General features: G+C 49.9%; 1 protein-coding gene across 8 annotated transcripts; it reads right to left on the minus strand.

Moving 5' to 3' along the window:
* Positions 1 to 28,039: 28,039 nt before the first annotated feature.
* LOC105497023 (NLR family pyrin domain containing 12) lies at positions 28,040 to 60,479 on the minus strand. Of its 8 annotated transcripts, none has more exons than XM_071087760.1 (10): positions 59,982 to 60,479; positions 50,707 to 50,787; positions 48,292 to 49,993; positions 46,183 to 46,353; positions 43,151 to 43,321; positions 41,873 to 42,043; positions 37,531 to 37,701; positions 33,678 to 33,848; positions 31,069 to 31,239; positions 28,040 to 28,909 (listed from the first exon to the last, which is right to left on the minus strand). In XM_071087760.1, the coding sequence occupies exons 1-10, from the start codon at positions 60,268 to 60,270 to the stop codon at positions 28,822 to 28,824; spliced, it is 3,186 nt and encodes a 1,061-aa protein (XP_070943861.1). In that variant the 5' UTR covers positions 60,271 to 60,479; the 3' UTR covers positions 28,040 to 28,821. The 8 variants fall into 8 exon arrangements, with proteins under 8 accessions (XP_070943861.1, XP_070943860.1, XP_070943867.1 ...); XM_071087759.1 differs by having other exon boundaries at positions 46,183 to 46,356; XM_071087766.1 differs by having other exon boundaries at positions 46,183 to 46,356; positions 59,989 to 60,079.
* Positions 60,480 to 60,948: the final 469 nt, after the last annotated feature.

Genomic DNA, 60,948 nt, shown 5'->3' on the forward strand with positions numbered 1-60,948 from the left:
CACTTTTGCAAGAGCAGGTTTAGCTGACAACCGTGCGACCTCCTTGTGGGCTCTTCCTTGGTGGCCCCTTCGGCGGAGCCAACCTTCCTCTTGGGCATCCTGGCGTCAGAGAGGGCACGTGCCGGGTGCCTTCGGGCTGCGGCTGCCTGGCCACTGCAGCTCCTCCTGCTGCCCGAGCTGCTGAAACCACAGCGGGGGCAGTGGGAGAACCAAATGGAACCCGGAACTTTCTTATTTTGAGACAGAATCTGGCTCTGTCACCCAGGCTGGAGTGCAGTGGCGTGATCTCGGCTCACTGCAACGCCCGCCTCAGGTGATCCTTCCACCTCAACCTCTGGAGTGGCTGAGATTACAGGCGCACATGTCACTATGCCTGGCCAATGTTTGTACTTTTTGTAGAGATGGGGGTCTCGCTGTGTTGCCTAGGCTGGCCTTGAACTCCTGGGCTCAAATGATCCTCCTGGCCTGGCTTCCCAAAGTACTGGTTGTAATGCTAGCAGTTTGGGAGGCCACAGTTGGCCGGATGGATCAGCTAGCAACCAACATTCCAGGCAGAGAATGGTGCTCTCTCAACTCTCAGTGAGCAAGGGGCTAGTACATATCGAAGGGGCTCAGGGCATGTCACCCCAAAGGACATCACGTCAGCATATGGATTATTTTGACCTGGAAGCCCGTGGGGAAAAGCAGATGCATCTGACCTCCCCCTTCCTACCTAAAAGTAGATCGTGGCCGGGCGCGGTGGCTCAAACCTGTAATCCCAGCACTTTGGGAGGCCGAGACAGGCGGATCACAGGTCAGGAGATCGAGACCATCCTGGCTAACATGGTGAAACCCCGTCTCTACTAAAAATACAAAAAATTAGCCCGGCGTGGTGGTGGGCGCCTGTAGTCCCAGCTACTCGGGAGGCTGAGGCAGGAGAATGGTGTGAACCCGGGGGGGGCGCGGAGCTTGCAGTGAGCCGAGATGGCGCCGCTCACTCCAGCCTGGGGCACAGAGCAAGACTCCGTCTCAAAAAAAAAAAAAAAGTAGATCGTAAAATTTCTCATGAGAAAAACGCCCTTCCTGCGCCTGGAAGAGAAGAACGTTCCTATCAGTGGAGGCTAGGAGTCCATACGCTAAACAACTCAGCTATTGACCCTTATCTTCCTTCAGTTCCCCACTGTTTCCTGGTCATTTCCCCTAGCCCAAGCCCCTGTGTCTTGTCACATCCCCACTAAACCTGCTCCTGCAAAAGTGGAAGCCAGGCCGGGCGCAGTGGCTCACCCCTGTAATCCCAGCACTTTGGGAGGCCAAGGCAGGCAGATCACGAGGTCAAGAGATCGAGGCCATCCTGGCCAACATCGTGAAACCCCGTCTCTAATAAAAACACAAAAATTAGCCAGGCGTGGAGGTGTGCACCTGTAGTCCCAGCTACTAGGGAGGCTGAGGCAGGAGAATTGCTTGAATCCGGGAGGCGGAGGTTGCAGTGAGCTGAGATAGCACCACTGCACTCCAGCCTGCCAATAGAGTGAGACTCCATCTCAAAAAATAATAAATAAATGAATACGCTGGGCACAGTGGCTCACGCCTGGAATCCCAGCACTTTGGGAGGCCAAGGGGTACGAATCACCTGAGGTCAGCAGTTCAAGACCAGCATGGCTACAACGGTGAAACTCATCTCTACTAAAAATACAAAAATTAGCCAGGCGTGGTGGCGTGCACGCTACTTGGGAGGCTGAGGTACGAAAATAGCTTGTATCTGGGAGGTGCAGGTTGCAGTGAGCCAAGACCGCGCCATTGCACTCCAGCCTGGGTGACAGAGCGAGACCCTGTCTCAAAAAATAAATAAATGAATTATTATTATTATTATTATTATTATTGAGATGGAGTTTCGCTCTTGCTGCCCAGGCTGGAGTGCAATGACCCCACCTTGGCTCACTGCAACCTCTGCCTCCCAGGTTCAAACAATTCTCCTGCCTCAGCCTCCCGAGTAGCTGGGATTGCAGGCGTGCACCACCACGCCCGGCTAATTTTGTGTTTTTAGCAGAGACCAGGTTTTTCCATGTTGGTCAGGCTGGTCTCGAACTCCTGACCTCAAGTGATTCACCTGCCTCGGCTTCCCAAAGTGCTGCGATTACAGGCGTGATCCAAATAATTGGCGCACCCAGCCAAATAATTATTTTATAGGGAGATTTTCTTTATATAAACAGCTACAAATCAATAAAATAACAATCCAACAGAAAAAAAACACCAAAAGCAAGAAAATATAAAATAGCTTTTTCAAGCATATGAAATCCTAAATATATTTAAACCTTAGTTCATAAGAGAAATGCAAATTGAAACTCCCAAGAGATACCATTTCTAACTGTAAGGTCATATATATAATTTAAATATATAAATTAAACACTCAGTATATGAGAGAAGGACTCAAATAGACTTTGGGTGGTAGAGAAGACGGACGACTCCTGCAGCAAGTGTGTATGCAATGGGTATTGTAGGATATAATAAATTCCTCTTCAAAGGTTTCAGCCTGTAAATTGTTAAGTACAATGAGTTCTGAGATCCTCTCCAAAGGACCAGTGGATCAGTATGTTCAGCTCCCCTGTTCTTTGTGCAAGGCTCTTGGATTGGTTCCAACCCTGAGAGCACGTCAACAGACAACAGGAGGCTGTGTGGAGTAACAGGCTGTTTTAACGACAGCCTGGGCGCAGGAAACCTCAGGCCTAAAATGGCGTCAGGCCCAAGTGAGGATGGGGCAGCGGTTTTATAGTCTCCTGTAAACAGGAAGTGTCCTAGTCTGAGGTAACTGCTACGTGATACCCGGATGGCCTCTTTCTCCATCTTCGGGGTACCTGTCTTCCGGCCAAGGTAGGTGTCTTCCGGTCAGGGTAGGCGTCTTCCTGCGGGTCTCCTCCTGCTTCTGCTATCTTGCTGAGGCCCGCTGCTGGTGCAAGTGGCCTTGCCTGGGCCTTGGGACGGGGCCTGAGAAGGGAGGAGTTACTCATCCCTTCAAGCTTTCAGGCCGCAGGGAGAATCTATCACTTTGTTCTTCATTTTAAAGTTTAACTTCCTCGTTCTCTTCGTCTCCTTGCTCCTAGTTTTGGTAAACAACCCTCTCCTAGCCTCTATCACCTGCTCCATTCTGAGTCACCCCTGGTCACCTGCTCCATCCTGAGTCATCCCTGGTCACCTGCTCTGCCCCGAGTCATTCTGAGTCACCTGTTCTGTAACATCCTTCCTGCCAAACTCACTCCGCCACTCCGGCTCAAGCCCCTGCTCTCTTTAAAATAGCCCATAGGGTTGGCCAGGCGCAGTGACTCACGCCTGTAATCCCAGCACTTTGGGAGGCCCAGGCGGGCGGATCACGAGGCCAGGAGTTCAAGACCAGCCTGGCCAACATGGTGAAACCCCATCTCTACTAAAAACACAAAATACAAAAAGTAGCAGGGTGTGGTGGCGCATGCCTGTAATCCCAGCTACTTGGGAGGCTGAGGCAGGAGAATCGCTTGAACCCAGGAGGCGGAAGTTGCAGTCAGCCAAGACCGCACCACTGCACTCCAGCCTGACAACAGAGCTAGATTCTGTCTCCAAAAAAAACAGCCAGTTAGGCTGGTCCCAGTGGCTCACGCCTGTAATCCCAGCACTTTGGGAGGCTGAGGCAGGTGGATCACGAGGTCAGGAGTTCAAGACCAACCTGGCCAGGATGGTGAAACCCCATGTCTACTAAAAATACAAAAAAATTAGCCAGGTGTGGTGGCAGGTGCCTGTAATCCCAGCTACTTGGGAGGCTGAGGCGGAGAACTGCTTAAACAGGCGGGAGGCAGAGGTTGCCGTGAGCCAAGATTATGCCACTGCACTCCAGCCTGGCAACAGAGCAAGACTCTGCCTCAAAAAAAAAAAAAAAAAAAAAAAAAAAAAAAAAAATTGCCATTTGGAATTAGCTTAGACTGTGCGGTCCAACCCCAAACAATAGGGGAACGACACAGCGGTAGCGGGTACCTGCGTCAGGTATAAGAAGCCCTTCCCCTCCCATGTTCAGGTATCCTCTCGCCATTGCTCCATCTGTGAGATGCACCCTCCTATAGAAGTAAACTGCCTTGCTGAGAAAATTTATGCTTGAGTGGTATTTCCTTTGTTGCACCGAAAGTTTATTTCTAACAGATATAATAGATGCAGGTCAGTACACCAAATTTGACCTAAATCCAAATTGAATTTCAAAATGGAATCTAGGGTCTTGCATGGTGGCTTAGGCCTGTAATCCCAGCACTTTGGGAGGCAGAGGTGGGTGGATCACCTGAGGTCAGAAGTTCGAGACCAGCCTGGCCAACATGATGAAAACCCGTGTCTACTAAAAATACAAAAATTAGCCTGGCATGGTGGCATCCCTCTAATGCCAGCTACTTGGGAGGCCCAGCCACAAGAATAGCTTGAACCCAGGAGGCAGAGTTTGCAGTAAACCGAGATCGCACCATTGCACTCTAGCCTGTGCAACAGAGAACGATTGTGTTTCAACAACAACAACAACAAAACAAACAAAAAAATGGAATCTAAACTGCAAGCTTCCAAAATTCAGAAAATAGCAGCTCGAGATGCGCTTTTCCATTGCGGCCACCAGAGGGCGCGCCATAGAGGCCCTCTCAGGCACAACTGGGGCTCCTCTCCGGCAAGCATTTCCTCTTCTGGCCAGTAGGGGGCAGGGATGAACAACCCCAGAGTTGCCAGCGCTCTACCATTTGGTAGGTGAGAAAGTGTTTAGCGCCAGGGTCCTGAGTTCAAACCTGGACTCCACCAGTTGCCAGCGAGAGGACGCCCTTAACAGCAATCTCTAAGCTTCGTTTTCTCCTTTTCTACAATAGGGCCAATAAAACACTTGTCCCAGCAGCGTCAATGTTAACATTTTGATATTATAACGTCAGTGACCCTAAAACAGCCTCATATCCTGGTCCCAAAGGGACTGGATGACCCTAGGTTCCAGGAACCTACTTTTCCCAAGCTGATGTCTGTCGGATGTGGAATGGCCTTCCAGGAAGATGGAAACAAAAATGCTCCTGGGCCGGGCGTGGTGGCTCACGCCTGTAATCCCAGCACTTTGGGAGGCCAAGGCAGGCAGATCACCTGAGGTCAGGAGCTCGAGACCAGCCTGGCCAACATGATGAAACTCTACTAAAAGTACAAAAAAAAAAAAAAAAAAAAATTAGCCGGGCAGGGTGGCGAGTGCCTGTAATCCCAGCTACTCAGGAGGCTGAGGGAGGAGAAGCTTGAACCCAGGAGGCGGAGGTTGCAGTGAGCCAAGATCACGCCACTGCACTCCGACAAGAGTGAGACTCCATCTCAGAAAAAAAAAGAAACAGAAAAGAAAAAAATGATGGTGCTGGAAGGAGTGAGGCCGTTAGGTGGCCTGCACGTGTGGTCCCACCTACTCGGGAGGAATCTGTAAAATGCAGAATCAAATGGCTTTCTTTTTTTAAATTTTCCCTCCTCAGACCCTATAGGACACTGTAGGGGAGTGAGAGGTCACCTCCAAACCCCCCTTATCGTTTATGTGGACTCTTTGGCTGGATCTAAAAACCAAATTGACTCAAGGCAGCTTAATAACAGAAAAGCATACACGTTTGATCAGTTTTTCGTGTATTCATACATTACACGGGGATCTTCACGAGAGAGTGATCTGAAGAAGTGACCAAAACAAAATGCTTTTTTGTTTGTTTGGTTTTTGAGACGGAGTTTCCGGTGGCTCTGATGGAGTCGCCCAGGCTAGAGTGCAGTGGCACGATCTCAGCTCACTGCAACCTCCGCCTCCCAGGTTCAAGCAATTCTCCTGCCTCAGCCTCCCGAGTAGCTGGGATTACAGGTGTGTGCCACCACGCCCAGCTAATTTTTGTATTTTGTATTTTTAGTAGAGATGGGGTTTCACTATGTTGGCCAGGCTGGTCTCGAACTCCTGACCTTGTGATCTGTCCACCTCAGACTCCCAAAGTGCTGGGATTACCAGCATGAGGCACCCGCCCAGCCTAGTTGCTTAGTTTAAGGTTATTTGTTGATGATATGCTTAAAAAAAAAAAAAAAAAAAAAAAAGGCAGGGGGTGGATTATTCATGCCTCTCCTTCTTAGACCTTATAGCGTAACTTCCCGACATTACCATGGCATGTGTAAACTGTCATAGGGCTGCTGGGGGTGTAGCAGTGAGGATGACCAGAGGTCACTCTTGTGGCCATATTGGTTTTGGTGGGATTTGGCGGCTTCTTTACTGCAGCTTGTTTTATCAGCAAGGTCTTTATGACCTGTAACTTGTGCCGACCTCCTATCTCATCCTGTGACTTAGAATGCCTTCACTGTTTGGAAAAGCAGCGCAGTAGGCCTCAGCCTCATTTTACCCAGTCCCTATTCCAGATGGAGTTCTCTGGTTCACATGCTTCTTGACAAAAGTACTGGGATTACAGGCAGGAGCCACATGCCCAGCCGGATGCTTTTATACAAAGGGGATAGATTTCTAGGGGAGTCGCCAGGAGGTGCATGGGGGTGGGGAAAACGAGTGGGAGCTAAGGGCTATCTCGTTACCGTATTTACTCCGGTCCATTGCAGCCTCTAATCCCCAGTCTCTGGTGATGAGGGCTGCCTTCTCTTCCTGGTATGGGGGCGCCCCTCCCGGAGGAATGTCTGGTTTGCTGCCTGCAGGAAGAGTTAAGTCAGCTAAGCCCTTCGGAAACTACAATTTCTCCAGTGTTTCCAACTCGAAACAGGCTACCAATTCAGGATCTTTTGGGATGGCACGTCCTTCATTCCTTCCACACTAAGACGCAGCACAGTGAATTTCCAAGAAGGAGAATGCAGGAGCCAGCATTCCCCTCATTTTTCTTATAGCTTCCTTTTTAAGAAATTAGTGGATATATGTGATTAAATTCGCTTGGTTTCAACATTTCACAGGAGTTTAAAAAAAAAAAAAAAAAAAAAACATAAAAATTGGCCAGCCGGGTGCGGTGGCTCATGCCTGTGATCCCAGCACTTTGGGAGGCCGAGGCAGGAGGATCACGAGGTCAGGAGTTCGAGACCAGCCTGACCAACATGGTGAAAACCGCTGTATCTACTAAAAATACCAAATTAGTCAGGTGTGGTGGCAGGAGCCTGTAGTCCCAGCTACTCAGGAGGCTGAAGCAGGAGAATCGCTTGAACCCGGGAGGCAGAGACTGTAGTGAGCCGAGACTGTGCCACTGCACTCCAGTCTGGGCAACAGAGCGAGACTCTGTCTCAAAAAAAGAAAAGAAAAAGAAATGCAGGATGCTTGCGAAGTACGTGGGATGCTGCTTAGCAAATAGTCAATGCCCAATCAATGTGAGCCATCATTCACCAAGCTACCTGATAGATCTGCTGACTCACAGATTCTCCCCCAAACCTGCCTCATCAGGGGTCATTAGCTCACTCATCCATCCATATGACAGGCTTCCTGCGTGCCAGCAACTAAGCTCTGTCACACCAGAGAAGTGGCTGATCATGCCTTGCCCTGGAGGAGCTCCCAGTCTGATGGGGAAGGTGGCCACGGCCACCGTGCCCCCAGCAATGGAATCTGGCTGGTGAGCTCACTGCAAAAGGAGCTCCTAATTGCAGACATTTGCTTCCCGGGGATTTGCACCTCTTTCTCATAGTCAGTTTATTTCTAGCCTATTTGTTCCCTTTTCTTGCTTCTCCATATTCTTGCGAAATGTGCTTCCCAGTCCAGTTAGCCAGGGTGAGAGCTGGGGCTGCAGACTCTAGAGATTACGTCCCCTCAGGGTTTCAGTGTTCCCATCAGTGAAATGGGTCAGTGATAAGAGACTTTGGGGTTGCTCTCCAACCTAAATACTCCCCATTAGCCAAGATTATTAAAAAATCAAGTCTTGGGCAGGCGCGGTGGTTCACACTTCTAATCCCAGTACTCTGGGAGGCCAAGGCCAGCAGGTCACCTGAGATCAGGAATTCAAGACCAGCCTGGCCAATATGGTGAAACCCCATCTTTACTAAAAATACAAAAATTAGCTGGGTGTGGTGGCTCACGCCTGCCCTCTCAGCTACTTGGGATGCTGAGGCAGGAGAATCACTTGAAACTAGGAGGCAGAGGTTGCAGTGAGCTGAGATCATGCCATAGCACTCACTCCAGCATGTGCAACAGAGCAAGACTCCCTCTCAAAAACACATCTAGGCTCAGGCTGGGCGCAGTGGCTCACGCCTGTAATCCCAGCACTTTGGGAGGCTGAGGCAGGTGGATCACCTGAGGTCGGGAGTTCGAGACCAGCCTGATCAACATAGAGTAAACCTCATCTCTACTAAAGATACAAAATTAGCCCGGCGTGGTGGCACATGCCTGTAATCCCAGCTGTCTCACGTGTCCGTGTGAAGAGACCCCCAAACAGGCTTTGTGTGAGCAACGAGGCTGTTTATTTCGCCTGGGTGCAGGCGGGCTGAGTCCAAAAAGAGAGTCAGCAAAGGGTGATGGGATTATCCTTAGTTTTTACAGGGTTTTGAGATAGGCGGTGGAGTTAGGAGCAATGTTTTGGGGGCAGGGGGTGGGTCTCACAAAGTACCTTCTCAACAGTGGGGAGGATTACAAAGAACCTTCTTAAGGGTGGGGGAGATGATAAAGAGCCTTCTTAAGGGTGGGGGAGATTACAAAGTACATCCATCTGTTAGGGTGGGGCAGAAACAAATCACCATGGTGGAATGTCATGAGTTGAGCTATTTTCACTTTTGTGGATCTTCAGTTGCTTCAGGCCATCTGAATGTCTACGTGCAGCTCACAGGGGATATGATGGCTCAGCTTGGGCTCAGAGGCCTGACACCAGCTACTTGGGAGGCTGAGGCAGGAGGATTGCTTGAATCCAGAATTACAGGCATGACCCCCGTGCCTGGCTACTTCTGGGCAACCTTTTTAAGAGAATTTATCCCAGCACTTTGGGAGGCTGAGGCGGAAGGATCATGAGGTCAGGAGATGGAGACCATCCCGGCTAACACGGTGAAACCCTGTCTCTACTGAAGGTACAAAAAATTAGGCCGGGCGCGGTGGCTCACGCCTGTAATCCCAGCACTTTGGGAGGCCGAGACAGGTGGATCATGAGGTCAGGAGATCGAGACCATCCTGGCTACCACGGTGAAACCCCGTCTCTACTAAAAATACATTTAAAAAAATTAGCCAGGCGCGGTGGCGGACGCCTTTAGTCCAGCTACTCGGGAGGCTGAGGCAGGACAATGGTGTGAACCCAGCAGGAGGAGCTTGCAGTGAGCTGAGATGGTGCCACTGCACTCCAGCCTGGGCGACAGAGCAAGACTCCCGTCTCAAACAACAACAACAACAAAAAAGAGACCTTGTCTCCTCAAAAAACAAGAGCAAAAATTAGCCGGGCGTAGACTAGGGTAGGATAGATTGCGCCCCGGAAATCACAGCTAGGGTGAGCTGAGACAGCACCACAGCACTCCTACTTGGGCAACGGAGCAAGAGACCCTGTCTGGGGGGCGGGGCGTGGTGAGGGAGAATTCACCAGTAAAGAAGACACAGCAGCCCGCCATTAGCATTAGAACCCCAATAGAACCTCCTTCATTTTCCCATAGAAGGCCAAAAAACGCCCTTGTTTGTTACGTTGATATATGTAAACCTTTTCTCCAGGCTGTTCCCTGAGGTTTCCATGACTAGGAACTTCTTCAAGCATGTGTAAATAAACCTTTTCACCTGTAGATCTGTCTACTTTCAGTTAATTTGCAGACCACCAACGATAGCACCCAAGTTGAAAGCAGTTTCTCTTCCCAGCACTTTCTGCTGGATGCTTTTCATGCTTCCCACCTGGAGGCCTCACCCCTCCACCCACCTGCCCTAGTCCTCAGCTGCCTCCAGTTCTGTCCACTTCCATACAGACTCCCGGTAATAGAGAACTCTGTTTTTATTATTATTTTTATGTATGTATTTATTTTTTTGACACAGGGTCTCACTCTGTCACCCAGGCTGGAGAGCAGTGGCGCAATCTTGGCTCACTGCAGCCTCTGCCTCCAGGGTTCCAGCGATTCTCCTGCCTCAGCCTCCTGAGTAGCTGGGATTACAGACACCCGCCACCACACCTGGCTAATTGTTGTATTTTTAGTAGAGACGGCGGGGGGCGGGGGGAGTTCACCATGTTGGCCAGGCTGGTCTTGAACTCCTAACCTCAGGTGATGCTCCTACCTCAGCCTCCCAAAGTGCTGGGATTACAGGCGAGAGCCAATGTGTACACAGCCCAGGTATTAAGGAATTCAATCTCTATTTCTCACCAATGAATTAGGCTCTGGAAGTTAGTAGATTTTAACGAATACTTGTTAAACTAAGTTCTTCTAAAAGGTTTTAGGAATATTCAGTAAAAGAGGACTCTGTAAACTAAAAACCAGTTCTGTGCCAGTAAATCCTCAACAGATGGAGAAAATGAGACTATGCCTCACCCCTTCCCCTTAGGGCCTCCACATGGATTAGAGGAGGAATTATCCTTTTAATGACTGACTGAGCTATCACTGCTCTCTGTCAGTAAAAACAGCAGCAAAAAAAATTTCTCGGCCAGGCGCCGTGGCTCATGCCTATGATCCTAGCACTTTGGGAGGCCCAGGCCAGCAGATCGCTTGAGGTCAGGAGTTCGAAACCACTCTGGCCAACATGGTGAAACCCTGTCTCTACTAAAAATATGAAAAAGTTAGCTAGGCATGGTGGCGGACACCTGTAATCCCAGGTCCTCTTGCCCAGAGGTTGAGGCAAGAGAATCGCTGGCACCCGGCGGGTGGAGGATGCAGTGACCAGAGATGGCGCCACTGCCCTCCAGCCTGGGCAACAGAGTGAGACTCTAACAAAAAAAAAAAGAAAAAGAAAATTCTGGCATCAAGCTCATTGAAATGTATTCTTTGCATCTGGCATAGTGTGCTCAGTGCGTGTGATCCCAGCTATGCAGGAGGATCATTTGAGCCCAGGAGTTCGAGTCCAGCCTGGGTAACAGGTAGAACCCCTTCTCTGGAAAGAAAAAAAATTTTTTAAAAGGCATTTTTTATGTATTATTGTTTGGAAACAAGGTCTCCCTCGATATCCCAGAGTGGAGTGCCTTCGCATGATCATAGCTTACTACAGCCTTGACTTCCCGGGCCCAAGCAGTCCTCCCACCTCAGTCTCCAGAGTAGCTGGGACCACAGGTATGCACCACCATGCCCGGCTAATTTTTTTTTCTTTTCTTTTCTTTTTTTTTTTTTTTTTGAGATGGAGTTCTGCTCTTGTTGCCCAGGCTGGAGTGTTGTGGTGCGATCTTGGCTCACTGCAACCTCCGCCCCCTCGGTTCAAGCGATTCTCCTGCCTCAGCCTCCCGAGTAGCTGGGATTACAGGCGCCTGCCACTGCACCCAGCTAATTTTTGTATTTTTAGTAGAGACAGGGTCTCACTATGTTGGCCAGAATGGTCTCGAACTCCTGACCTCGTGATCCGCCTGCCTCGGCCTCCCAAAGTGCTGGGATTACAGGCGTGAGCCACCATGCCTGGCCCGTCCAACAGAACTTTATGAAAGGATGCACGTGTTCTGTGCCTGCACTGTTCAGTGTAGTCCTGATGTGGGCTGGGTGCGGTGGCGTGTGCCTGTAATCCCAGCAATTTGAGAGGCCGAGCTGGGCAGATCACTTGAGCCCAGGAGTTTGAGACCAGCCTGGGCAATATGGCAAAACCCCATCTCTATGGAAAATACAAAAATTATCTGGGCATGATGGTGGGGTTGTGTAGTCCCAGCTATTCAGGAGGCTGGAAGTGGGAGGATCTCTTGAGCCCACGAGGTCAAAACTGCTGTGAGCCCTGATAGTGACACTGCATTCCAACCTGGGTGACAGAGTGAGACCCTGTTTTTTTTTTTTAAATATATATTTATATATATTTGTTATATGTAGTATAATTATATATTTATCCTAACCTCCCAAAGTGCTGGGATTACAGTCATGAGCCCCCAATTTTATTTATTTATTTATTTATTTATTTATTTATTGAGACAGAGTGTTGCTCTACTGCCCAAGCTAGAGTGTAATGGCACCATCTCGGCTCATTGGAACCTCCACCTCCCAGGTTCAAGCAATTATCCTGCCTCAGCCTCCCAAGTAGCTGGGGTTACAGGCATCTGCCACCACGCCCAGCTAATTTTTGTATTTCTACTAGAGATGAGGTTCTACCATGTTGTCCAGGCTGGTCTCCAACTCCTGCCCTCAAGTGATCCTCCCTTCTCTGCCTCCCAAAGTGCTGGGATTACAGGCATGAACCACTGCACCCGACCTATTGATTGATTTATTTAGGCTAGAGTGCAGTGGCTTGATCTCTGCTCACGACAACCTCTGCCTCCCAAGGTCAAGCGATTCTCATTCCTCAGCCTCCCCAGTAGCTGGGATTACAGGCTCCTGCCACCATGTCTGGCTAATTTTTGTATTTTTAGTAGGGGGGTTTCACCATGTTGGTCAGGGTGGTCTTCAACTGCTGACCTCAAGTGATCCGTCTGCCTTGGCTTCCCAAAGTCCTGGGATTACAGGTGTGAGCCACTGGGCCTCGCCTTTTTTTTTTTTTTTTTCTTTTTTCAGATAGAGTCTCACTTGGTTGTCCGGGCTGGAGTGCAATGGCCCGATCTCTGCTCACTGCAACCTCTGCCTCCTGGGTTCAAGCGATTCTCCTGCCTCAGCCTCCCAAGTAGCTGGGATTACAGGTGCCTGCCACCACGTCCAGCTAATTTTTTTTTTTTTTTTTTTTTTTTTTTTTTTTTTTTTTTTGAGACGGAGTCTCGCTCTGTCGCCCAGGCTGGAGTGCAGTGGCGCGATCTCGGCTCACTGCAAGCTCCGCCTCCCGGGTTCACGCCATTCTCCTGCCTCAGCCTCCCGAGTAGCTGGGACTACAGGCGCCCACAACCGCGCCCGGCTAATTTTTTGTATTTTTAGTAGAGACGGGGTTTCACCGTGGTCTCGATCTCCTGACCTTCTGATCCGCCCGCCTCGGCCTCCCAAAGTGCTGGGATTACAGGCGTGAGCCGCCGCGCCCGGCCCCAGCTAATTTTTTTTTTGTATTTTTAGTAGAAACAGGGTTTCACCATATTGACCAGGCTGGTCTCAAACTCCTGTCCTCAAATGATCTGCCCGCTTCAAACTCCAAATGTGCTGGGATTACAAGTGTGAGCCACCATGCCCAGCCCTGTCCACATTTTCTAACAAGCACTCTATTAGCCAAATAACTCTCGAGCATGGAACCCAAATATAAATTGTATGGCTCAGAGTGCCTGGCAAGGCGGGTTCTAGAACAAGGCAGCTGGAAGATGGTGTCCCTGATGACTGCAGGGTTCAGCCGCTTTAGAGATAATCGATAGTTCCAGCCGGGTGCGGTGGCTCACGCCTGCAATCCCAGCACTTTGGGAGGCCGAGGCGGGCAGATCACCTGAGGTCAGGAGTTCGAGACCAGCCTGACCCACATGAAGAAACCCCGTCTCTACAAACAATACAAAATTGGCCTGGCGTGATGGCGCATGTCTGTAATCCCAGCTACTTGGGAGGCTGAGGCAGGAGAATCGCTTGAACCCGGGAGGCGGAGATTGCGGTGAGCCGAGATCGCACCATTGCACTCCAGCCTGAGCAAGAGAGAGAAACTCTGTCTCGACAAAAAAAAAGAAAGAAAGAAAAAAGAAACAGATTTTGAGCATATACCTTGACAAACTCCCCCCCTTGACCAAACTTTAGGCAGGCTCTCCTGAGCCCTCCTGACTAGGCCTGGACGTTGGCTGCTATCTTATCTTTGACCTGCCCAGCCCACTCTTAGCAGGGATTCCTGCTGAGTCATCTCCTGGCTCTTCCCATCTAATTGCCCCTGATATCTGATGAAGTGCCTCATCACCACCTTTGATGTACAAGGCCTCGGCCCACCTTTAGCAAGAATCCCATTAGGCCAGTTTAGGCAGAAACACTCTGTCCTGGGCGCCTCCTTTGTAATTTTCCATCCATGAACCCGTCTCGCTGTTCTTTGGCTAAATCCCATTTTTGCTTCTTTTTTTTTTTTTTTTTTTTTTTGAGACAGGCTGGGGTGCAATGATACGATCTCAGCTGACTGCAACTTTCGCCTCCCAGGTTCAAGCGATTCTCCTGCCTCAGCCTCCCGAATAGCTGGGATTACAGGTGCCTGCCATCACGCCTGGCTAAATTTTGTATTTTTTGTAGAGATGGGGCTTCGCCATGTTGGCCACGCTGGTCTTGAACTCCTAATCTCAGGTGAACTGCCCACCTTGGCCTCCTAAAGTGCTGGGATTACAGGCATGAGCCACCGCACCAGGCCTTTGTCCACTCCTTACCTCGATGTTGAGGTCAGCAAACATTTTCTCTAAAGAGCTAGATAGTAAATGGTTTAGGTTTTGAGGGTCACATGGTCTCTGTCACACTTTCTCAATTCTGCAATTAATATAGCAAGAAAGTGGCCACAGGGCCAGGCTCTGGCTCACTCCTGCGATTCCCACGCTTTGGGAGGCCCAGGCACGAGGATCACTTGAACCCAGGAGTTTGAGACCAGCCTCAGTAACATGGCAAAAACCCGTATCTACTACCATTGCAAACAGTTAGCCAAGTGTGGTGGCGCGTGCCTGTAGTCCCAGCTACTAGGGAGCCTGAGGCAGGGGGTTACTGGAGCCCAGAAGTTCAAGGTTACAGTGAACCATGATCCTGCCACTGCACTCCAGCCTAGACTACAGAGTAAAACTCTGGCTCTTTATGAAATAAACATGAATAAATAGGGTGGGGGGCTAGGGGAGGGAAAACATTAGGAGAAAAACCTAATGTAGGTGACGGGTTGATGGGTGCAGCAAACCACCAGAGCATGCGTATACCTACGTAACGAAACTGCACATGTAACGCAGAACTTAAAGTGTAATAAAAATAAAAAATGAATACATAAATAAACAGACCGCAGAGGTTCTTTTTTTTTTTTTTTTTTTGAGACGGAGTTTCCCTCGTGTTGTCCAGGGTGGAGTGCAATGGCACATTCTCAGCTCAGAGCCTCTTCCCGTTCACCCATAGACTCAGGAGGCTGACACAGGAGGGATATTTGAGACCAGGAGTTTGAGAACAGCCTAAGCAACATAGCCAAGACCCTATCTCTAATTTTTTAAAAATGCCCCCATGCCTGGCTAGTATGTATATATAGTATTTCTTATAGAGACGGGGTTTCAGTATGTTGCCCAGGCTGGCCTCAAACTCCTGAGCTCAGGCAATCTGCCACCCTTCACCTCCCAAACGCTGGGATTACAGGCTTGGGCCGCCACACCTGGTCTAATCTTTCTTATACTATGTCCCCCCGACACCCCAGAATCGAGGTGATGTGTATCACATCGTGGAGGTGTTAAGAACACAGGCAAACAAAATAGGCAGCCATGAACCGGGGAAGGGTTTAATCTAGTCTGGCAAGAATCCTTCTCCTTCCTGAACTCATCCCATAGCAGAAAAGGTGGATGAAATGGTAATTCCCCCTCAATGCCATAAGGAGGTTTATCACTCACCCACCCAAAGGCTGTAGATAAACAGTGACTGAGAGAAAAATGGGATGACAGGAATGAATAGTGCACATAAAAGGATTTCTCCAACTGTTAGACTGTTTACAAAAAAAAAAAAAAAAAGCTACTCTCATTGTTCTGGGGAGCTGGGGCAGATAATGGGAAGGGCTGGGTTTCAGGGTGGGGACACAGGGCGATTATCATGACAAGGAGGTCTGCTGGTTTGCAAACGACGACCTTTCAGCTCAGCAGGAAGAACTTCTGATTAGGCAAAGTTTCCCCTATCTATCCCCTCCTCCCAAGAAGCACCGGCTGTGAAATCTCATTTCCTAAATATTTGGGATTTCTGATTTGTTCTGTTATTTTATTTTTTATTTTTGAAACAGAGTCTCGCTCTTGTTGCCCAGGCTGGAGTGCAGTGGCATCATCTGGGCTCACTGCAACCTCCGTCTCCTGGGTTCAAGCGATTCTCCTGCCTCAGCCTCCCAAGTAGCTGGAATTACAGGGGTGCGCCACCACACCCAGCTAATTTTGTATTTTAGTAGAGACGGGGTTTCGCCATGTTGGCCAGGATGGTTTTGGAACCCCTGACCTCAGGTGATCCACCCGCCTCAGCCTCCCAAAGTGCTGGGATTACAGGCGTGAGCTACCACGCCCGTCTGTCTTATTTTTTTTTTTTCCCCCAAAGAGCTCATTTAAGAGTAAAGATAAATTGACTTGTAAAGTTAACGAACAGTTGATACAATTATTACAATTTGAGGCTTTAAGTTAAATATGCGTGTTGAATTACCACAATAATAAAAGACCAGATCCACTATACTTGTCAAGTCAGAATGAAACTCTAAGAAGCACATCTTTAATTTTAAATTTTTTTAATTTGATTTTTCTCGTCACGCCTGGTTGTCGGGGGGGAAGGGTCAAGTCTTATACTGGTCTCACCAGCAATGTCATGAATTGTCCAAAATATGTCAAATTGGGCCAGGTGTGATGGCTTATGCCTGTAATCCCAGCACTTTGGGAGGCCAAGGTGAGAGGATCGCTTGAGCCCAGGAGTTTGAGACCACCCTGGGCAACAAAGCAAGACTCCCATCTCTCTCTCTCTCTGTCATTTATTTTTCTGAGACAGAGTCTTGCTCAGTCACCCAGGATAAATTGTAATGGTGTGATTTTGGCTCACTGCAACCTCTGCCTCCCAGGTTCAAGCATTTCTCCCTGCCTTAGCCTCCTGAGTAGCTGGGATTACAGGCGCCCACCCCCACACCCAGCTAATTTTTATATTTTTTAGTAGAGACGTGGTTTTGTTAATGTTGGCCAGGCTGGTCTTGAACTCCTGAACTCAAGTGATCCACCCGCTTCAGCCTCCCTAAGTGCTGGGATTACAGGCCTGAGCCACTATGCCCAGCCCATCTCTATATTTTTAAACGAATTATACAACAAAAAAAGTAAAATACCATATTGGATCTTTTTTCCTTTCTTTTTTTTTTTTTTGAGAAGGGATTTTGCTCTTGTTGCCCAGGCTGGAGTATAATGTCGTGATCTCGGCTCACCGCAACCTCTGCCTCCCGGGTTCAAGCGATTCTCCTGCCTCAGCCTCCAGAGTAGCTGGGATTACAAGTATGCGCCACCACCCCAGTTAATTTTGTATTTTTAGTAGCGATGGGGTTTCTCCATGTTGGCCAGGCTGGGCTTGAACTCCTAACCTCAGGTGATCTGCCCACCTCAGCCTCCCAAAGTGTTGGGATTACAGGCATGAGCCACCGCGCCAGGCCGGATCTTTTTTCTTTACTTTACTTTTTTTTTTTTTTTTTTTTTTCCAGGGATGGGGTCTTGCTCTGTCCACCAGGCTGGAGTACAGTGGCAGGATCAGCCTCACTGCAGCCTGGGCTCAAGAGATCCTCCCACCTCAGCCTTCCAAATTGCTGAGATTACAGGCTTCAGCCACTGCCTGCAGGCCTCTTTTATTTATTTATTTATTTATTTTTTGAGACGGAGTCTCGCTCTGTCGCCCAGGCTGGAGTACAGTGGCTGGATCTCAGCTCACTGCAAGCTCCGCCTCCCAGGTTCACGCCATTCTCCTGCCTCAGCCTCCCGAGTAGCTGGGACTACAGGCGCCCGCCACCTCGCCCGGCTAATTTTTTTCTATTTTTTTAGTAGAGACGGGGTTTCACTGTGCTAGCCAGGATGGTCTCGATCTCCTGACCTCGTGATCCGCCCGTCTCGGCCTCCCAAAGTGCTGGGATTACAGGCGTGAGCCACCGCGCCCAGCCATGCAGGCCTCTTTTAAATGCACTTAAAAATCATCTTTGACTATACTCTTCGTTGAATGTTGATTAAATTCAATTGCACTAGTAACATTTTTTATATTCAAAAATACAAATGTTGACCGGGTCTGGTGGCTCATGCCTGTAATCCCAGTGCTTTGGGAGGCTGAGGCAGGCTGATCACCTAAGGTCAGGAGTTCAAGACCAGCCTGGCCGACATGGTAAAACCCTGTCTCTACTAAAAATACAGGTCAGGTGTGGTGGCTCATGCCTGTAATCCCAGCACTTTGGGAGGCTGAGGTGGGTGGATCATGAGGTCAGGAGTTCATGAGCAGCCTGGCCAAGATGGTGAAACCGTGTCTCTACTAAAAATACAAAAATATGGGCTGGGATTATGGCTCACGCCTGTAATCCCAGCACTTTGGGAGGCCGAGGTGGGCAGATCATCTGATACCGGGAGTTCAAGACCAGCCTGACCAACATGGAGAAACCCCGTCTCTACTAAAAATACAAAACTAGCCGGGCGTGGTGGCACATGCCTGTAATCCCAGCTATTTGGAAGGCTGAGGCAGGAGAATCTCTTCAACCTGGGAGGTGGAGGTTGTGGTGAGCGGAGATCGAGCCTCTGCACTCCAGCCTGGGTGGCTCAGGGAGACTCCGTCTTAAAAAAAAAAAAAAAAAAAAAAGTCAGCAATGAGCTAGATGTGCTGGCCCAAGGGCAGGAGAAGAAAGCCGCCCTGAAAGGAGAAATTTTCAAAGACAAAATGAGGTGATGAGAAAAAGCTGAGCTCTAGTAAATACCAGAGATCGTCCAGGTGGTTCCCAAATAGCAGCCAATCCAGGTGCAGTGTGAGAGGAGTGAGTAGGTTAGATAGGAATCTGGATGGCTGAGCAGCAGCCAGGACGAATGCACTGACCTCCCGCAACCTTGACAAAGACCAAAGCAAAAAAAAAAATTTTTTTTTTTTTAAATTTTGAGATGGAGTCTGGCTCTATCATCCAGGCTGGAGTGCAGTGGCGCGATCTCCGCTCACTGCAACCTCTGCCTCCCGGGTTCTAGCGATTCTCCCCAAACAGGCTATTTACTGTCTCATTTCTATCTCTCGCCATCCTTTGCAGCAAATGCTGTACCTTTTTCATTGATGAAGGAACTAGGTTTAACCAGAAAGGTTGAGCACATACTTCCACAGCTGGCTAGGATTACAAATGGGAAGGAAACCTCGGCCTCCTGGGGCCCCAAGTCTTCCCTCTTCCTTGAGTCATTCATTATTTTGATCACTTGCCATTTTCAAGCCCCTGCTTACCTCTCCACCCCCCACCGCTTTGAGTTTCTCTCTATGCCTCAAGGTCAAAGGAGCTCTAGGGGTTTCAAGAAATAAAATCAGAAATGTTTCCTCTCTTTTATCAAAGTTGCTCTCAAAAATGTTCACTGCCACACTGTTTTTTTAAATTTTCTCTCTTTTTTTTTTTTTTTTTTTTTTGAGACGAAGTCTCACTCTGCCCAGACTGGAGTGCAGTGGTGCGATCTCGGCTCCCTTGCAATCCTACCTCCATGGTTCATCTCCCACCTCAGCCCCCTAAGTAGCTGGGATTATAGGTATGAGCCACTGCGCCCAGGTTTTTCTTTTTTTTTTTTTTTGAGACAGAGTCTCACTCTGTCACCCAGGCTGGAGTGCAATGGTGTGATCTCGGCTCACTGCAACCTCTGCCTCCCGGGTTCACGCCATTCTCCTGCCTCAGCCTCCGACTGGCTGGGACTACAGGCACCCGCCACCATGCCCAGCTAATTTTTGTATTTTTAGTAGAGACGGGGTTTCACCATGTTGGCCAGGATGGTTTCGATTTCTTGACCTTGTGATCCCCTTGCCTTGGCCTCCTAAAGTTTTGGGATTACAGGCATGAGCCACCGCGCCCAGCCTATTTATTTATTTTTTGAGACAGGGTCTCACTCTGTCCCCAGGATGGAGTGCAGTGGCACAATCTTGGCTCACCACAACCTCCGCCTCGCGGGTTCAAGCGATTCTCTTTCCTTAGCCTCCCAAGTAGCTGGGATTACAGGTGTGAACCACCACGCCCGGCTAATTTTTGTATTTTTTGGTAGAAATGGGGGTTCACCATGTTGCCCACGCTAGTCTCGAACTCCCGGCCTCAAGTGATCATCCGCCTCGGCCTCCCCAAGTGCTGGGATTACAGGCATGAGCCACCGCGCTCGGCCAAAATATTATATTTAAATATTTGTTCAGTGGATGACTGAACCCCCAGATGGTGAAATGAATTTTGGCGTTAATAGTAATAGGGATTACCTAATTTCTATTTGAATCAGTGTTTGAAAAACTTTATGAAGGTGTGTCTGACTAAGGCAAGCTAGGATCAAAGGGAGCAGGGTGGCTTGGGGCGGAGACCAGGAGGAATGAGAGGGTGGGAAGGGGTGGGCTTTAATCCTATGAAAGTTGAATAGGCCCTCGGCCTATATAAGAACCCAGCAGTAGTGTCTTGGTCTTTCTGGAAGAGCTGAGGTGTGGTCCTGTCGTTGGTCTCTGTGAGTATTGCCATGGTCTTTTATTTTATTTTATTTTTTTTAGGGTCTGGATCTCAGTGACGCCCAGGAAGAAGTGCAGAGGTAGGATGATGGCGCCTTGCAGCCTCGACCTCCTGGGATTTGCCCTTTTAGCCTCCCCAGTAGCTGCGACCACAGGGGCGCACCACCATTTCTATGTGGGTTTTTTTTTTTTTTTTTTTTTTTTTTTTTTTGAGACGGAGTCTCGCTCTGTCGCCCAGGCTGGAGTGCAGTGGCGCGATCTCGGCTCACTGCAAGCTCCGCCTCCCGGGTTCACGCCATTCTCCTGCCTCAGCCTCCCGAGTAGCTGGGACTACAGGCGCCCACAACCGCGCCCGGCTAATTTTTTGTATTTTTAGTAGAGACGGGGTTTCACCGTGGTCTCGATCTCCTGACCTTGTGATCCGCCCGCCTCGGCCTCCCAAAGTGCTGGGATTACAGGCGTGAGCCACCGCGCCCGGCCTTCTATGTGGGTTTTTTTTGCCTTTTTTTTTTTTTTTGGTAGAGATGGGGTTTTGCTATCATAGTCCAAGCTGGTCTCGAACTCATGAACTCAATTGAAATCCTACCACCGCAGCCTCCCGAGTAGCTGGGACTACAGGCGTGAACCACTCCGCCCAGCCGGGCTGTGCTTTTGTTCTATTTCTGTGACTTTTTTCAGTCTTCAGGACGAAGTCCCCACTGCCCCTCACACGTGTTCCTTCCTACCTACTTGCAATGTACTCAGTCCTCATGGCTTGGATCTGGAGGCTATGGGCGGGGGAGTGCTTTGAATATCTACGCGTGGAAAGCCTTGTTTTAGCTTCTTTTTAAGGGTAGTTTAACTTGTGTTTTGCAGACCTTCAACAGTTCATCAAGGGCTACTCTCTACCTCCTTGCTTAAAAGCCTCTTCTGATGGGTAAGTGCTTCCACTTGCGATCGCCGCCTTGCCGCATCCCCTCAGCCTGTGGCACTCAAACTGTGGGGGCACTTTCTGCTCTCTGGTGAAAAAAGTGCCGCCATGTTTTGAGTGTTACCGATTGAGAAAACCCGCCATTTTGGTAGTGGCGGAGGGGGGCGGGGTTTAGCATGATGGCCCTAGTCCGTGTCTACGGCCGTTTCCTCGTAATTTTAAATCTCTTGGCCAGGGCTCTTGCAGGTAGAGCTGCTCACCCTGTGATCCTCAAATGTGGAGCACTATTCTGATGTCCAAGTGGAAAGTGCTGCGACATTTGAGCGTCACCGGTGACGCCCATACCAACGGATGCCGTGGAGTTCGGTCTTCTGCAGGAACTAAATAACCTGTGGTTTTGGTTCCCAGCCGGAAGTGTCTTGGGTAAAAGGTCCCGTACAGCGTCTGGGTGTAATCCAGGGAAGCGGGGGGACTCTCCTGGGCTTTCACCTGGTCACTTGGCACAGTTAAGGGAATCTGGGTTAGATGGTGAAGAGAACGTTCAAAGAGCAGATGTGCGCCGGACGCAGTGGCTCGTGCCTGTAATCCCAGCACTTTGGAAGGCTGAGGCGGGCAGATCACGGGGTTCGAGACCAGCCTGACCAACATGGTGAAATCTCGTCTCTACAAAAGTTAGCCGGGTGTGGTGGTGGCGGGCGCCTGTAATCCCAGCTACTCGGGAGTCTGAGGCAGGAGAATCACTTGAACCCGGGAGGCCATTGCACTCCAGCCTGGGCAACAGAGCAAGAAGGGCTGGATGCACAAAGAAAGACATACTTTTTGCTGTTGGTGTTAAAACTTGATATGTAACTTTCCTCTTTCTGCCCATAGCAAGCAAATTTGTTGCTGACATTTAACATGTGCTTGGATGATTGGAGGCCAAACATCTCTTGTAGGCAAGAAAGTCGCAGTGATGGCAGATCCTTGCGAGCAGCTCATACTGGGATACTCAAAATGGGAGCACTTTCCCTTTTGTCTGTGCTGGGAAGTGCTTCGATTTTGGGGTGTCCCTGTTTGAGTAGGGCATCACGAACCATCCTGCTTCAAGGGAGCCTGCGGGTCTGGCTGCAGCTTCGGCTCCGGCCTGGAGTTCCGGGCCTTCTGCTCTGCGGGGTACCAGTCTGTATGTTCCTTTTTACATAATAAAAATTGGTGTATTCTGGGGTGGCAGGATCCAGGGTTCACCTGCAGATGAGCAGGGCAGGAAAAGCTTGATGGGTTGTCGGGAATCTGGTAGTTGGCCTTAAAGGGGGAATTAATTGGGGCCCTGTTCCTGGATTTGGTAGGCAGCCTGGATGTAAGGCTGAAGTGCGTTTGGCCAGAGCATGGGCTGGAGTGCTTTCACCCTGCTATACGGACAATGCCAGTCTCACTTTTCCTAACTTTTAAGAATAAAATGAATAAACTTTTATGAATAAACTTAATAAACTTTTAAGAACAACACCACGTTATGTTTCTGGTCTGTTGGGCTCAAGTATTCCTCCGCCACACAAGTTGCTGGGATTACAGGCATGAGCCTGAAGCTGGCTTGAAGCCTAAAGCTTACTCTACCACCCCCAAGTACATTGCATAAAAATATTTGTCAGGATTTTGTGCTTCCCTTCTACCCCTGCTAGAACTTGGAGTTATGCTCTTTGAACTTAAAAAAATAACTACCCAGGCTGGAGTGCAGTGGCACCATCACAGCTCCCTGCACCCCCGAGCTCCCTGGATCAAAAGATCTCCCGTATAAGCCACCCCCTCACCCCACCCTTAGCAGCTGGCACTAGGAGTGTGCCCCCATGCTCCACCATTTAGTAGAGTCTTGGGTTTCATACATTTGCCAGCTTGGTCTGAAACTTGTGGGGAATCAAGACATCCCTCCTTTAGTAGAGATGGGACTTTACCGTCTTTCCCTGGGTGGCCTGTGTGAGCCACAGTGCCAGGCCTAAGTTCATTTTTGGAAGGTTTTTTTTGTTTGAGACAGCCTACTTCTCTCACTCAGGCTGGAGTGCAATGGTGCAATCTTGGCTCACTGCAACCTGCCTCAGCCTCCTGATTAGCTGGGATTACAGGCATGAGCCACCATGCCCGGCTAATTTTTTCAATTTTTTTAGTAGAGACAGGGTTTCTCCATGTTGGCCAGGCTGGTCTTGAACTCCTGACACCAGATGATCCACTCGCCTCGGCCTCCCAAAGTACTGGGATTACAGGTTTGAGCCGCCACACCCAGCATTTATTTGAGTTTCTTAAGCTTGTTGAGGGTTTGGACTGTACAGCCAGTGCGGGGGTAGGTGGGGGTGGTTTGTAAGCAGGGCTGTTTGCTTCAGAAGCAGCTGTGGAAACAGGACTGAATTCAGGCATACAAAGAATATTGGGTAAATAACTTTTTTTTTTTTTTTTTGAGACGGAGTCTCGCTGTGTCACCCAGGCTGGAGTGCAGTGGCCCGATCTCGGCTCACTGCAAGGTCCGCCTCCCGGGTTTACGCCATTCTCCTGCCTCAGCCTCCGAGTAGCTGGGACTACAGGCGCCCACCACCATGCCCGGCTAGTTTTTTGTATTTTTAGTAGAGACGGGGTTTCACCATGTTAGCCAGGATGGTCTCGATCTCCTGACTTCGTGATCCACCCGCCTCGGCCTCCCAAAGTGCTGGGATTACAGGCTTGAGCCACCGCGCCCGGCCTTTTTTTTTGTATTTCTTAATAGAGACGGGGTTTCACCGTGTTAGCCAGGATGGTCTCGATCTCCTGACCTCGTGATCCGCCCGTCTCGGCCTCCCAAAGTGCTGGGATTACAGGCTTGAGCCACCGCGCCCGGCCGGGTAAATAACTTTTTTAAAACTTTTTTTGAAATTTAGAGAGAGGATCCCACTATGTTGCCCAATCTGGTCTTGAAACCTAAACAGTCTCTTACCCTAAAGCGCTGGGATTGCAGAAAGAGCTTAAGGCACAGTTTTACGTGGTAATGATGGGCCATTTGTAGTTTTTTTCATCCAGGCTGGAATGTAGTGGTTCCGTCGAGCTAGGTGTAGCCTCCACTCCCCGGACTCCGGCATTCCTCCTTCCTCAGCTCCAGTAGCTGGGTGTCCGCGTGAATACCCCTTCTGGGCTAATTTTTTTGTGTTCAGGCGGCACCTTACTAGGTTCCCCAGGTTGCTGTAGAAATTCTTGGGCTTGTAAAGAGCTGGAATTACAGACGTGAGCTGTTGCACCTGGCCAGTGGGACAATCGTCCACAGGACTGAGTATCTGATCTCCGGAGCTGTAAGGTCACCTTTTCTGAAATCGCCTACATTTCTGGTCTGTAGCTCTCGCGCGTGGGCTGAGCACGGCATGGCGACGTGATTTCCCACCAGGCACTGACATAGTTTCAAGTTTCTTTTTTTTTTTTTTTTTTTTTTTTGAGACGGAGTCTAGCTCTGTTGCCCAGGCTGGAGTGCAGTGGCCGGATCTCAGCTCACTGCAAGCCCCGCCTCCCGGGTTCACGCCATTCTCCTGCCTCAGCCTCCCGAGTAGCTGGGAGTACAGGCGCCCGCCACCTCGCCCGGCTAATTTTTTTTTGTATTTTAGTAGAGATGGGGTTTCACCGTGTTAGCCAGGATGGTCTCGATCTCCTGAACTCGTGATCCGCCCGTCTCGGCCTCCCAAAGTGCTGGGATTACAGGCTTGAGCCACCGCGCCCGGCCTAGTTTCAAGTTTCTTAGTTCGAATTCCCAGTAATGGGAATATAGATTTCTGTGTGTTGAAATGGGAATATGGATTTCTTTTTTGTGTTTTTTAGATGGAGTCTTGCTCTGTCACCAGGCTGGAGTGCTGTGCCACAATCTCAGTTCACTGCAGCCTCGGCCTCCCAGTTCAAGTGATTCCCCTGCCTCAGCTTCCAGAGTGGCTGGGACTACAGGCGCCCTCTACCATGCCCTGCTAATTTTTTGTGTTTTAGTAGAGATGGGGTTTCACTATGAGATTCACCAGGAGATTCTTGATCTCCTGACCTTGTGATTCACCCGCCTTGGCCCCACAAAGTGCTGAGATTACAAGCATAAGCCACCTGCACCTGGCCAAGGGAATATGGATTTATTTTTCTTTTCTTTTGCTTTTTTTTTGAGACAGTGTCTCGCTCTGTCGCCCAGGCTGGAGTGCAATGGCGTGATCTCTGCTCACTGCAACCTCCGCCTCCCGGGTTCAAGCGATTCTTCTGCCTCAGCCTCAACCACCAGGCCTAGCTAATTTTTATATTTATAATAGAGACGGGGCTTCACCGTATTGGCTAGGATGGTCTTGATCTCTTGACCTCGTGATCCGCCTGCCTCGGGCTCCCAAAGTGCTGGAATTACCGGCATGAGCCACCGTGCCCAGCCAGGAATATGGATTTCTATAGAATAAAATAGGGAGGTTATTTCTCCCCCCCCCCCTTTTTTGTCCCGAGATGGGGTCTCACTATGTTGTCCAGGCTGGTCTCAACTCCTGGGCTTGAGATACTCCTGCCTCAGCCTCCCAAAATGCTGGGATTACAGGCAGAAAATCTGTTTCACTAGTAGGTTGGTTGTGTGTGTGTGTGTATATATGTGTGTGTGTGTATATATATATATGTGTATATATATATTCATGCCTTTTATTAACTCATACACAATTTTATTCTGGTTTGTTGAAACAGTAAGTCAGATAACATTGCCACAATGTTGAAATGGTTTGCCATGAACACTCCCAACGCCTTCATCTGAAGGCAAGTCATTTTGCCATTGTCATTCACCTGGTGGTATTTCAGGACGGCCAGCCTGACTCTCTTGTTGTTTTTGGGAGTGGTGAAAAACTTCTGCCTTTTCTTAGCACCACCACAAAGTCTCAAGCGGAGACTGTTTCTGAATGTTGTCGTCAGTCTTTGCTGATCAGTAAGAATTCCTTCCTTATCCTGGATCTTGTCCTTTACAACCTCAAGGGCGATGGTCTTCCCTGTAAGGGTTTTCACGAAAATCTGCATTTTGGTGGTGGCGCCACCACTGCAGACAGAGGATAGAAACGGAAGAGCACCCTGCCAGCCCATGGGCTTTCTCCGGTTCTGTGTTTTTTTTGTTGTTGGTTTTTTTTTTGAGATGGAGTCTGGCTGTGTTGCCCAGGCTGGAGTGCAGTGGCACGATCTCAGCTCACTGCAACCTCTGCATCTCAGGTTCAAATGATTCTCCTGCTTCAGCCTCCTGAGTAACTGGGACTACAGGCGCCCACCACCACGCCCAGCTATTTTTTTTGAGACAAGGTCTTGCTCTGTCACCTAGTCTGGAGTGCAGTGACACGATCTCGGCTCACGGCAACCTCCACTTCCTGGGTTCAAGCAATTCTCCTACCTCAGTCTCCCAAGTAACTGGGATTACAGGCATGCGCCATCACGCCCAGCTAATTCTATATTTTTAGTAGAGATGAGGTTTCTCCATGTTGGTCAGGCTGGTCTTGAACTCCCAACCTCAGGTGATCTGCCCTCCTTGGCCTCCCAAAGTGCTGGGATTACAGGCATGAGCCACCGCACCTGGCATTTTTTTTTTTTTTTTTTTTTTTCTGAGACAGTCTCGCTCTGCCACCCAGGCTGGAGTTCAGTGGCGTGATCTCGGTTCACTGCAACCTCTGCCTCCCAGGTGCAAGCGATTCTCCTGCCTCAGCCTCCCCAATAGCTGGGACTACAGGTGCATACCGCCACACCCAGCTCATTTTTTGTATTTTTATTAGAGATGGGGTTTCACCGTGTTAGCCAGGATGGCATTGATCTCTTGACCTTGTGATCCGCCCACCTTGGCCTCCCAAAGTGCTGGAATTACAGACATGAGCCACTGCGCCCGGCCTAATTTCAGTATCTTTAGTAGGTTTCACCATGTTGGCCAGGCTGGTCTCGAACTCCTGACCTCAGCTGATCTGCCTGCCTCAGCCTCCGAAAGTGTTTGGATTACAGGCGTGAGCCACCGCACCTGGTGGGCTCTGTATTTTTGTTGAAAGCACAGTGTGTAATAGGTTACGGCTAGCCTAAACGTGGCCTTGTAGGTGTCAGATTTTGGCAGGGCCCAGTGAATTCCAGGCAGGGGGCCATCCTGACATGCCTGCCACGTTAAGATTTCCGGAATTATCCCCTCCAGCAAGGGAGGGTCAGGGCTGTTGGCATAACAAGCATTCTGAGGGTTAGCTTGCATACGAGTCTCTTCCCAAATGCTGAGTGCCCCATGTATCCTGTGACATTTGAGAATAGGCTTTCCTCAACTTGGCACAATATGCCTTTGGACTAAGTGCTTTGTCCTGTGCGTTCCTTACTGGATGTTGGCATGCATTTCTATTGTCGTCCACTAGATGGCAGTGGCACCCACCCCAGAGCTCAAATATTACTATGTCCTGATGCAGCCAGGGCTTGGCAGGGCTGGTGGCCCTCTGAGGGCCCCTACTGGCCATTTTTCCCGGGCACCTTCTGTTGCCCAGGCTGGGGCGCAGTGGTGCAGTTAGAGCTCACTGCAGCCTCGACCTCCTGGGCTCAAGCAATCCTCCCACCTCAGTCCCTGGAGTAGCTGGGACTACAGGCATGTGCTGCTACTCCTGGGTAAATTAATTGTACTAATTAATAGTAGTTGGCTAATTAGTAATAGTGGAGTCTTGCTATGTTGCTTAGGCTGGTCTCGAACTCCTGGACTTAAGCAGCCATCTTGCCTCCGCCTTCGAAAGTATAGGGGTTACAGGCATGAACCACCGCACCTGGCCCCCTGCTGGGCTTTTACCCCTCCTGTTGGGGCCATCAAACCTCTCATAGTTGGTCATCCCTTAAAGCTCCGTCAAAATTTTCTCTTTTTTTTCCCACTGTCACCCAGGCTGGAGTGCAGTGGCACGATCTCGGTTCACTGTAGCCTCCACCTCCCGGGTTCAAGCGATTCTCCTGCCTCAGCCTCCCGAGTAGCTGGGACTACAGGCGCCCGCCACCACACCTGGCTAATTTCTTTTACTTTTAGTAGAGATGGGGTTTCACCATCTTGGCCAGGCTGATCTTGAACTCCTGACCTCATGATCCCCCTGCCTCGGCCTCCCAAAGTGCTGGGTGCTGGGATTACAGACATGAGCCACTACGTCCGGCCAGCTCCGTCAAACATTAATTTGATCCCAACCAGAGGGACTTTTGACTTTTTTTTTTTTTTTTTGAGACGGAGTCTCGCTCTGTCACTCAGGCTGGAGTGTAGTGGCACGATCTCAGCTCACTGCAAGCTCTGCCTCCCGGGTCCATGCCATTCTCCTGCCTCAGCCTCCCTAGTAGTTGGGACTACAGGCGTGCGCCACCACGCCTGGCTAGTTTTTTGTATTTTTTAGGAGAGATGGGGTTTCACCGTATTAGCCAGGATGGTCTCGATCTCCTGACCTCGTGATCCGCCCACCTTGGCCTCCCAAAGTGCTGGGATTACAGACATGAGCCACCGCACCCAGCCAGCTCCGTCAAACATTAATTTGATCTCAGGCAGAGGGACTTTTGATCTTAATCTGCATGAGTCTGTCTCTAGGAAGGAGCCTGATCATCATGCTGTGGGGGGTGACGAACCCCCACCCATCTTCATCTGTCCAGATCTCAGGGGGAGAGCCAGCAGACAGGACCATTCAGCAGCCAATGTCCAAATAAGGTTTTGTGACTCGAAGCGCTGCCAACCTACTGTGGGTCATTTTATTCAGGTCCATCCCAAATAACCTGTGGACACAAGAGTTGATATTATTCCAGCCCCACAACTGTGGCATTCAGTTAATAAGCCTTAAGTATCTATTGTGCAGTGTCGTGGTAAGACCATTCCATGATCCTCCAGAAATTCCACCCAACGCTGCTGGAAAGTAGGCTTATCGCGTGCTACACACAAGTCCCCAAGCTGTGTTAACTTGCATAATTTTTTTTTTTTAAGATTTTTTTTTTTTTTTTTTTTTGGAGACAGAGTCTCTCTCTGTTGCCCAGGCTGGAGTGCCTTGGCACCATTTCAGCTCCCTGCAAGTTTCGCCTCCTTATTTCACGCCATTCTCCTGCCTCAGCCTCCCCAGTAGCTGGGACTACAGGCTCCCACCACCACTCCCGGCTAATTTTTTGTATTTTTAGTAGAGACGGGGTTTCACCGTGTTAGCCAGGATGGTCTTGATCTCCTGACCTTGTGATCTGCCCGCCTCAGCCTCCCAAAGTGCTGGGATTACAGGCGTGAGCCACTGCACCCGTCCATAATTTTTTTTTTTTTTTTTTTTTTTCGAGACTGAGTCTTGCTGTGTCACCCAGGCTGGAGTGGGGTGGTGCAATCTCGGCTCACTGCAACCTCTACCTCCCATGTTCAAGGGATCCTCCCACCTCAGCCTCCCTAGTAGCTGGGACTACAGGTGCGTGCTACCATGCCCAGCTAATTTTTGTATTTTTAGCAGAGACAGGGATTCACCACGTTGGCCAGGCTGGTCTGGAACTCCTGACCTCAAGTGATCTGCTTATCTTGGCCTCCCAAAGTGCTGGATTACAGGTGTGAGCCACCACACCTGGCCAACTCATAATTTATCATAGCCTTATGAAGATGCAACTATGGTCTCCATTTTTGTCTCCATTTCTTTTTTCTTTCTCAAAGATGGAGTCTTGCTCTGTTGCCCAGGCTGGAGTGCAGTGGCATGATCTCGGCTCACTGCAACCTCCACCTCCCAGCTTCAAGCGATTATCCTGCCTCAGCCTCCCAAGTAGCTGGGATTACAGGCACGTGCCACCATGCCCGGGTAATTTTTGTATACAGCCACCCTCTCCCAGCCGTAAGTTTTTGTATTTATAGTAAAGATATGGTTTCACTATGTTGGCCAGGCTGGTCTTGAACTCCTGGCCTCAAGTGATTTGCCTGCCTTGGCCTTTTTTTTTCTTGTTTTCTTTCTTTCTTTTTTTTTTTTTTTGAGACAGAGTCTCACTCTGTCGTCAGGCCAGAGTGCAGTAGCACGATCTTGGCTCACTGCAACCTCTGCCTCCCGGGTTCAAGCGATTCTCCTGCCTCAGCCTCCTGAGTAGCTGGGATTACAGGCACACACCACCATGCCCAGCTACTTTTTGTATTTTTAGTAGACGGGGTTTCACCATGTTGGCCAGGATGGTCTCGATCGATTGACCTCATGATCCTCCCGCCTCAGCCTCTCAAAGTGCTGGGATTACAGGCATGAACCACCGCGCCCAGCCAACCTATATTTTCTTGAGACAAGTTCTTGCCTGGTCACCCAGGCTGGAGTGCAGTGGCGTAATCATGGCTCGCTGCAGCCTCGAACTCCTGGGCTCAAACAGTCCTCCCACCTCAGCCCCCTGAGTAACTGGGACTAGAGGTGTGTGCCTCCACACCTGGTGTTTTTGTGTGTGTGTGTGTGTGTGTGTGTGTGTGTATGTGTGTAGAGATGGGATTTTGCCATGTTGCCCAGGCTGGTCTCAAATTCCTGAGCTCAGGCAATTTTCCCACATCAGCCTGTCAAAGTACTGGGATTACAGGCGCCATCCCCTTTACCCAGCCTAAACTTTGATTGCATCACTGCACTCCGGCCTGGGCGACGGCAGGATCCCATCTAAAAAAAAAAAAAAAAAGCAATTGGAATTTGAACCCAGGCAGAGTAATTCTAGATTCTCACTGGAATTACAGTGACCTCCAGTGCAATTGGCAAGCCACGATGGTCCCCTTCGACAGACAAGGAAATCATCCAAGGTCACACAGCCGGTAGACGACATAGGTCATATTTGGCCTCATCTGTGTGCCCCCTAATTGCACATACCAGTGCAGAAAGTATTTGTCCATCCAGCTTATCTACCCTCATGCACCCAGCCCAATGTCTAGCCTCCTCCAGAAAGAACTGGTCATCATCCCTCACCAGAGAACTCGGAGCTTGCAGCCAGGATGGTTCAGCCGCTTGCAAAGCAGTCGGACACCTGTGTCCCCTAGGGCGTTGTTGGTCAGATAAAGCTCGGTCAAGGTCTGGTTGATCCCCAGGGTGAAGTAAAGATTCTTACAAGCCTTGGCCGTGAGGCCACAGCTATCCAGCCTGGTGAAGATAAGGAGTCGGTTAAGGTAAACATCAGGTGCTACTTATGTTATTTGGAGTCACCCAGGCTGGAGTACAGTGGTGAGATTTCAGCTCACTGCAACCTCCGCCTCCCAGGTTCAAGTGATTCTCCTGCCTCAGCCTCCCGAGTACCTGGGATTACAGGCGTGCACCACCACGCCTGGCTAATTTTTGTATCCTTTTATTTTGTTTTGTTTGAGACAGAGGCTCATTCCGTTGCCCAGGCTGGAATGCAGTGGCGTGATCTCAGCTCACTGCAACTTCCACCTCCTGGATTCAAGCTATTCCACCCACCTTGGCTTCCCAAAGTGCTGGGATTATAGGCATGAGCCACCACGCCCAGCCTCGGTAACATTTTAAAAAATTATCTGGGCTAGATGGTGTACTCCTGTAATCCCAGCTACTCGGGAGGCTGAGGCAGGAGAATTGCTTGAACCTGGGAGGTGGAGATTGCAGTGAGCCGAGATCGTGCCAGTACACTCCAGGGTGACAGAGTGAGACCCTGTTTTTATTTTTGTTTTTTTTTTTTTTTTAAAAACAAACCCCAAATAAACTAGATGATGCCTCATCCCATTCTTTTTTTTTTTTTTTTTTTTTTGAGACGGAGTCTCGCTCTGTCGCCCAGCCTGGAGTGCAGTGGCCGGATCTCAGCTCACTGCAAGCTCCGCCTCCCGGGTTCACGCCATTCTCCTGCCTCAGCCTCCCGAGTAGCTGGGACTACAGGCGCCCGTCATAGCGCCCGGCTAGTTTTTTTGTATTTTTTAGTAGAGACGGGGTTTCACCAGGTTAGCCGGCATGGTCTCGATCTCCTGACCTCGTGATCCACCCGTCTCGGCCTCCCAAAGTGCTGTGATTACAGGCTTGAGCCACCGCACCCAGCGCCTCATCCCATTCTTAATCCTTCAGATTAGGGCTACAGCTGGCCTGGCAGAAAGGTGAGGGCGAAAGTCACAACATTTGATTGGAATTTACAGAGTACCAGATTGAATTATTATTTTTTATTTATTTTTTGGAGACAGAGTCTTGCTCTGTCGCCCAGGCTGGAGTGCAGTGGCGCAATCTCCGCTCACTGCAAGCTCTGCCTCCTGGGTTCACGCCATTCTCCTGCCTCAGCCTCCCAAGTAGCTGGGACTACAGGTGCCCGCCACCACGCCCGGCTAATTTTTTTGTATTTTTTAGTAGAGACGGGCTTTCACCATGTTAGCCAGGATGTTCTCGATCTCCTGACATTGTGATCGGCCCGCCTCGGCCTCCCAAAGTGCTGGGATTACAGGCGTGAGCCACCGCGCCCGGCTGATTATTTTTTTTCTCAAGACAGAGTCTTGCTCTGTTGCCCAGGCTGGAGTACGATGGTGTGATCTCGGCTCACCGCAACCTCCACCTCCTGGGTTCAAGCGATTCTCCTGCCTCAGCCTCCTGAGTAGCTGGGATTACAGGTGCCCACCACCACACCAGGCTAATCTCTGTATTTTTAATAAAGATGGCCATGTTGGCCAGGTGGTCTCGAACTCCTGACGTCATGATCCACCCACCTCAGACTCCCAGAGTGCTGGGATTACAGGCATGAGCCACCGCTCCTGGCCTGAATTATTATTTTTGAGACAGAGTATTGCTCTGTCTCCCAGGCTGGAGTGCAGTGGTGCGATCTTGGCTTACTGTAATCTCGCCTCCTGGGTTCAAGTCATTGTCCTGCCTCAGCCTCCTGAGTAGCTGGGATTACAGGCATGTGGCACCATGCCCAGTGAATTTTTGTATTTTTGTAGAGATGGTGTTTCACCGTGTTGGCCAGGCTGCTCTTGAACTCCTGACCTCAGTTGATCCACCCGCCTGGGCCTCCCAAAGTGCTGGGATTACAGGCATTAAACTACCGTGCCCAGTCTCTTTTTTTTTAATTTTTGAATTTAAACTTTTTTTTTTTTTTTTTTTTTGAGACAGAGTTTCACTCTTGTTGCCCAGGCTGGAGTGCAATGGCACGATCTCTGCTCACTGCAACCTCTACCTCCCAGGTACAAGCGATTCTCCTGTCTCAGCCTCCCAAGTAGCTTGGATTACAGGCATGCGCCACCAGGCCCGGCTATTTTTTTTTTGTATTTAGTAGAGACAGGGTTTCACCATGTTAGGCTGGTCTCGAACTCCTGACCTCAGGTGATCCACCCACCCCGGCTTCCCAAAGTGCTGGGATTACAGGCGTGCGCCACCACTCCCAGCCTTAAATTTTTACAGTTTTAAGTCTGGCAGCATCCCCACATCAGAATAAGTTCAGAGAAACTTCCTGTCTTTTCATTCCACCTCTCTTCTTGCTACCTGAATCTTTCGTAGTGAAGCAGGATAGTTCATAAATAGAAAAATGAAGGATGAGAAAGCGCTTCCACCGTCCAAATGTGACCACCGCCACCCCCTCCCTCCCCAGGGCTCACCACAGTTTCTGGAGTCTGCAGGTGGGATGTTGCAGCCCCTCAGCCAGCAACCACAGGCCCCAGTCTCCCAGGTCGTTGAAACTCAAGTCCAGCTCCCGAAGGTGGTGGTTGACCTGGAGCACCACAGAAAGACCCTCACAGGCGGCAGAGCCCAGCCGGCAGATGCCCAACCTGCAAAGACAGGATGCTAGGGCAGAGGGGAGGCGTTCCTCCTGCAAACATCTGCTGGGAGGACCCTGTGTCAAGCCCTGTGCTGGTTGCAGACAGAGGGACAGACTCAGTCTCTACCCTTGAGAGACGAAAAAGAAGACAGAAGTAGGAAGACGAGAGGAAGAGAGGAATAAAGGGACAGAAGGAAGCAACTAAGAATCAGGCCAAGCCGGGCGCGGTGGCTCACGCCTGTAATCCCAGCACTTTGGGAGGCCAAGGCGGGCGGATCACGAGGTCAGGAGATTGAGATCACAGTGAAACCCCGTCTCTACTAAAAATACAAAAAATTAGCCGGGCGCGGTGGTGGGCGCCTGTAGTCCCAGCTACTCGGGAGGTTGAGCCAGGAGAATGGCGTGAACCCGGGAGGTGGAGCTTGCAGTGAGCCGAGATCGCGCCACTGCACTCCAGCCTGGGCAACAGAACTAGACTCTGTCTTTAAAAAAAAAAAAAAAAAGAATCAGGCCAGGTGCCCTGGCTCATGCCTGTCATCCCAGCATCTTGGGAGGCTGAGGCTGGAGGATTCTTTGAGGTCAGGAGTTTGTGACCAGTCTGGACAACCAACAACTTGTTTGTACAAAAAAAGTTTTTTTTCTTTTTGCGATGGAGTTTCCCTCTTGTTGCCCAGGCTGGAGTGTAATGGTGCAATCTCGGCTCACTGCAACCTCTACCTCCCTAGCTCAAGCGATTCTCCTGTCTCAGTCTCCCAGGTAGATGGGATTACAGGCATGTGGCAACATGCCCGGCTAATTTTTGTATTTTTGGTAGAAGCGGGGTTTCACCATGTTGGTCAGGCTGGTTTCAAACTCCTGACCTCAGGTGATCCACCCGCCGCAGCCTCCCATCTACAATTTTTTTTTTTTTTTTTTTTTTGAGACAGAGTCTCGCAATATCGCCCAGGCTGGAGTGCAGTGGCACGATCTCGGCTCACTGCAACCTCCGCTTCCTGTGTTCTAGTGATTCTCCTGCCTCAGCCTTCTGAGTAGCTGCGACTACAGGCGCATACCACCATGCCCAGCTAATTTTTGTATTTTTAGTAGAGATGGGGTTTCACCATGTTGGCCAGGATGGTCTCAATCGCTTGACCTCGTGATCCGCCCTCCTCAGCCTCCCAAAGTGCTGGGATTACAGGCATGAGCCACCATGCCCAGCCGCATGTGTGATTTTTTTTTGTTTTTTGCTGGTGCCTTGATAAAAAAAAAATACACAAAATGTGTATTTTTGAGCATCTCTACCCACGTCTTGTACTAGTCACTAGGAGATACAGTGGGCATAGCTCCTACGCTTGTGGATGCCACCACACACACATATACACGAATGACAATTTTTTTTCTTTGAGATGGAGTCTCACTCTTGTCATCCAGGCTGGAGTGCGGTGGCACAATCTCAGCTCACTGCAACCTCCGGCTTCCAGGTTCAAGCAATTCTTCTGCCTCAGCCTCCTGGGTACCTGGACATCAGGCATCTGCCACCATGCCCGGCTAATTTTTATATGTTTAGTAGAGACGGGGTTTCACCATGTTGGCCAGGCTAGTCTTGAACTCCTGACCTCAGGTCATCCTCCCACCTTGGCCTCCCAAAGTGCTGGGATTACAGGCATCAGCCGCGTGTGTGATTTTTTGTTGTTGTTTTTTGCTGGTGCCTTGATAAAAAAATACACAAAATGTGTATTTTTTAGCACCTCTACCCACGTCTTGTACTAGTCACTGGGAGATACAGTGGGCATAGCTCCTACACTTGTGGAATGCCACCACACACACATACACGAATTACAAAATTTTTTTTTTTTTTGAGATGGAGTCTCTCTCTGCCGCCCAGGCTGGAGTGCAGTGGCACAATCTCAGCTCACTGCAACCTCTGGCTCCCGGATTCAAGCAATTCTTCTGCCTAAGCCTGCTGGGTACCTGGACGTCAGGCGTCCGCCACCACGTCTGGCTAATTTTTATATTTATAGTAGAGACGGGGTTTCACCATGTTGGCCAGGCTAGTCTTGAACTCCTGACCTCAGGCCATCCTCCCACTTTGGCCTCCCAATGTGCTGAGATTACAGGCAGGAGCCACCTCACCCAGCCTTCAAATTTCAATAAATGATGCTGAGGGGAAGTATGAGGTCATGTAGGATCATCAATCTAGGAAGCCAGATCTTAGCTAGGGATTAGAAAAGGTGTCCAGTTGGGTGTAATGGGTCACACCTGTAATCCCAGCACTTTGGGAGGCCAAGGCCAGAGGATCTCTTAAGGCCAGGAGTTTGACACCAGCCTAGGCAACAAATAGAGACCTTGTCCCTACAAAAAATAAGTAAAAATTGGCCGGGCACGGTAGCTCACACCTGTAATCCCAGCACTTTGGGAGGCCGAGATGGGCAGATCACGAGGTCAGGAGATCGAGACCATCCTGGCTAACACGGTGAAACCCCATCTACTAAAAATACAAAAATTAGCCGGACGTGGTGGCGAGCACCTGTAGTCCCAGTTACTCGAGAGGCTGAGGCAGGAGAATGGCGTGAACCCGGGAGTTGGAGCTTGCAGTGAGCCGAGATGGCGCCACTGCACTCCAGCCCAGGCGACAGAGCAAGACTCCGTCTCAAAAAAAAAAAAAAAAAAAAAAGGAAACATTGGCCAGGTGTGGTGGCATGTGCCTGCAGTCCCAGCTACTCAGGAGTCTGAGATGGGAGGATGGCTTCAGCCCAGGAGGTCGAGGGTACAGTGAGATATGATCACACCTCTGCACTCCAGTACTGGCGACAGAGCAAGACCCTGTCTCAAAGAAATACAAAGTAAAGAGTGTTCAGAAGAAAAATTGAACTTCTCTGGGCAAAGAGGGGACAGAGAGCAGAAGGCATGCCAGGGAACAAGAATTGCTTGTGCAAAGGGCTGTGTGTCAGAAAAATCCCCCTTTTTTTTTTCTTTTTTGAGGTGGAATTTTGCTCTTGTTGCCCAGGCTGGAGTGCAATGACGCGATCTCAGCTCACCACAACCTCCACCTCCTGGGTTCAAGTGATTCTCCTGCCTCAGCCTCCTGAGTAGCTGGGATTATAGGCATGCACCACAATGCCTGGCTAATTTTCTCTTTTTAGTAGAGACAGGCTCTTTCACCATGTTGGTCAGGCTGGTCTCGAACTCCTGACCTCAGGTGATCCTCCCGCCTTGGCCTTCCAAAGTGCTGGAATTAACAGGTGTCAGCCACTGTGCCTGGCCAGAAAAATCCTTTTAAAAAAACTAAGGTAGGCTGGGTGCAGTGGCTCATGCCTGTAATCCCAGCACTTTGGGAGGCCAAGGCAGGCAGATCATGAGGTCAGGAGATCGAGACCATCCTGGCTAACACGATGAAACCACATCTTTACTAAAAATACAAAAAACTAGCTGGGCATGGGGGCGGGCACCTGTAATCTCAGGTACTTGGGAGGCCGAGGCAGGAGAATTGCTTGAACCTGGGAGGTGGAGGTTGCAATGAGCCGAGATCGCGCCATTGCACTCCAGCCTGGGTGACAAAGTGGAACTCTGTCTCAAAAAAAAAAAAAAAAAAAAAAAGGCTGATGTAGTAGCTAGAGTTTAGGAGCAGAGGCAACCTGGCTTCCGTGATCCCAGGTGAGAGGGCTGCGTTCATGGTTTGGGACTCCTAGCGTGGTGAGCAAAACGGGACTCACCGGAGGGTCTGGAGCTTGCACGTGGGATGCCTGAGGCTCTCACACAGCAGCAGCACCCCGGGGTCCCCCAGCTCATTCAGGCTCAGGTCCAGCTCTCTCAGGCTGTGGTTCACACTGAGAGTTGAGGCCAGCTCTTCACAGGCGGCAGCAGTGAGGTGGCAGATCTTCAGCCTGCACAAAGTCCAATTCAACAAGCATTATGGAGGCTTGCTTGCTCTTTTTTTTTTGAGACAGAGTCTCACTCTGTTGCCCAGGCTGGAGTGCAGTGGTGCAATGTCAGCTCACTGCAACCTCCACCTCCCGTGTTCAAGCGATTCTCCTGCCTCAGCCTCCCAAATAGCTGGGACTACAGGAGTGTGGCATCACGCCTGGCTAGGTTTTGGACTTTTAGTAGAGACAGGGTTTCTCGCCATGTTGGCCAGGGTGGTCTCGAACTCCTGATCTTGGGTGACACGCCTGCCTCAGCCTCTCAAAGGACTGGGATTACAGGCGTGAACCACTGTGTCCAAGCCCCCGGTCTTAGCAGTAATGCATTTTCAGACAACCCAATTTAAAAATGGGCAAAAGGGCCGGGCGTGGTGGCTCACACATATAATCCCAGCACTTTGAGAGGCTGAGGCGGGCGGATCACCTGAGGTCGGGAGTTCAAGACCAGCCTGAGCAACATGGAAAAACCCCATCTCTACTAAAAATACAAAATTAGACTGGGCACAGTGGCTCATGCCTGTAATCCCAGCACTTTGGGAGGCCGAGGCAGGTGGATCACCTGAGGTTGGGAGATCGAGACCATTCTGGCTAACACGGTGAAACCCAGTCTCTACTAAAAATACAAAAAATTAGCTGGGCGTGGTGGCACATGCCTGTCATCCCAGCTACTCGGGAGGCTGAGGCAGGAGAATCACTCGAACCTGGTAGGCAGAGGTTGCCGTGAGCTAAGATCGTGCCATTGCACTCCAGCCTGGGCAACAAAAGTGAAACTCCATCTCAAAAATAAATAAATAAAAATAAATGAGCAAAAGGCTTGAATACACATTTCTTCAAGGAAGGTGTTCAAATGGCCAACAAGCACCTGAAAAGATGCTCAATCTCAGTAATCACTGGGGAAATACAAATCAAAACCGCGAGATAGCATCTCATACCCATTAGGATGCCTACTATTAAAAATAAATAGACTCCAGTCGGGCGTGGTGGCTCACACCTGTAATCCCAGCACTTTGGGAGGTGGGCAGATCATGAGGTCAGGAGATTGAGACCATCCTGGCTAACACGGTGAAACCCCGTCTGTACTAAAAATACAAAAAAAGAAATTAGCCAGGCATGGTGGTGGGTGCCTGTAGTCCCAGCTACTCTGGAGGCTGAGGCAGGAGAATGACGTGAACCCAGGAGGCAGAGGTTGCAGCAAGCTGAGATCACGCCACAGCACTCCAGCCTGGGCGACACAGCAAGACTCCGTCTCAAAACAAAAAAAAAAGCAACTAAAAATAAATAGAAACCTGTAATCCTAGCACTTTGGGCGGCCGAGGCGGGCGGATCACCTGAGGTCAGGAGTTTGAGACAGCCTGGCCAACATGGTGAAACCCTATCTCTACTAAAAATGCAAAAAAACTAGCTTGGCGTGGTGGTGGGTGCCTGTAATCCCAGCTACTTGGGAGGCTGAGGCAGGAGAATTGCTTGAACCTGGGAGGTGAAGGTTGCAGTGAGCTGAGATTGCGCCATTGCACTGCAGCCTAGCCTGGGTGACAGAGCGACTTTTTCTTAAAGAGAAAAAAAAAAAAAAGGGAGAAAATAGGCCGGCCACAGTGGGTCATGACTATAATCCCAGCACTTTGGGAGGTCGAGGTGGGCGAATCACCTGAGGTCAGAAGTTCAAGAGCAGTCTGACCAACATGGTGAAGCCCTGTCTCTACTGAAAATACAACAATTGGCTGGCGTGGTGACAGGCATCTGTAATCCTAGCTACTCGGGAGGCTGAGGCACAAGAATCGTTGAACCTGGGAGGTGGAGATTGCAGTGAGCTGAGATGGAGTGCCACTGTACTCCAGCCTGGGCCACGGGGCGAGACTCTGTCTCAAAAAAAAAAAAAAAAAAAAAAGGGTAATAAATAATAAGTGCTAGCTGGGTGCCATGGCGGTGGCTCACACTTGTAATCCCAGCACTTTGGGAGGCTGAGGCGGGAGGACTGGTTGATCCCAGGAGTTCCAGACCAGCCTGGTCAACATGGCCAACATGGTGAAACCCTGTCTCTGTTTAAAAAATAAAAGGAAACAAAAAGAAAAATTAGATTGGCGTGGTAGCATGCACCTGTAGTCCCAGCTACTTGGGAGGCTGAGGCAGGAGGATTGCTTGAGCCCCAGAGGTCGAGGCTTCAGAAAGTTGATATCACACCACTGCACTCAAGCTTTTGTGAGTCAATGAGACCCTGTCTCAAAAAAAAAAAAAAAGTTCAAGATGGTTCCTGCAAATCAGACTGGGACAGAACAAGAAACAAAACTGGGGAAGATGGTACATTTTATGTTGCATGTATTTGACCACAATTACATTTACTTTTTATTTTATTATATATTTTTTGAGACAGGGTCTCACCCTGTCACCCAGGCTGGGGTACAGTGGCTTGATCACAGCTCACTGCAGCCTTGGCCTCCAAGGCTCCTGAATACCTGGGACTCCAGGCACATACCACCCACCCCAGCTAATTATGTTTATTTTTTTGTAGAGATGAAGTCTCACTGGTTCCCAGGCTGCTCCTGAGCTCCTGTGCTCAAGTCATTCCAGAGGGTTGTGATTACAGGCGTGAGCCACTGCGCCCGGCCCTTCTGAATAGTTTTGATCCACAGTTGATGAAATTCACGAATGCAGAACCCATGGACACAGAGGGCTGACTGTGCCTCATTGGCATGAAGTACTTTCGTGGTATCGGGCAACCATCACTGCCATCCATCTCTGGAACTTTTTCTTTCTTTTTTTTTTGAGACGGAGTTTCGCTTTTTTTTTTTTTCCGAGACAGAGTCTCGCTCTGTCACCCAGGCTGGAGTGCAGTGGTCGGATCTTGGCTCACTGCAAGCTCCGCCTCCCGGGTTTACGCCATTCTCCTGCCTCAGCCTCCCGAGTAGCTGGGACTACAGGCGCCCGCCACCACTCCCGGCTAGTTTTTTTTGTATTTTTTAGTAGAGATGGGGTTTCACCGTGTTAGCCAGGATGGTCTCGATCTCCTGACCTTGTGATCCGCCCGTCTCGGCCTCCCAAAGTGCTGGGATTACAGGCTTGAGCCACCACGCCCGGCCGGAGTTTCGCTTTTGTTGCCCAGACTGGAGTGCAATGGCACGATGTTGGCTCACCGCAACCTCCACCTCCCAGGTTCAAGCGATTCTCCTGCCTCAGCCTCCCGAGTAGCTGGGATTACAGGCATGCACCACCACGCCCAGCTAATTTTGTATTTTTAGTAGAGACGGGGCTTCTCTGTGTTGGTCAAGCTGGTCTCAAACTCCAGACCTCAGGTGATTCGCCCGCCTCGGCCTCCCAAAGTGCTGGGATTACAGGTGTGAGCCACCACACCCGGCCCATCTCTGGAACTTCTTCATCTTCCTAAATGGAACCTCTGTTCCTGTTAAATGGTAACTCCCCATTTCCTCCTCTTCTAGGCCCTGGCAGCTACCATTCTATTTTGTTTTTTGAGATGGAGTCTCATTCTGTCACCATGGCTGGAGTGCAGTGGTGTGATCTTGGCTCACTGCAACTTCTGCCTCCCAGCTTCAAGTGATTCTCTTGCCTCAGCCCCCTGAGTAGCTGTGATTACAGGCATGTGCCATCACACCTGGCTAATTTTTATATCTTTAGTAGAGACGGGGTTTCGCCATGTTGGCCAGGCTGGTCTCAAACTCCTGACCTCAGATGATCTGCCCTCTTCGGCCTCCCAAAGTGCTGGCTGGGATGACAGGTGTGAGCTGCTGCACCCGACCTGTGGATGCATTTTTTTTTTTTTTTTTTTTTTTTTTTTTGAGACGGAGTCTCGCTCTGTCGCCCAGGCTGGAGTGCAGTGGCGCGATCTCGGCTCACTGCAAGCTCCACCTCCCGGGTTCACGCCATTCTCCTGGCTCAGCCTCCCGAGTAGCTGGGACTACAGGCGCCCACAACCGCGCCCGGCTAATTTTTTGTATTTTTAGTAGAGACGGGGTTTCACCGTGGTCTCGATCTCCTGACCTTGTGATCCGCCCGCCTCGGCCTCCCAAAGTGCTGGGATGACAGGTGTGAGCTGCTGCACCCGACCTGTGGATGCATTTTTATACCGTCATTCAATATGAAGAGATTTTCCATTTTATTATAGTTGACCCCAGGAAGAACTCACCATAAAGTCCGTAGTCTGCAGACTGGGTGCCTCAGTCCCTGGCACAGTAACCTCAGGCCCAAATCCTCCAGTGCATTTCCTGTCAGGTCCAACTCAACCAGATGTGGGTTGGTGCTGAGCACAGAAGCCAACTCTTGACAAGCCCCGGACTCCAGCTGACACTTCCTCAACCTTGGGAGGAAAGAGAGGTTGAAGGGGGTGCCGTCTTTTCTGTGTCCTGATCACTCATGCCCCAGCCTGTTTATCTTATTATTTAGGAAAAGGTTCTTGCTCTGTCACCCAGGGTGAAGTTCAGCGGCGTGATATCAACTCAGTGAAGCCTCGACCTCCGGGCTCATGTGATCCTCCTGCCTCAGCCTCCTGAGTAACTGGAATACATGTGTGCACCACCATACCTGCCTAATTTTTTTTTTTTTTTTTTTTGAGGTGGAGTCTCGCTCTGTCACCCAGGCTGGGGTACAGTGGCGTGATCTTTTCTCACTGCAACCTCCACCTCCTGGGTTCAAGTGATTCTCATACCTCAGTCTCTCGAGTAGCTGGGATTACAGGCTGGACTACAGGTGCCCGCCACCACACCCAGCTAATTTTTGCATTTTTAGTAGAGATGGGGTTTCACCATGTTGGCCAGGCTGGTCTCGAACTCCTGACCTCAGGTGATCTGCCCACCTTGGCCTCCCAAAGTGCTGGGATCACAGGCGTGAACCACTGCTCCTGGCCTATACCTGGCTGATTAAAAAAAAAAAATTGTAGGTCGGGTGCAGTGGCTCACGCCTGTAATTCCAGCACTTTGGGAAGCTAAGATTGGTGGATCATTTGAGGTCAGGAGTTCAAGACCAGCCTGGTCAACATGGGGAAACCCCATCTCTACTAAAAGTACAAAAATGTTAGCTGGGTATGGTGGTGGGTGCCTGTAATCTCAGCTACTTGGGAGGCTGAGGCAGGAGAATCACTTGAACCCAGGAGGTGGAGGTTGCAGTGAGCTGAGATCACGCCACTGCACTCCAGCCTGGGTGACATAGCAAGACCCCGTCTCCGGGGAGAAAAAGAAAAGGTGGGGGATGGCCCCAGGGACTCTTCCTCATGTGGAATCCATAGTCAGAGGAGGGCAGAAGGAGGTCCTCTAAAGAGCCTAGAGTCTAGGGCCAGGGTCTTAGGTCATGGGGTTAAGGGCCAGCCCTGATTTAAAGGTGGAGATTTGAGGATTACCAGCATTGTGTGGTATTTCATGCCCCAGGAGACAATGAGCTTAAGAAGTTGCTCCTGGGGATAGAGACTCACTGAATCATCTGCAGCCTGCATTGGGGATGCCGCAGGCCCTTGCAAAGCAGCATCATGCCTGGGAATCCAACACCATTGCCACTGAGATCCATCCTTGTTAAATTCTTATTGGCTATGAGAGCTGCAGAGAGGTCCTCACAGGCTGAGCTGGAGATGCGGCACCTCTTCAGCCTGGGGTGGAAAAGAGAAGAAAGGAGCTGGTCATGTCCTTTGCACCCGTTTTGTGGATTATTTTCTTTTGTTTTTTTTTTTTTTCCTGAGACAGAGTCTCTCTGCCACCCAGGCTGGAGTGCAGTGGCACAATCTCAGCTCACCATAACCTCTGCCTTCTGGGTTGAAGCGATTTTCCTGCCTTGGCCTCTTGAGTAGCTGGGATTACAGTCGTGTGCCACCACGCCTGGCTAATTTTTGTATTTTTAGTAGAGATGGGGTTTCACCATGTTGGCCAGGCTGGTCTTGAACTCCCGACCTCAGGTGATCCACCCGCCTCGACCTCCCAAAGTACTGGGATTACAGGTGTGAGCCACCGTGTGCGATGGCATTTTACTCTGTTTTCTAGGCTGGAGTGCAGTGGCGCCATCATGACTCACTGGGGCCTAAACCTTCTGGGCTCAAGCACCTCCCACGTCAGTGTCCTGAGTAGCTAGGACAACAGGTGCACACCACCACGTCCAGCTATTTTTTTTTAAGAGTTTATCGCCAGGCGTGGTGCCTCACGCCTGTAATCCCAGCATTTTGGGAGGCTGAACAGGGTGGATCACCTGAGGTCAGGAGTTCAAGACCAGCCTGGCCAACATGGCAAAACCCTGTCTCTACGAAAGAAATACAAAAAATTAGTCGAGTGTGGTGGCGGGCACCTATAATTCCAGCTACTCAGGAGGCTGAGGCAGGAGAATCACTTGAACCTGGGAGGCGGATGTTGCAGTGAGCTGAGATCGTGCCATTGCACTCCAGCCTGAGAAACAAGAGCAAGACACTGTCTCCAAAAAAAAAAAAAAAAGAAAAGAAAAAAATATTTATCTTTTAGCTGAGAGAGTTTATTTTTAATATATTTTTTATATATTTTTTGAGGCAGAGTCTCGCTCTTGTTGCCCAGACTGGAGTGCAGTGGTGTGATCTTAGCTCACTGCAATCTCCACCTCCTGGGTTCAAGCAATTCTCCTGCCTCTGCCTCCCAAGAAACTGGGATTACAGGTGCCCAGCACCATGCCTGACTAATTTTTGTATTTTTTAGTAGAGATGGGATGGGGTTTCTCCATGTTGGCCAGGCTGGTCTTGAACTCTTGGACTCAAGTGATCCTCCCACCTCGGCCTCCCAAAGTGCTGGCAGAGTGCTGGGAAAGTGTGAGCCATCATACCTGGCCAATATGTTTGTTTCAAAATATCATATTGTATATGATAAATTTTACCTGTCATGGAAAGCAACAAGAATAATACGAAATGTTTTGTTACTTTGCAGTCAAATACACTCACAAAGTTTGCCCTTAAAGAAATTCAAGGTCGGCTGGGCGCGGTGGCTCAAGCCTGTAATCCCAGCACTTTGGGAGGCCGAGACGGGCGGATCACGAGGTCAGGAGATCAAGACCATCCTGGCTAACACGGTGAAACCCCCCCTCTACTAAAAAAATACAAAAAACTAGCCAGGCGAGGTGGCAGGCGCCTGTAGTCCCAGCTACTCGGGAGGCTGAGGCAGGAGAATGGCGTGAACCCGGGAGGCGGAGCTTGCAGTGAGCGGAGATCCGGCCACTGCACTCCAGCCTGGGCGACACAGTGAGACTCCGTCTCAAAAAAAAAAAAAAAAAAAAAAAAGAAATTCAAGGTCGTGTGCGGTGGCTCAAGCCTGTAATCACAGCACTTTGGGAGGCCGAGGTGGGTAGACTACCTGAGGTCAGGAGTTTATGACCAGCCTGGCCAATGCAGTGAAATCCTATCTCTACTAAAAACACTAAAATTAGCTGGGTGTGGTGGTGCACCCCTATAGTCCCAGCTACTCGGGAGACTGAGGCAGGAGAATTGCTTGAACCCAGGAAGCGGAGGTTGCAGTGAGTCGAGATCGTGTCACTGCACTCCAGCCCAGGCTACAGAGCAAGACTATCTCAAAAAATAAAAAATAAAAAAAAATTTGGCTAGGCACAGTGACTCACACCTGTAATTTCAACAGTTAAGGAGGCTGAGGAGGGAGGAACACTTGAGGCCAGGAGTTTGAGACCAGTGTGGGCAACATGGTGAAACCCCATCCCTCCAAAAAAATATAAAAATTAGCTGGGTGTGGTTGCACACGCTTGTTTTCCCAGCTACTCGTGATGCTGGGGCAAGAGGATCACTTGAGTCCAAAATTTTGGGGTTGCAGTGAGCCATGATTGTGCCACTGCACTCCAGCCTGGGTGACAGAGCATATCAGTGTCTCAAAAATTAAAAAAAAAGTAAAAAAAAAAAAAAAAGTGGTGACCCACACAGCAGGATGACCACATGAAAACAGAAGGCAGTGATCTGCAGACCCAGGACAGAGGCCTCAGAAGAACTTAACCTGCCCACAGCTTGGTCTTGGACTTCCAGCACCCCCACAACCTGCCTTGAGAAAATACATTTATGGGGTGAAGCCACCCAGTCTTTGGCACCTTTTTTTTTTTCTTCCCCTGAGACGGGGTCTCACCATATCACCCAGGCTGGAATGCAGTGGCACGATCCTGGCTCACTGCAACCTCCGCCTCCCAGGTTCAAGCGATTCTCCCGCCTCAGCCTCCCAAGCAGCTGGGATGACAGCCCTCCTAATTTTTGTATTTTTCGTAGAGATGGCATTTTGCCATGTTGGCCAGGCTGGTCTCAAACTCCTGACTTCAAGTGATCTGCCCACCTTGACTTATCAATATGCTAAGATTACAGGCGTGAACCACCGCACCCAGCTTTATGGTACTTTTTTATGGCAGCCGTAGCCAATGAATACACCATCCCGTGATAGAACCTTTGTGACCAAGCCCCGTGAGAGGCCACGGTGGGGACCACCTGAAACCCCCAGACCAGCCTGCACTCACCTCAGGTTCTGAAGTTTGCAGCTGGGGTGTCTGAGTCCTTGACAGAGAAGCTTCACCCCCCGGCTGCCCAGGGCATTCCGGTACAGAGACAGCTCTACCAGGTTTGGATTGGTGCATAGGGCCGCTGCCAGATGTTCACTGTAGGCGTCCAGCAGAACGGTCCTCTCTGGTCTGCTTGAAGGAAAGACAGGCCACTTTCTGGTGTTACTGGGTGCTTGACAACGATGGCCTTTGCATGTCATTTTACCATTTATGAAGCATGCTATCTTTTTTTTTTTTTTTTTTTTTGAGACAGAGTTTTGCTCTTGTTGGCCAGGCTGGAATGCAATGGTGCCATCTCAGCTCACTGCAACCTCCACCTCCTGGGTTCAAGCGATTCTCCTGCCTCAGCCTCCAGAGTAGCTGGGATTACAGGCATGAGCCACCACGCCCAGGTAATTTTGTATTTTTAGGAGAGATGGGGTTTCACCGTCTTGGCCAGGCTGATCTCGTATTCCTGACCTCAGGTGATCCGCCCGCCTCCCAAAGTGCTGGGATTAGGGGCGTGAGCCACCATGTCTGGCCAAAGCATGCTATCTTTTAACTTTTTTTTTTTTTTTTTTTTTGAGGGCCTTGCCCTGTTGTCTAGGCTGGAGTGCATGGTGAGATCATGGTTCACTGCAGGCTCGACCTCCCGGGCTTAAGCAATCCTCCCGCTTCAGCCTCCTGAGAAGCTGGGGCTACAGGTGTACACCATCATGCCCAGCTAATTTATTTTATATTTTTGGAGACGGGGATCTCATTATGTTGTCCAGGCTGCACCCGACTCTGTCTGAAACTCCTAATCATTAATTAGTTGGTTTACTTGTTTCTTTATTATCTGTCTCTGTTCTCATTGGGATGCGTGCTCTCTTGGGAGCATTGGCTTATTCACACAGTCTTCTGTCTACAGAACAGTGTTGGGTCCACAGATAAAAGGGACATAGAGGCTGGGTGTGGTGGCTCACACCTATAATCCCAGCATTTTGGGAGGCTGAGGCCAAGAATTCAAGACCAGCCTGGCCAACATGGTGATACCCCGTCTCTACTAAAAAATACGAAAATTAGCTGGGTGTGGTGGCACACTCCTGTGGTCCCGGCTACTCGGGAGGCTGAGACACGCAAGGGGGAGGTTGCAGTGAGCTGAGATCGTGCCACTGCAGTTCAGCCTTGGTGACAGAGCCAGACTCTCTCAAGAAAAAGGGACTTAGTAATATTTGTTGATTGAATAAATTCTCCCGGACATCAACCTCAATTTAGTCCCAGGGGGTGGTGTTTAGTCTCAGCTGTGGCACTATTGACACTTCGGGGCCAGAGGGACCGTCCTGTGTACTGCAGGATGTTTGCAGCATTCCTGGCCTTTACCCACTAGATGTCAGTAGTGTTACTTGCTTCCCAGTTGTGGGAAGTGTTACTTGCTTCCCACTTGTGACCACCAGAAAACATGTCTCCAGACATGGCCAAATGTCAGAGCAAAATCACCCCTAGCTGAGAGGCACTGGTTAAGAGCATGAACCTCAAGACCAAGACGGGTGGATCACTTGAGGTCAGGAGTTCAAGACCAGCCTGGCTAACATGGTGAAACCCCGTCTCCACTAAAAATACAAAAATTATGCCGGCATGGTGATGAGCACCTGTAACCCCAGCTACTCAGGAGGCTGAGGCAGGAGAATCGCTTGAACCCGGAAGGCAGAGGCTGCAGTGAGCCGAGATCGCGCCACTGCACTCCAGCCTAGGACACTGGGAGAGACTTTGTTTAAAAAAAAAAAAATAAAGCGTGGGCCGGGTGCCGTGGCTCATGCCTGTAATCCCAGCACTTTAGGAGGCCAAGGCGGGCAGATCATGAGGTCAAGAGATCAAGACCACCCTGGCCAACATGGTGAAACCCTGTCTCTACTAAAAATACAAAAATTAGCCAGGCATGGTGGCACCTGTAGTCCCAGCTACTTGGGAGGCTGAGACGGAGAATCTCTTGAACCCGGGAGGCGGAGGTTGCAGTGAGCTGAGGTCACGCCAGTGCACTCCAGCCTGGGCAACAGAGAAAAAAAAAAAAAAAAAGGCATGAATCTGAGCAGCCCCAGGGATACTTACAGCTGCACCAGCAGCGTGTGTGCTCCTGCAGAGCACCTCGCGCGGTCTTCCCCGTCAGCGCTGTAGGTGGCGCCATACAAGTGCAGCACCTGGGCGCTCCTGCAGTTCTTCACACAGAAGGAGCAGACCATGTGCTCCATCTTGGAGGCGATGTTGCTGACCACGATTACCTGGAAGTGGCTCAGGGCCTGCTTGATAAACTCCTCCTCCTGGATCTCGTACAAGCAGCTGAAGAACTCCAAGGAGCCCTGCTGCAGGGTGGAGCCGTCGCTCTGAGCTTTGCTTCGGATCCACTGCAACAGTTCCCTCTTGATGTGCGGTGATACCTTCCAGCATAGACTGTTCTCCAGATAGCTCCTGGTCTCCTCGTTCAGGAGTCCAAACAGGAAGCGGATGGTGAGTGCCAGGAAGCTCCTTTCAGAAAACCCATACTCGGTCAACAGCCTGATCAAGTCCTGGTCTGGGCCTGCCCCACGCTCCCCGTCATCCAGGATGTAGTACATAGCTGCAAAGAATTCCTGGAAACTCAAGTGGATGAAGCTGTAGTACCTCTCACAGTTAATGTCCTTCTGGAAGATGTTCATGTTGAGGAAGGCAGAGACATCCGCCCCATCTAGGCCATGCTTCCGAAGGTCCTGCTCCTCAAATAGGATTTTCTGGTTCCAGAGCCCATCTGCCGCCAAGGAGCACAACCCTCTCTGGTTGGGTGGGGGCTGGAGGCGTGCGGTCCTGAGCTTGGGTTGCATCAGACTGAGCAGGTAGAGCATGTACACCGCAGTGGTGGTCCTGGATGTCTGTTTCAACAGCCCCCCACCCTCCAGCTGCTGCTGGAGGCAGGTACACACCACCCAGCACACCAGGGGGACGAAGCACATGGTGAAGAGAGGCTCGTTGTCCCTCACATAATTGAAGACTTGGCCCGCCTGCTCTGTGTCGTGGAAATACTTGTGGAAGTACTCCTTCCTTTCTGCCTCAGAGAAGCCCAGGATCTCCACGTGCCTGGGGTGCTCCAGCAGACAGTGGAGCTTCTCCAAAGCCGTGGGCCGCGTGGTGACCAGCAAAGATAGCTCAGGGAGCAGCTTCTTCCGAATTAAGCTGTTAAGAAGCAGCTCCGTGGGCCGTTTCTCCGCCCAGCAGAGGCACCAGGGTCCCTGAGGATCGTGGAAAGAAGGCTTGAGCTCATCGAAGCCGTCGATGATGAAAAGGAGGCGCTCAGGAACTCGGACGAGCTCCTGGAGAGGCGCACTGGGCTCGGGCCAGCAGCTGGAGATGAGGTCTTGCATGCTGCATTCCGTGTCACTCTGGTTCATCTCCCTGCAGTTGATGTAGAAGAGATAATCAAATCTGCCTTGGAAGAGCTTCCCGTCCGCCCAGTCCAGCATCACCTTGTGTGCCAGCATGGACTTGCCTATCCCTGCCACGCCTTGCATGACCACAGCGCGTGGTGGCTCGGGGCGCTCCTCGTCTGGTTCAAAGAGGGTCTCTATTTTGATGGGGCTGGCCTGGTGTCCCACAGTCCTCGTGTGTCCCCGGCCTATGTCCAGAAGCTGCTGCTGGGCCTGCATGGGGTTTGAGTGCTCCTTCACCAGCAGGAGCCGGGTGTACCGGTGGCTGAGGTTGACACATTCCCCTAGGCGTGCATTGCGGTCTTCCATGAGCCGGAATTTCCTGCGGACATAGTCTCTGTAGGCTTCCTGGGGATCTAGGGGAGAGGAATGAAAGTTTTGTGGAGGACTCATCAGCAACCTCTGATGAGTTCATGAGGTAAAGCGCTCCTCATCTGGCTCAAAGGTGTGTGCCTGTAGTCCCAGCTACTTGGGAGGCTGAGACGGGAGAATTGCTTGAACCCAGGAGGTGGAGGTTGCAGTGAGCCGAGATCGCACCACTGCATTCCAGCCTGGGCAATGGAGCGAGACTTTCACCTTCAACTTGACCTGCAACCTCCACCTTCCAGGTTCAAGTGATTCTCCTGCCTCACCCTCTGAATAGCTGGGACTACAGATGTGCTCCACCACACCTGGCTAATTTTGTATTTTTAGTAGAGACAGGGTTTTGTCACGTTTTCCAGGCTGGTCTTGAACTCCTGACCTCAGGTGATCCGCCTGCCTTGGCCTCCCAAAGTGCTTGGGTTACAGGCGTGAGCCACCATACCTGGCCTTTTAGGCCTCCCTTGTTGCCCTTGCTTGTATGAGATGGTTTGGTAGCCATCTTTCAGCCATGAGGTGACAAGTGTCAGGACAAAATGTGGACATGGAAAGGTTGATGAGTTGAAACATAGGAGGAAACTGTCCCTTTGATGGTGTCATTAATCCACCCCACGAGTTCCTCAATCATGCATTTGTGCCTGGCCTACACTCCGTGGGGTCTTCTCCTCTGTGTAGACAAATACATGTGGGTACATGGCTTGAGGCTCACCTTTTCTTGGAGTGACAGGAGAGACTCCAGGAAGGCATGTTGACTGGTTCCCAAGTGAGGACGGGCCACCAGGTGGGGTATCTGGAAAAGAAATTGTGCAAGATGAACTAGTACGCATCTGGCTAGCAGCACTGCGTCATATTAGCTGCGATTACGTCAAAATGCCTGCATAACTCCCTGCTCATCCACACCCCAGAATGTTCTGTAGTCACTGCAAAGGCTGTGTGTGGGAAACAGCTCATCCCTTGTTCCTTGTAGCCCACCCTCCTTCCTGGGTCCCCCTCATGGTCATTGGCACCTCCATCCATCCAATCAGTCTTTTTTTTTTTTTCTTTTTGAGACAGAGTCTTGCTCTGTTGCCCAGGCTGGAGTGCAGTGGTACGATCTCGGCTCACCACAACCTCCACCTCCCGGATTCAAGCAATTCTCCTGCCTCAGCCTCCCGAGTAACTGGCGTTACAGTTGTGCGCCACAATGCCTGGCTATTTTTTGTATTTTTTATTTTATTTTATTTTATTTTTTGAGATGGAGTCTTGCTCTGTCGCCCAGGCTGGAGTGCAGTGGCGCCATCTCGGCTCACGGCCTCCCGGGTTCACGCCATTCTCCTGCCTCAGGCTCCTGAGTAGCTGGGACTACAGGCGTCCACCACCACACCTGGCTAATTTTTTGTATTTTTAGTAGAGATAGAGTTTCACCGTGTTAGCCAGGATGGTCTCGATCTGCTGACCTCATGATCCGCCCACCTCGGCCTCCCAAAGTGCTGGGATTACAGGTGTGAGCCACTGCGCCCGGCCTGATTTTTGTATTTTTAGTAGAGATGGGGTTTCACTATGTTGGCCAGGCTGGTCTTGAACTCCTGACCTCATGATCCACCTGCCTTGGCTTCCCAAAGTGCTGGGATTACAGGCGTGAGCCACTGCACCCGGGCCCAATCAATCTTTTTGATTGGGAAGTTCTGAGTCAGTCTGGACTCCTCCCTTGTCAGCTCTAGGCCACATCTCATCCATTATCTTTTTTTTTTTTCAAGACAGAGTCTAGCTCTGTTACCCAGGCTGGAGTGTAGTGGCGTGATCTTGGCTCACCGCAACTTCTGCCTCCTGGGTTCAAGTGGTTCTCCTGCCTCAGCCTCCTGAGCAGCTGGGACTACAGGCATGCATCACCATGCCTGGATAATTTATTTTGTATTTTTTTGTATTTTTAGTAGAGACGGGGTTTCACCGTGTGGGTCAGGCTGGTCTCGAGCTCCTGACCCCGTGATCCGCCCACCTCGGCCTCCCAAAGTGCTGGGATTATGTGTGAGCCACTGCACCCGGCGACTCTGTCTCTTAAAAATATTTTAATTTTTTTTTTTTTTTGGTAGAGATTAGGTCTCAGTATGTTACCCAGGCTGGTCTGGAACTCCTGGCCTCAAGCAGTCCTTCAACCTTGGCCTCTCAAAGTGTTGGAAATACTGGTGTGGGCCATCGTGCCCAGCCCCAAAAAGGTCTTTGTCTGGATACGTCATAAGATTCTACACGTCGAGTCCTTCCTTGGCATCTTTGGTCCTCAGAAGGCCCTCAAAGTCCTAAGGGTGAGTTCCTATGCTCTCACCTGGTATATTCCCTACTCCATGAGAAAGACTTCCCCCAGCGAGTTCTCCCATCAGCTGAGCCAGCGGCACCCCATCTGGTCCTCACTCTGACAAGTTTTCACCTCCCTGCTGGTTGCTAGTCCATGAAATGATTCATGAAAGCAAAGAACATCATCTTGAAAGAGCCAGGAGGCACCCCACCCTCCTGTTACTACACAGCCCGCCCCCCACAGTCCCTGTAGCTTCATAATGTTCCCAAGTACAATACCCTGTGTGACCCTCCTGGCATACAGGGACACCTTCCCTGTGAGTCTGTGTGACTAATAAACTGTTGTCTGTCTGTTTTTTTTTTTTTTTTTTTTTTTTGAGGCAGAGTCTTGCTCTGTCACCCAGGCCGGAATGCAGCAGCGTGACCTCAACTCACTGCAAGCTCCGCCTCCCGGGTTCAAGCAATTCTCCTGCTTCAGCCTCCTGAGTAGCTGGGATTACAGGCGCCCGCCACTGCACCCAGCTAATTTTTGTATTTTTTAGTAGAGACGGAGTTTCACCATGTTGGCCAGGCTGGTCTTGAACTCCTGACCTCATGATCCACCTGCCTTGGTCTCCCAAAGTGCTGGGATTACAAGCGTGAGCCACCGTGCCTGGCCTAAACTGTTGTCTTTCATCTGTTCAGTGCTGGCTCTGGTATATTCAGTCATCTCGCACTATTTATTTTATTTTATTTTATTATTTTATTTTATTTTATTTTATTTATTTTATTATTTTATTTATTTTATGTTATTTATTTTTGAGACAGAGTCTCGCTCTGTTGCCCAGGCTGGAGTGCAATGGTGTGATCTCAGCTCACTACAATCTTCACCTCCCAGGTTCAAGTGATTCTCCTGCCTCAGTCTCCCGAGTAACTGGGATTACAGGCGTGGGCCACCATGCCCGGCTAATTTTTGTATTTTTGGTAGAGATGGGGTTTTACCATGTTGGCCAGGCTGGTCTCAAACTCCTGACCTCAGGTGATCCGCCCACCTTGGCCTCCCAAAGTGCTGGGATTACAGGCATGAGCCAACGCACCTGGCCACTCAAAAATGTTTAATTAAAGAAGGTTATCATTGAGAGGAAAGGGGAAAATAGGGAATTGTTTAATGGGTATCCAGTTTGTTTTGCAAGATGCAGAGTTCTGAAGATTGAAGGCACATCAGTGTAAATGTACTATCCTCAGCAGCACACTTAAAAATGGTTAAGAGGAGGCCGGGCGCAGTGGCTCACGCCTGTATTCCCAGCACTTTAGGAGGCCAAGGCAGGTGGATCACCTGATGTCAGGAGTTCAAGACCAGCCTTACCAATGTGGGGAAACCTTGTCTCTATTAAAAATACAAAAATGAAGGCTGGGTGCGGTGGCTCACACCTGTAATCCCAGCACTGTGGGAGGCCGATGTGGGCAGATCACGAGGTCAGGAGATCTAGATCATCCTGGCTAATACGGTGAAATCCCGTGTCTACTAAAAGCACAAACAATTAGCTGGGCATGGTGGTGGCGGGCGCCTGTAGTCGCAGCTACTCAGGAGGCTCAGGCAGGAGAATGGCGTGAACCTGGGAGGCTGAGCTTGCAGTGAGCCCAGAACGTGTCACTGCACTCCAGCCTGCGTGAGAGCAAGACTCCGTCTCAAAAAAACAAAACAAAACAAAACAAAAAATACAAAAATGAGCCAGGCGTGGTGGCGCATGCCTGTAATCCCAGCTACTCGGGAGGCTGAGGCAGAAGAATCACTTGAACCAGGGAGTCAGAGGTTGTAGTGAGCTGAGATCGCACCATTGCACTCCAGCCTAGTGACAGAGCAGGACTCCATCTCAAGGAAAAAAAAAAAATGGTTAAGAGGAGGCCGGGTGTGGTGGCTCACGCCTGTAATCCCTGCACTTTGGGAGGCCAAGGCGGATGGATTACCTGAAGTCAGGAGTTCAAGACCAGTCTGACCAACATGGAGAAACCCCATCTCTACTAAAAATACAAAAATTAGCTGGGCATGGTGGCAGATGCCTATAATCCCAGCTACTTGGGAGGCTGAGACAGGATAATTGCTTGAACCCAGGAGGCAGAGGTTGCAGTGAGCTGAGATCATGCCACTGCACTCCAGCCTAGGCAACAAGAATTAAATTCCGTCTCAAAAAAAAAAAAAAAAAGGTTAAGAGGGCAAATTTCATGTTTTGTGTATTTTAGCACTATTTATTTATTCATTTATGAGACAGAGTCTCACTGTGTCGCCCAGGCTGGTGTGATCTTGGCTCACTGCAACCTCTGCCTCCCGGGTTCAAGTGATTCTCCTGCCTCAGCCTCTGGAGTAGCTGGGATTACAGGCATGTACCACCACGACCAGCTAATTTTTGTATTTTTAGTAGAGATAAGACAAGGTTTCACCATGTTGGCCAGGCTGTTGTCGAATTCCTGGCCTCAAGTGATTCGCCTGCCTCAGCTCCAACGTGCTGGGATTACAGGCATGAGCCACTGCAGCTGGTTGACAATACATATATATATATATATATATATATATATATTTTTTTTTTTTTTTTTTTTTTTTTTTGGAGAGAGAGAGGGTCTTGCTGTGTTCCTCAGGCTAGAGTCGAGTGGCATGATCTTGGCTCATTGCAGCCTTCACCTCCTGGGCTTAAGTGATCCTCCCATCTCAGCCTCCCAGGTAGCTGGGTCTGCAGGCATGTGCCACTGTGCCTGCCCAGTTTTGTAGAGACGGGGTTTTGCCATGTTGCCCAGACCGGTCTCAAACTTCTAGGCTCAAGTCATCTGCCTGCCTTAGCCTCTCAAAGTGCTGGGATTATAGGTGTGGCCATAGTTTTTTTTTTTTTTTTTTTTAAAGGTAATCCAGGCTGGTATGGTGGCTCACGCCTGTAATCCTAGCATTTTGGGAGGCTGAGGTGGGTGGATCGTGAGATCAGGAGATCGAGACCATCCTGGCTAACACGGTGAAACCCCATCTCTACTATAAATACAAAACTAGCCGGGTGTGATGGCGGGCGCCTGTAGTCCCAGGTACTCGGGAGGCTGAGGCAGGTGAATCACTTGAACCCAGAAGGTGGAGGTTGCAGTGAGCCAAGATCGTGCCACTGCACTCCAGCCTGAGTGACAGAGTGAGACTCCATTTCAAAAAAATAAATAAATAAAAGTAAAAAAGGTAATTCTTGAAAATCGTAGCTGAGAAAGGCCTCAGAGATGTTCTCCTTCAGTGTTTCCTAGGCATGCCGCGAGAACCACCCACATCAAAATGCAGATTCCTGGTGCCTGAGACCTGCTGAATCAGAATCTCTAGGGTTGGGGCGTCTTGGATTCCCCATTGGCCACAAGGGTCTTGAGAGACTCTTATGCACATTCACATGCGAACTGCCAATCTTGTCGGATGCCCTTGTTTTACAGATGGAGACGGAAGCCCAGAGGGGCACATCGATTCTCCAGCATCACACAGACAGAAAGAGCAAAGCTAGACATCTGTCTCCTTGGGAACGCTGAGCTGCCTCTTAGTAGACTAAACGGATGCAGTCCGGAGAAGAACGCTCGGCAAATGGTTACGCATTGTCAATGCTGGGAGAGATTCAGGCGGAAGAGGGAGAAAAGTGGGACTTTACTTTTGATTCTATATTTGTACATTATTTCCATTTCTTAAAATAACTATGTAACACTTACATTTAGATATAATTATACAAAATGACAAGTACATTGATACTTTTTTCTTTTCTTTTTTTTTTTTTTGAGATAGAGTCTCGCTCTTGTCGTCCAGGCTGGAGTGCAGTGGTGCGATCTTGGCCCACTGCAACCTCCGCCTCCCGGGTTCAAGTGATTCTCCTGCCTCAGCCTCCCGAGTAGCTGGGATTACAGGCGTGAGCCACCACACCTGGCTAATATATATATAATATACATATATATATTATATATGTGTGTATGTGTATGTATATTAAGACGGAGTTTTGCTCTTGTTGTCCAGGCTGGAGTGCAGTGGCGGGATCTTGGCTCACCACAACCTCCGTCTCTTGGGTGATGGAGAAAAGAGAAAGAGAAAAAGAAAGACAGAAAAGAGAAGAGAGAGGAGAGAGAGAGAAAAGAAGAATAAAGAAAAGAAAGGAAGAGGGAAGGGAACGGAAGGGAGAAAAAGGAAGGAAGGAAGGAAAGGAAGGAAGGAAGGAGGGAGGGAGGGAAGGAAGGAAGGAAGGAAAGGAAGGAAGGAAGGAAGGAAGGAAGGAAGGAAGGAAGGAAGGAAGGAAGGAAAGAAGGAAAGGAAGGCAGGCAGGCTACAAACAAGTACATTTGGTTTTTTCAGAGTCATTAAAGACTTTGTTTTTCACAGAGATGTTTCCCAGCACACTGCTACCGTCACACCTCATTAATGATGAGTCACTGAGCTTTGCAGAAGTGACTGTGTATAACCCGTTATTGGCAGGACTTGCTTACTCATTCAGCAAATGTTCACCAAAGTTTACTCGGTTCCTAGCCCTAGCCAGACACTTTAGTCTCAGAGAATCACACACGGGAGTCCAGACTCTTTCTGCCTTTCAGGCATCCAGTTCCCAGTAGAGAAAACAGGTGAAAAATGACATTAAAAACTACAGCTCAAGCAGGGTGCAGTGGCTCACACCTGTAATTCCAGCACTTTGGGAGGCGAGGTGGGCGGATCACCTGAGGTCAGGAGTTCAAGACCAACTGGACTAATATGGTGAAACCCCGTCTTTACTAAAAATACAAAAATTAGTCGGGCGTGGTGGCATGTGCCTGTAATCCTAGCTACTCAGGAGGCTGAGGCAGGAGAATCGCTGGAACTCGGGATACAGAGCTTGCAGTGAGTCAAGATTGCGCCACTGCACTCCAGCCTGGGCGACAGAGTGAGACTCTGTCTCAAAAACAAAACAAAGCAAAAAAACCACAGCTCCAACAGGGCTCTGTGGTGCGCACCTGTAGTTTCAGCTATTCAAGAGCCTGAGGCAGGGGGATCACTTCAGCCCAGGAGTTTGAGTCTAGCCTGGGCAACATGGTGAGACCCCCATCTCTAAAAAATAAAAATATTTTTAAAAAACCAATTCCACAGCTCAAGTCCCATCTCTGCCACTTTGGCAATGGGCAATGGGCCACATGTGCTGAGCCTTTACTACCTGCTCCGAATTGTGTCAAGCACTTTGCACGTATTATCTCTTGAGCTTGTGTCTGAATATAAATCATATATATATGTTTTTTTTTTTTTGAGACAGTGTCTCACTCTGTCACCCAGGCTGGAGTGCAGTGGCTTGATCTTTGCTCACTGCAACCTTCACCTCCTGGGTTCAAGTGATTCTCCTGTCTCAGCCTGTAGATTAGCTGGGATTACTGGCGCCCGCCACCACCCCGTATAATTTTTTTTGTATTTTTAGTAGAGACGGGGTTTCGCCATGTTGGCCAGGCTGGTCTCGAACTCCTGAGCTCAGGTGATCCGCCCACCTCAGTCTCCCAAAGTGCTGGGATTACAGGCTTGAGCCACCGCGCCTGGCCCATTGTGATTATTTTATGAGATAGAAGATATAATAAAAGAAATCCAAGAGTGCTAAGGAGGCACAGAAGTGGGGTTTCTGAGGCAGTCAGAGTGGTGGGAGTGAGGAATCAGAAGGTGGGGGAAGAGGAGTAAATTCTTTAGAGAAGGTAATGGCCTCAAGTTTTCAGTAAGTAATACTTTTCCAGGCAAAGAAGATGGAGAAAATTCCAGACAGAACACAGCATGAACAAAGACCAAAGGGATGAAATTAGAATTCTGTACACAGTCATAAAAAAGAACAAAATCATGTCCTTTGCAGTAACATGGACGCAGCTGGAGTCCATTATCCTAAGCAAACTAATGCAGGAATAGAAAACCAAAGACTGCATGTTCTCACTTCTAAGTGGAAGATAAACACTGGGTTCTCGTGGACAAAGATGGGAAGACACTGGGGACTCGTGGCAGGGGGGAAAACTCACGATTGGGTACTATGTTCAAGTACCTGGGTGATAGGATCAATCTTACCCTGAATCTCAGTATCGCTCAATACACCCATGTAACAAACCTGCACATGTACCCCTTGAATCTAAAATAAAAATTGAAATTTTTTTTTTTTTTTTTTGAGATGGAGTATTGCTGTGTCGCCCAGGCTGGAGTGCAGTGACGTGATCTCAGCTCACTGCAAGCTCTGTCCCCCGGGTTCACACCATTCTCCTGCCTCAGCCTCCCGAATAGCTGGAACTACAGGTGCCCGCCACCATGCCCGGCTAAGTTTTTTTTTGTAGTTTTTAGTAGAGATGGGGTTTCACTGTGTTAGCCAGGATGGTCTCGATCTCCTGACCTTGTGATCCACTCGCCTCGGCCTCCCAAAGTGCTGGGATTACAGGCGTGAGCCACTGTGCCCGGCAAAAGTTGAAATTTTTGTGTAGATATAGATGTGTGCGTGTGTAAGTTAGAATTCCCGATCTCCCAGGTTCAGGGATTAGTATGAAAGAAAAGGGAATTGGTGGCCAAGCAGTGATCATTCATGCCTGTAATCCCAGTGCTTTGGGAGGCTAAGGTGGGAGCTTGCTTGAGCCCAGGAGTTCAAGACCAGCCTGGGCAACATAAGGATACCTCATCTTGGCTGGGCACAGTGGCTCACGCCTGTAATCCCAGCACTTTGGGAGGCTGAGGCAGGTGGATCACGAGGTCAGGAGTTCAAGAGCAGCCTGGCCAAGATAATGAAACCCCGTCTCTACAAAAAATATAAATACAAAAAATTAGCCAGGCATGGTGGCAGGTGCCTGTAATCCCAGCTACTCAGAAGGTTGAGGCAGAAAATTGCTTGAACCCAGGAGGCGGAGGTTGCAGTGAGCGGAGATCGTACCACTGCACTCCAGCCTGGGCAACAGAGCGAGACTCCGTCTCAAAAAGAAAAGGATACCTCATCTCTTTTTAAATTTTTTTTTGAGATGGAGTTTCACTCTGTTGGCCAGCCTGGAGTACAGTGGTGCGATTTCAGCTCACTGCAATCTCCACCTCTCAGGTTCAAGCGATTCTCCTGCCTCAGCCTCCCAAGTAGCTGGGACTATAGGCGTGTGCCACCACACCTGGCTAATTTTTGTATTTTTAGTAGAGACAGAGTTTCACTATGCTGGCCAGACTGATCTCGAATTCCTGACCTCAGATGACCCACCCGCCTTGGCCTCCCAAAGTGCTGGGATTATAGGTGTGAGCCACTGCACCTGGCCACCTCATCTCTTAAAAAAAAATTTATATATATATATATATACACACACACACACACACACATATATACACACACACATATATATATATATTCCAGATCTCCCAGGCTCAGGGATTATATATATATATATATATATATTTTTTTTTTTTTTTTTTAATATTTGAGGCAAGGTCTTACTCTGTCAGCCAGGCTGGGGTGCAGTGGCAGGATCATAGCTCACTGCAGCCTCGACCTTCTGGTCTCAAGTGATCCTCCCACCTCAGCCTCCTGAGAAGCTGGGATCACAGACATGCACCACCACACCTGGCTAATTTTTTTGATTTTTGGTAGAGACACAGCCTCACTATGTTGTCTAGGCTGGTCTTGAACTCCTCACCTCAAGTGATCTGCCCTCTTCAGCCTCCCAAAGCGCTGAGATTACAGGCAAGAGTCACCACACGCCGCTGGGGTTCTAGCCTTGCCTGTCCCGCCACCTCCTTACCCCTCACCAGGTCCTCTCTCTGTCCTCTCTCCCACAGGTCCTTCCTGTTCATCCGTTCAAAGGTGCTGAGAGCCAACCTCCAAGCGTCCTCTGTCCCGAAGTGGGTGATGAGCAGCTGGGCCATTTCCAGGGGACCGGCCATCTCCATGCATCCCCAGGGGATCTTGTCTTCTCCCAGCTCTGTCGCAGTCCCCAGGTATAACTTGAACTTCTTCAGCTCCACAGCCTCAAGTTCTTCCAAGTAGGCGGACAGGCGACAGAGGCCGTCCCTGCCTGCGGTTCGTAGCATGGGGGTGCCGTGAGCCCGGAAGGAGAGGACCTGGAGGCTGAGATGTTCCTATGCACGGGACACGGGGCGACCGCAGCACACCTTCCATTGCATCGTTCACAGGTGGTGGGCGGAGAGGCTGAGCCAGCAGTTCGAGGACTGAGAGAGGGAGGAAAAACCTTTTGCTGAAATAATGGCTTTCTCACTCTTCAGCTCCCTCCTGCCCCGCCCCACTCACCAATGGGTGTTCTGGGTGGAGAACAGGAAGTCAGGGGGAGATTAAGAAATCCTAGGAGCCACTTGGCTGATGAAAATGAGCTTCACTTCTGCTGTCTCTTCCCGGCTCTCTTGACACAACAGTCGCTGTCTTTCCGCCTTCCTCTTGTTTTCCTTGTTTCACTAGTGTGTGTGGCAGAGGGTATCATCAAAACTGTGACTGCGGCTGGGGGCGGTGGCTCAAGCCTGTAATCCCAGCACTTTGGGAGGCCGAGACGGGCGGATCACGAGGTCAGGAGATCGAGACCATCCTGGCTAACCTGGTGAAACCCCGTCTCTACTAAAAAAAATACAAACAAACAAACAAACAAAAAACTGTGACTGCGCCTCTTCCAGGGAGAATTTGTTGTTTTTTGAGACAGAGTCTCGCTCTGTGGCCCAGAGCGATGCAATCTTGGCTCACTGTAACCTCTACCTCCCAGG

The sequence above is a fragment of the Macaca nemestrina genome, chromosome 20, assembly GCF_043159975.1.
Source record: "Macaca nemestrina isolate mMacNem1 chromosome 20, mMacNem.hap1, whole genome shotgun sequence".
Taxonomy (NCBI): Eukaryota; Metazoa; Chordata; class Mammalia; order Primates; family Cercopithecidae; genus Macaca; species Macaca nemestrina.

Bases quoted from the DNA above. Each gene is read 5' to 3' on its own strand.
- LOC105497023 (XM_071087759.1), bottom strand. From the start codon at position 60,270: ATGCTACGAACCGCAGGCAGGGACGGCCTCTGTCGCCTGTCCGCCTAC. The intron at 50,788-59,981 runs GTAAGGAGGTGG...TTTCTTTTCCAG, and splicing joins GAGAGAGGACCTGGTGAGGG to ATACCCCACCTGGTGGCCCG. The intron at 28,910-31,068 runs GTGAGGGATGAT...TTGTGTCCACAG, and splicing joins TGCAAGCTCCGAGTTCTCTG to GTTATTTGGGATGGACCTGA.